The sequence below is a fragment of the Tachysurus vachellii genome, chromosome 6, assembly GCF_030014155.1.
Source record: "Tachysurus vachellii isolate PV-2020 chromosome 6, HZAU_Pvac_v1, whole genome shotgun sequence".
NCBI classification, from domain to species: domain Eukaryota; kingdom Metazoa; phylum Chordata; class Actinopteri; order Siluriformes; family Bagridae; genus Tachysurus; species Tachysurus vachellii.
The window spans coordinates 9962271-10034359 of NC_083465.1; the positions used below are offsets into that span (position 1 = coordinate 9962271).

At 36.9% G+C, this 72089-nt stretch overlaps 3 protein-coding genes and 1 non-coding gene across 4 annotated transcripts; 2 read left to right on the forward strand and 2 right to left on the reverse strand.

Moving 5' to 3' along the window:
* Positions 1 to 3511: 3511 nt before the first annotated feature.
* Positions 3512 to 5847, reverse strand: hcar1-3 (hydroxycarboxylic acid receptor 1-3). Its single transcript, XM_060872115.1, has 2 exons — positions 5808 to 5847; positions 3512 to 5338 (listed from the first exon to the last, which is right to left on the reverse strand). Exon 2 carries the CDS (start codon positions 5220 to 5222, stop codon positions 4254 to 4256), a length of 969 nt encoding a protein of 322 aa, XP_060728098.1. The 5' UTR covers positions 5223 to 5338; positions 5808 to 5847; the 3' UTR covers positions 3512 to 4253.
* Positions 5848 to 9442: 3595 nt separating this feature from the next.
* Positions 9443 to 12292, forward strand: LOC132846655 (transmembrane protein 229b-like). The gene is made up of 2 exons (XM_060871350.1): positions 9443 to 9613; positions 11473 to 12292. The coding sequence occupies exons 1-2, from the start codon at positions 9460 to 9462 to the stop codon at positions 11964 to 11966; spliced, it is 648 nt and encodes a 215-aa protein (XP_060727333.1). The 5' UTR covers positions 9443 to 9459; the 3' UTR covers positions 11967 to 12292.
* Positions 12293 to 14831: 2539 nt separating this feature from the next.
* On the reverse strand, positions 14832 to 21921 carry haao (3-hydroxyanthranilate 3,4-dioxygenase). The gene is made up of 10 exons (XM_060872116.1): positions 21712 to 21921; positions 21521 to 21599; positions 20274 to 20357; positions 19997 to 20103; positions 19032 to 19121; positions 18912 to 18955; positions 17428 to 17573; positions 15415 to 15483; positions 15246 to 15328; positions 14832 to 15118 (listed from the first exon to the last, which is right to left on the reverse strand). The coding sequence occupies exons 1-10, from the start codon at positions 21798 to 21800 to the stop codon at positions 15043 to 15045; spliced, it is 867 nt and encodes a 288-aa protein (XP_060728099.1). The 5' UTR covers positions 21801 to 21921; the 3' UTR covers positions 14832 to 15042.
* Positions 21922 to 23537: 1616 nt separating this feature from the next.
* trnai-uau (transfer RNA isoleucine (anticodon UAU)) lies at positions 23538 to 23631 on the forward strand. The gene is made up of 2 exons: positions 23538 to 23575; positions 23596 to 23631. It is a non-coding gene; the product is annotated as a tRNA-Ile (tRNA).
* The last annotated feature ends 48458 nt before the right edge of the window (positions 23632 to 72089 follow it).

Below are 72089 nucleotides of genomic sequence, written 5' to 3' on the forward strand. Positions count from 1 at the left end.
AGCTACTGGAAATAGAAAATAAGTTCTAGCTCTGTTATAGCTAGCGAACCTAAGGTAATACCTGTGACATCCGTTGGCTTCGGCTGAATGGATTTCTGCTGTGTCTCTTGTAAAACCTGAAGATTTTTTCCACAGGAACTGCAGAAATTTGCCAAAACATCGAATTTGAATCCACAGTAAGGACTTTACAGACACATTCCAACTTTTCCTTGCGGCAGACCGTTGTACTTCCTGTATACCTTGAGTGACAGGTGACAATCCAATCACAAACTATACCAACCGCTTCCGGGTTGTCTGAAATGTCGTTGTGTTTTCTGATTTGTTAATGTGTTTTCTGATTTGTTAATTTGTTTTCTGATTTGTTAATGTGTTTTCTGATTTGTTAATGTGTTTTCTGATTTGTTAATGTGTTTCGTGCACCGATTCAGACAACCCGGAAGCGGTAGGTATAGTTTGTGAATGGAAACTTACCGATCATTGGACAAGACACCTGTCATTAAAGATATAAAGGTGAATGAAAGGTGTCTCGTCCAATGATGGTAAGTTTCCATTCACAAACTATACCAACCGCTTCCAGGTTGTCTGACTTGTTAATGTGTTTTGGGATTTGTTAATTTGTTTTGGGATTTGTTAATGTGTTTTGGGATTTGTTAATTTGTTTTCAGATTTGTTAATTTGTTTTCAGATTTGTTAATGTGTTTTGGGATTTGTTAATTTGTTTTGGGATTTGTTAATTTGTTTTGGGATTTGTTAATTTGTTTTGGGATTTGTTAATTTGTTTTGGGATTTGTTAATGTGTTTTCGGATTTGTTAATTTGTTTTGGGTTTTGTTAATGTGTTTTCGGATTTGTTAATTTGTTTTGGGATTTGTTAATGTGTTTTGGGATTTGTTAATGTGTTTTCGGATTTGTTAATTTGTTTTGGGATTTGTTAATTTGTTTTGGGATTTGTTAATTTGTTTTGGGATTTGTTAATGTGTTTTGGGATTTGTTAATTTGTTTTCAGATTTGTTAATGTGTTTTGGGATTTGTTAATTTGTTTTGGGATTTGTTAATTTGTTTTGGGATTTGTTAATGTGTTTTGGGATTTGTTAATTTGTTTTGGGATTTGTTAATTTGTTTTCAGATTTGTTAATGTGTTTTGGGATTTGTTAATTTGTTTTGGGATTTGTTAATTTGTTTTGGGATTTGTTAATGTGTTTTCGGATTTGTTAATTTGTTTTGCACTTCCCGGCCACCGTAGTGCGGGGATAAAAAAAACGAAATGCAGGATAGCGTAAAATAAACTGAATTTATTGGGACAAGGACTCGACAAAACATGACATGACCAGATGACATAGGACAAGCATTCCGCGCCTCCATAGGCAACTGAGCTCTTGAGAGCGACCCATACTTTCACAAATGTTTGTAGAGGTCTGCATGCCTAGATGCTTGTGTTTATACACTTGTGGTTATGGAAGTGATTGGAACACCTGAGTGCAATGAGTTGGAGGGGTGTCCCAAAAAGTTTGGCAATATATTGTATATTGATAAATTGTTGTTAAAAATACCTGAGCTCATAACACAATTTTAAATCTCCCATTTCCTCAACTCTAATATAATCTATCTTATTACATTGTTATTCTTTTATTTTGTATATGTACATAAAGAATTCTTAATAAAGCCTCTGTACAGTCAAGTACACCCACCTTCAGTTCTATGTTTTTATTTATCAGGTCCTAATAACAATTCTCATCAATTTCTATAAAGAAACAAATAGCCTCAAACAAAAAAAAAATCTCAGGTCACAACAGACTGTCAGGACTCAGCCCGGACTTTTTGGCCATGTGCATTTGTTGTCGTTCCTCGTCACGTGTCTGCCCCGCCTTCGTCTGCTCCTCCCTGTCGTCACACCTGATCCTTATTGTGTCATCATTGTTTTTTATGTTTAAGTGAGCTGCGTTGCCAATGGCAGAGCGGAATCATTAGTTACGTTTACCCATTTTGTCATGTCTAGTCATTGTTAAGTGTTGTCATTTGTATTGTTTCAGTTATCGTCATTTCTGTCTTTGTCGTCATTATTTATTAAACCCCTTTCATTTGAAGCTATCCTGCATAGGGTCTGTCTCCTTCCATCCCAGGTTGTGACACAGACATACACACACAACCAATTCCAATGTGTATTTTTCCCTGAAAGTATACTAATTCCAGTCATGAACATAAATAAATAATGTGTCTCCAGAGCCTTACTGGTCACATGATGAGTATGTGTTCACTTTTAGTAAGGGTTACGTCTAGTAAGGGTTTACTTACTTTTCCCATTTGGTTCCTGTAGTTTCGTTCACTTGGGAAAATGGCTACCTATTGAATGTAGTGGGGTTTTTTTTGTGTTGAGGGATAAGGGCCATGCTCAAGGGCCCAACAGTGACTGCTGTTACTAACTTTAACACTTTAGTAACACTTTAACTTTAGTCTTATTTAAAGTACTAAATGGTAATAGAATAACATTTAGCATTATCTAGCTGAAGAGCAAACTATTTTAGCCTGTTTTAAGAATTTTAAGAAAATACACAATGAGTGCAAACAAAGGAAGAAAATCTTCTAAATTGTTGTTTACAAAACAGGTGGCTCAGAACACACTTTTTCCCTTAATTCATCAACCTGAAATTTCACAAGATGTGAAGTGAAGTGACGTGACATATTGCTAAGTATGGTGACCCATACTCAGAATTTGTTCTCTGCATGTAACCCATCCAAAGTGAACACACACACACTGTGAACACACACCCAGAGCAGTGGGCAGCCATTTATGACGTGGCGCCCAGGGAGCAGTTGGGGGGTTCGGTGCCTTGCTCAAGAGCACCTCAGTCGTGGTATTGCCGGACCGAGACTCGAACCCGCAACCTTAGGGTTAGGAGTCAAACGCTCTAACCATTAGGCCACGATCTGCCCCTACTCAGGTCACAACAGACATACACACACAACCGATTCCAATATGTATTTTTCCTTAAAAGTATACTAATTCCAGTCATGAACATAAATAAATAATGTGTCTCCAGAGCCTGTAAGGTCACTTATGTGAGATAGTGGCAGTTCAATTAAAGGTCTATCAGGTGAGAAGATTTCGCTAGTTTTTCAAAAAATGTTTATCTGACTTAGTTGTTTCTAAGCAAATAAAGTTTAACTATACTTGTTTAAGATTTTATTTAAAATGAATATTAAATACAGAAAGATTGAGAGCTGAAATCTTGAGGACTCAAAGATAGCAAAGTAGTCTATGAACTCTGATTGCTTGATCTAAAAGGACTAAAGTGACAGCAAAAAAATAAATAAATAAAAAACGAGTGCCAATAGAGTTGCAGTGAATATTTCCATAGCCCAGATGAATTTTTGTGGCTGATTGCCCACTACGATATCGATGAACTGCCACAGTCTTCAGGAGGCTGATTATTCAGCTGAGTTTCAGCCTTCAAGTTACAGAGAATTTGAAAGTTGTACACAAACATTTATGAATAAAAACAAAATAGAATTGGTAATGTAGAATTGCTTGTGCATTATTTATTGCTTTAGAATATTATTATTTATTTACAAATACATATGATATCTCATTGCATTTCAATGGCTGATGGAACATGACAGGTATAATAATAAAATATCAGTAACAGAACTGGTCAGCTTCATAAAAAGTCATTGCTGATATGTATTTTATATATACAGATGCATACAGTTGAGCTTTCAGGCATTTACAATACGTTCTAGTGGCCAGTGGCCTGCTTTCCTTCCCAAAATATGCATTATTCTGATTCATAATTTTGCTAAAAAATAATTTTGAATAGTTATTGATACCACTTGTTTCTCTCATTGTTTCACTCAAAATGTTGTTATTCATTCTGTGAATGATGGCGTGAGCACTCCACACCATCTCAAATATTTTTGTTGGAGATTATTTTTTTACATAAACATATTAGAAATACTTTATTATTAAACTCATACTAAGCTTTACTTCTTGTGGTAACGCACCTCTTTAAATCTCATTCATCAATGAGTTCATATTTAATTCATGAGTTCATGTTTAAATGGATATTTTGTCATGTGCTTTAGGAATGAGCTTTAGAAAAGCATTAAAAAAGGAAGCATTAGCCCACACCTACATACATCTATTGGACTAGTCTTATAAAAGGAAATTGTTGTGTGCGTTTTAATACTTGAAGGCAATTTAAAAAAAAGAATAATAATTTGCAAAATAATTGTTTCCATTCATAAATCAACAGCTACTTAGCTTTCGCTGCCATTCACTGTGCTAGCTCGACGGCTTAGCTGTAATTGCACAATTCCAACTCGATTGATCGAAGATTTTAGTGAGTTTCGGAACATGGAGCTTGAGAAGCAGTAGATGATAGGATCCAGGGCACTGTTCAGGTATGTGAACCCGATGGACAAGACGAACAGCTGACTGAATACTTTGTAAGCATTGCAGTATGTAGTCAAATTTGTTTTAAAATAGAGTGCAATCAGTCCTGTGGCAACTCCAGGGAAGAAGCAAAAGATAAAAACCCCAACAATCACTAGGACAGTGTTGATAGCCTGTCGCACCTTCTTCTCTTTGTTCAGCTGCCGTTGTCGTAATATACAGGAAATTCGAATGGAGCAAAATATTAGTACCAATAGAGGGAGGAAAAACTCAGCAACATATATCGCTTGGTGTAACTGTAGACCAAATGTGACATTTTTGCTGTTAAAACTCCGGCAGACAGGATCTCTTTCCTCAATATTCATTTGGTCCTCAATCAGCAGTGGAAGCCTCATTAAGATTATAACACCCCAGATGAAACCAGCGATCCATCCAGCTTGGCGTGAGCTAATGAAGTTGATTTTATTATGTGGATGGACTACTTTAAAATATCGATGCACAGCCACAGTGGTCATGAAACCAATGCTTGCTGACCGATTGACTGCTAGCATGAAGAGGTTGATCCGGCACCATGCATTACCAAACAGCCAGATTTCAGAATGTAGATAGGTATCAATCCGAAATGGCATGCTCACCAAGAGGAAAAAATCAGCCAGGAGCAAGTTAAATAGAAACAGGATATTGGGTCTCCAAGATCGAAGGTGGCGACAGAAGATATACAGAGCCATCAAGTTTCCTGGCAGGCCAAGTAGGAGCTCAGTGATAAGTAAATAAGGGAGAACAGAGGGCACCACTTTTCCTGTTGGATTACAAGTAGTGTTATTGTACTGCATGGTATTAATGAGATTTCAAAAGCTGACTCTGATAGTTTCTTAACAGTCCTTCTGTGTTCACGTCTCTGTAAGTGTGAATTCCACTTCCTCTTTTGGAATACAGCTTATCTACAGATCTGTCAAAACAGAGCAAAAAGGAAATTGTGCAACATTTAAACTTAAGAATGTATAAAAAACGTTTGTACAACACAATATTTAGTCCTGCCAACAATTTAATATCCCACAAATGTAAAGCAAATATTTATATTCTTTGAAATGTTCATCCAAGAATAATTGTTTTGGTTATTTAAATGTAACATTCTAATGAATAAGTTAGACAAAAATATAAAAACTATTAACCTACATTAATAATACACAACTAAACTAATGTTAGCATTATTAAGAACAATTCCAACACATAATACAAAGAAACAAATACTTTCTTATAGTGTAATCCAAAAAGATTAGAGTTTCAAAAGATTGTAGAATCGTTTATTAGCATATACACAGACATTAAAAATTCTGATTTATATATTCCATATAAAAACTTTTACTGCTTCTTTTGTAAGTATTTCAGTGCATATCTCACAGAAACTTGTTACTTACTAGATAAAAATGTTTACGCTTAGTCACTCCTCCAAGGCTGAGTAAAGACAGGAAACTGTAACTGCAATCACTTTTATGCAAGCTTACTCCCCCCGCAATGATACGTCACAGTAAAGAGAGAAGTCATTGATCTAAACCTTCATTAATTATAAACAAAACTCACACTAATATTTAGTACTTTTGTACTTTCACTTTTTGGATGCATTAATCAAAAGAACCTTGTGATGGATTTAAAATGAAGTTGCTAACAATAGTTAATAATGTTAAATAAAGTTAATAATGTTGATTGAGCAGCAGGTAGACTAATAACCATAAAATGACTCTAAATTAGAGGGGGCTGTCTAACTAATTCCTGACATACAGGAAGTTACTGTTACTTATCACGTTTATCAAGAATGTAATCTAAAGTAAATCGGATGTGAACCAAGACAAATTACTTGTGACAAATTTCACAACAGCATGAAAGAACACAAGCACTGTTTATGAAAAACTTCATTTAATTTTGAATGAAATATAATTCTATAGATAGAAATAGAAATTCAGCCAGGCGCTACTTCACAGGAAATAGCTGCTGTGATGCCATATGCCCTCAAATGCATAAGAAAGTATTTCAACACACAGCAGAACAAATTACTAAACATCCTGCCCTATAAAAAAAAGTGCAAACACATCAAGAATCAAAACAGTCCACAGCAATGCTAGCAGAAAATGTTTTTATCTCACTGTATTATCACTGTGAACCAAAATATCTACAGTGCATGTGTGTGTGTGTGTGTGTGTGTGTGTGTGTGTGTGTGTGTGTGTGTGTGTGTATGTGTGGTGATGTTAAGGCATCATTTAAGAGATGAGGAAAAAGCACTCCTTTATGATTTATGCATCTCTTCATGCCTTCTTGTGCTTAGCTAGAAGCACTCGCCTCTGATTTGCAAATGACTACTGTGAATAAAGTGCAGATGTGTGCAATATATGTAATATGTGTACAAAATCATATTGAGGTAGTGGGTGTTGTGCATAAAAGTCCAGAAAATTCAGAGCTGTTTTATGTATTTTCCTTGTTGAGGGTCTAAAAGACCTGTAAGAAGAAGTGCTTCCTCATTCTTTCTGTAGAAGACACCATTAGCTTCCTGGCCTTGGTCCAGCACTGCTTGCTGTAGATAGAAGCAAAGTAAAGGAGCTCAGTGTGGCTTGTACACTAAGTTGATCAGACAACCCTCTGGAGAGCCTGTCTATCCTGCTTGGTGCTGTTACCAAACCAGGTTGGGATGGTTCCAGGTAGGCATGCTCTCAATGGTGCAGGACACTGTCTGGCATTTCTCACCAAGTCACCAACCATAACAGGTCCTGCATCCTGCATATGGTCCACATAAAGTGCATATGTGCAACCTGGTGCAAACAGTGCAAGACAAAAGACAAAACAAAAAAGCAGCACCGACCAGTGTAAATACTATATGTTCTGTATTGCATGTGCAGAAATACTGGAATGAACACTTATATGCACTTTATATGCACTTATATAGCAGTTACGTGAGGTATTGTAATGAATTGTGCAAAACAGCAATCGACTGAAAGACAGCATGTGCAAAGAGCAAAAACAGCATGTAAACAGTTTGATATGCATGGTGCTGTGTACATGGCAGAGTGTATATTGGAAGAGTGTGTATTTGGTGTAGGTAGTGCAGTTCATACCGTTGAGTGCGCATGTGTGTTTGTGCGTGTGTGTGTGTGTGTGTGTGTGTATTGTGCTCGGTACAGTTCAGTTCAGTTATTGAGGAGTCTGATGGCTTGTGGAAAGAAACTGTTACACAGTGTGGACGTGAGGGCCTGAATGCTTCGGTACCTTTTTCCAGACAGCAGGAGGGTGAAGAGTGTGTGGGGTCATCCACAATGCTGTTGGCTTTGTGGATGCAGCATGAGGTGTAAATGTCTGTGATAGAGGAAAGAGAGGGTCCAATAATCTTCTCAGCTCTCCTCACTATCCGCTGCAGGGCCTTGCGCTTCAAGATGGTGCAGTTCCCAAACCATACAGTGATGCAGCTGCTCAGGATGCCCTCAATGGTCTCTCTGCAAAACATATTCAGGATGAGGGGAGAAAGATGGGTTTTTCCTCAGCTTTCATAAGAAGTAGAGTGACCGGGTGAAGTTCTCCGCTAGATGAACAAAAAGGAATTTGGTGCTCTTGATGATCTCTACAGATGATCCGTCGATGTTCAGTGGAGAGTGGTCGCTCTGTACTGTCCTGAGGTAATCAACAATCTATTTAGTTTTATCAACATTCAGAGACAGGTTGTTGGCTCTCTGTGCCCATCTGTGTCTGTGTCTGTCTGTATTATTTTGTGTTAACATATATTTGTATTGTATTTGTATAATAATAATAATAATAATAATAATAATAATAATAATAATAATAATGGTTGTTATTATTATTATTATTATTATTATTATTATTATTATTATTATTATTATTATTATTATTATTATTATTATTGATGTAGAAGAAAAAGAGAAAGGGATTAAATATGACATTTTATATTAAATATGAAAACACAACCTCATCATTGCATGTCATTCTCTACAAACCTGCCCATTCAAACGTATTTGGGACAAGTCACTTACATAATTCAATCAATATAAATAAAAATATTTCTACATGTCAACAAGCCTCTATCTGTCAGTGTTGCATGCCAAGCTTCATATTTAAAACAGACTTTGAAAAGATCTTTGCATAACACTTTGAGTTGTATATTAGAAATTATACACAGGATATTGCAGTCTTTTGACACCGTGTGTGAAAGAAGAGATGTACAGGATGTGTATTTTTGTGTGAGTATGGGTGTGAATGTGTGTGTGCATGTTTATTTGTGTATGTAAAAGTTTGCTGGACACTGATCCCCAGTAACTCAAGTTATTCAATGCCTTTTATCAACCATTTGCCTCATTGCATTATTCTTTTCCTTTTTTTTCTTTATGGAAACATTTTTGTTTGCAAAGTTTGGTTTTATCATGTGATGTCTCTTAGTTTTTCTTTGAGAAGCAGAACTTTCTTTCCAAACACAGCTCTAGGGCTGAACCCTAATAAGGAACTCAAACAACAAAACACATGCCTATGCACATATGTGTGTGAACATCGACATCCTTTTAGTCAAACAATTTGTAGAAACCTGAACTTAGTTGACATCCTTTATCGCTAGCCTGATTTATCACATTTAGGTGATCACATATCACCAGAGTTAGTAAATTAAAGAGTTAATCATTACATGATAGTCAACATAAGGGACTGTTATCTATAAAACCCATAAAAACTTTTATTACTGTTAAAGTAGGAGCACATCACTGCACACTGTATATATTTTTGATAAAAAAAAAACTCAATGTGTTAACCAAAGGAAAAACATTTTTTGTGATGGTTATTATCAGTTGACAAGAACAAAATATATTTCCACACATTGGTCTGTAGTGTATAAAAAAATACAACCTACAAGCATATATATTCCCTTAGTATTAGAAATGTCAAAGAACGATCAACTTTCATTATATATGCCATATTCATTATATCATCTTTATTTACTCTTATTCTCTCATGCACACAATAAAGATGTGACCTAAGTTGTTTTCATCTCTACTCTATGTTTAAAAGCCTTAATCTGAGGCAGGGATGTCTCTAGCATGCTCTGGCTTAATGTTTAGCTCAGGCAACATAAAGTCCACAGATGAACAGGAAAATGTGGAAAGCTGTGGCACACTGATGAAGGGAACTGACACAGAGATGGAATCCAAAACCCTGTATCCGAGAAAGAGGCAGTCAAATAGTGAGTAGCAGTAAATGTTCAATGTGAATATATTTTATTCTGTGGTAAACTAAACGTCTGCATTCTTGAAGTTAAACTGTCATATGCATGCATGATCATTCATTGTAAATATATGATAGCATTGAATATCGATAAATTTATATTTAATTACAAATATTTATGAGACAATAATTTTAGTTTTCGTTCAGACATTCAACATACAAGTCACTATTTTGACTTGTGTATACATACACAATTAAAACAACAGTTTTAGGCCCATGGCTTATCTATTTTACTATCTCTATTTCTTATCTATCTATTTTTTTCAGTTTACTATTATGTTTATACACAATTTATTTTATAGTATTGTTATTCCCTCACACACGTCCATAGATTATAAAGGTATGAATGAGCAGTGATGTCAGTAACCCAGTTAACACACGTTTAATACCTGACACTTTATAGCAGTCAAAAACCTCGCACGCACTTCCTGTGGAAGATTACTGACTCATATTAAACTCATAGTTTTGAAATTGTGTCAAGTGGCAATTGTTAAAGGGAATTGTGTAACTGTGTAGAGTAATTAGGAAAATGATTATTATAATGAAATAATATTGCAATCATAATTTCTTCAATGTATGTAAAAACTATAAGTATCTGGACATAAGTATATATATATATATATGGGGGCACGGTGGCTTAGTGGTTAGCACGTTCGCCTCACACCTCCAGGGTTGGGGGTTCGATTCCCACCTCCACCTTGTGTGTGTGTGGAGTTTGCATGTTCTCCCCGTGCCTCGGGGGTTGATTGGCATCTCTGGAAATATTGTCCGGTGTGAGTGAATGAGAGTGTGTGTGCCCTGCGATGGGTTGGCACTCTGTCCAGGGTTTATCCTGCCTTGATGCCCGATGACGCCTGAAATAGGCACAGGCTCCCTGTGACCTGACGTAGTTCGGATAAGCGGTAGAAAATTAATGAATATATATATATATATATATATATATATATATATATATATATATATATATATATATATATATATATATATATATATATATATATGTTTGATAAATTAGGGGTTAAAGAAACAAATGGAGTCATTTCAGAATTTTTATAAAGTAATATTATAAATACTATGAATTTAACTGCTATTTCTATTTGCTACTATTTTAAAAATATTCTAAAAAGCCACATTTTAAGGAAGTGATTTAGGGTGTTGTTGACACATAGGCAATACAAATGGCTATTTTTCACTCAGTGGAACTACAGAAGTCAAGAAAACACACTTCAAAATAATCATTTATTAGAATGTGTTGTTACAAGAGTGAAGGCTCATGATATCTTCACAGTCCTTTTGGAGTCATTTGCCCAAAATTTGGGAACAATTCTATTGCATAAACATAAAGCCTTTACTTGCATAGACACTCATGGCAATGACTGTTCTATTTCATAACAGCTTAGTGTTAAATTTTGTGGTTGAAAAAAAGAGGATATAGTAATGTTTCATGAAATTTTCAAGTGTATTAATTTCTAATACCAAGATCACACAAATGCAGATATACCAAGAGAAGTATTTTATTATTTTGACATATTTTTACGCTAACCATGTTGAAGGTTTTTAATCTGCCATTAATATACAAGCCTAGTTTGGGTTTATATTATTTTTTAAATTTTCTTAATTTTTTTTTTTTAAACTTTCTTCATAACTTCTTCATAACTGTGAATCATCAGTGAAATGATTAAAAAAGAAACGTCATTACTAAGCAATGTTATATATTTGTCCACTAGTTAATAGAGAACAAATTATAATCAGTAAAGAATGTTTCTGATAGTAAATTGATTTGTACTAACAATACGCCTCTGTTTCTTCCTGGAACAGATCCTGGTGTCGATGTGGGAGCCTCTGATTATCTAAATGAACCACTTGCCTCTCTGACACCCTCACCTCTCTCTCCTCTTGCTCGTCTCTATGTTTATGCCTTGCATGGGTGTTTGTGTGAGGTGGCATTTACTGCTACCTGGAATTGGTATTACACTCATGACCAAAAGCTTCCAGGCTACACCAGCTTGTGGTCGCTCCTTATTTATAGCTTAGCTATGTTTTTCATGGAGGGCTTGAGCACATGGCTGCAACAGAGACACTTCCACTTATTGCTACGGCTGACTGTTTACATCTTGTTCATATACCTGTGGGAGTTCAGCTGGGGGGTCTTGCTCAGGCTGTTTGAGGCATGTCCATGGGACTACTCACATTTCAAATATAATCTCCTGGGACTTGTGACCTTGGAGTATGCTATGCCTTGGGCAATGGCTGCCCTCCTAGCAGAGAAACATGTTATTAGGTATACACTGAAGATACGAGTGAATACTTAATTAATGTTAAAATTATTTGTTTTGTTAATAAACCTTTTTATACTGCTAGAACTATAACAGCACTGAAACATGTCAAATTCAAATTTTATTGGTCACTTGTACAGTACGACAGTAATTAAATGCTTTTTACGACTGCCCATAACTTTTCAGTCCTTAGCTCTGTGTTGTTCTACGTAGAAGTATGTCCTGGAGGAACATTGTTTTATTTGAAAATGTACTGTGTCAGCTATATATGGTTGAAATAACAATGAAATCTTCTTGACTCGACTTGACATAAAAATGGAATAAAAATTAAAATTAAAAATAAAGAATTTATATAGCCTTTACATATGCCACAATTTACTTCAATACAAGTAGGAGGAAAAAATATAGAACATATCATTCATTCATTCGTTTTCTACCGCTTATCCGAACTACCTCAGGTCACGGGGAGCCTGTGCCTATCTTAGCCGTCATCGGGCATCAAGGCAGGATACACCCTGGACGGAGTGCCAACCCATCGCAGGACACATACACACACTCTCATTCACTCACGCACTCACACACTATGGATAATTTTCCAGAGATGCCAATCAACCTACCATGTATGTCTTTGGACTGGGGGAGGAAACCGGAGGTAACCCCTGAGGCACGGGGAGAACATGCAAACTCCACACACACAAGGCGGAGGTGGGAATCGGGAATACCCTATAGAACACATAAAAATCTAATATTGGAAAAGTGTGGCAAACAGCATGACTTGAATATAGTGCACAATAAGTGTACAAGTGTACAATTGTATAAGTGCACAATATATGCTGTACAAAATCAGGTTGAGCCAGAGGGAGTTGTTTCAGACAAGTTCCTCATTTTCTCTGTGTTGGCCTTCAGTGTGTGGAAGCATTTCACTGACCACAGCAAAGAGAAAAGTCAAGGATTTTTATATACCATTTTCATTTTTTATTACTAGCGTTGGTCCGCCGCCGTTTGCTATAGAATATAGGTCAGGGACCTTAGTGCTGCTGATATACTCAGCTGTTCCTAAGCCAGGCTGTGATGCTTCCCATTAAGATGCACTGCCTTACAGGGAAGGTTTAAGTGTCATTACAGGTCCTATATGATGTGAACCTCAAGGTAATGTAATATGCTCACGCTCCCCACTAGTGCCCCATTAATCTGAAGGGAGTGGTAGTTCCTCTTCTACTTCATGCTGAAGTTCACTATCAACTCATTTGTCTTGCTGATGTTCAGGATGGGTTTGTTCTCCTGGCACAGGTTCTCTAGGCTTTTAATGTTCTGCAGGTAGGCCAATGAGTCAAATGGCAATGAACAGTATTATGGTTAATATCTCGGTCACGGAAAATAACAAAAGCCACATTATTTACATAATGAAATAAACATCTTGTATATTTTAGCAATGACATTTTCAGTGTAGTTTTCAAATTTAGGTTTTGGTTTTTGCTGAGGTAAGTTATTCCTCAAGTAAATGAGGTCAAAGGATGAGGTTTTAAGATGGTCTGATGTACAGGAAATAAATAAATGTGGTAAAGTTGAGACATGATTTTCAAATGATAGTAAACCACACGTGATTATTTTATACTCTGGAAACCTGACTTGCCCTACAAAATGCATATTATTCATCTCTCTTTTTGGCATTCAATATTTTAGTGACACAAATGATTTGACACAAAAAAAATTTCTGATTCCCTTATTGTAGTGCCCTTAAAAAATTCTTAGCCAGGTTCAAGTAAAATGTGTTTAATGAGAGCAAAGTATAACATGGACAGCAGGTTTTAACACATCAGTTCAGAGTCTTTACTGGAAACTGTGCCTCATGTAAAATATTTGAGGCATGTGGTTATTAGATTAAAAAAATCTTTTTATTTGATTGAGTACTATTTTTGCTTGAACTGACACTTCTCCATATAATGATTGCAAATTTTTTTCCAGTGATAGACCCTTGTAACCAAATGGCAGTCACTTAAACAGTAATAAACATGACTGATACTGAAACATATGGGTACCAAGCCAGGTGTCCACATACCATTTCAGTAAAATGTGATCTTTTTTTCCTCCAGAATACTGGTTTAAAATGATTTGGTAAAAACTCCCCAGAGAGAATAATAAGAGCCTTATGACTCTTAAGTTTGGAGAATACTTATAGAGGGATCTTAAGACACTCTTTCATGCAGAACATTTCAAGATCCTTCAAAATTTTATTGTTCTGTATGCAAATTGCCAGGTTCCCAACAGGAATCAGACCTGAAATACTAGCTGCAAAACAACCCTGAATTATTAGTGATCCAGATTATTTCACACTGTGGTATCACATGCATTTCTTTGTGCTTTAACTCTCTACATTTGAATATATTGTCTTCTGGTAAAGTAGGTTCCTGATTTTTGTATACTATCTGCTTAACTCACTTTGTTCTAGAGTAGTGTGATTCATTGTAACTCTGAACAAATGTTTTAAACTCATGGTATCTTAAGTATGTAACCTAGTGAGCCAGCAAAGTTTGACATTGAACCCATCTTTTGATTATTGTTTGCTGAAGTTTAGGAGTTGTAATTCGTGGGCTGCTCTCATTTATCCTGTGACTTGTCCAGATTGTTTTTAAAGGAAGTGGTTACAGTTAAGCAGAAGGCAATTCCAAGAATCAGTTAAACCGCAATTTTGTAAGTATGGTACAGTATACGGTTTATCTTTTAGCTCCCTTACCATCTTTGGCACTGTGTTGAGTATAGTATTATGGAGAAATTACTGTTATTTTTTAACAAATATGACTCTTATTATGTCTAGTGTTATTTTGACAGTTTCTGTATTGTTCATCCAATAATCAGTAAAATTATTATTAGTTATAAAGTATTTTAATAATTTACACAGAATGCAAGGAATTATGTTTATTTCATAAGTGGAACATTACTGAAATAGTGTGATTTTAAAAATAAAATCTAGTACTCATCATTCATGACACTATAAAATAAAATGCAATATACTGTATTTTTCCTAAAATGTAATTGCACAGTCATCTGTGCAATTACAGCAGCAGGTCTTAATGTTAAATCCGATCACAGACAAACATTTTTCTGCCACTACTTAGAAAGGCCTTTTCCTTTCTGGATTTTGAACAACATACAAGGCAACACAATTCTCAGCCCTCTTCCAGTTATACCTAAGGAGAACACAAAGATATACACACTTGTAAAGTATACACACATCAGTAAAGACCGAAACTATGACTTTTAGTACATTATCCCAAAAAGTGCTATTGCTAACTGAATTTTACAAATAAAACTTACTCTGTTGATTCAAGTACCAAAAGACAGTCCCCTTGAGAGAGATTGTAGTGTTGGTCATTCATTGAGATGCTTGAAGATCCCTCCTAAATTGAATGGCAGTTAAAGAAACATATGATAGACAACATGGACAGTGACACAAGAAATAAAGAAGAAAATTTGAGCAATATACTAGCTGCCAGATCCATCCATCAGTAGGTCTTTTAGATGTCTGTGATTCTCCAGGACCATACAACATAACCTGAAAAAGAATCAAATAATCATGTATGATGTGATGATCAGTTTTCCTTTCTTGATTCTATTTACCAGTCTCTTAAAGGTGGGGTGCACGTTGTTTGAAAAAATGCTTCAGAAAGCTGAGTCGGGCCGACTAACAAAACAAACATGTAGCCAATTAGCAGAAAGGGGCATGTCAGTGCGCATGTCTGACATTAGCCAAAAGAGATTGAAACACTGACATGGCGGATAAAAACGAAAAGCAAAAAAAGGCTTACGATAAGGCAAGAAGCAGGTGTTGAACGTCGTCTTTGGAGCTAAACGGAGCTAAACCTTTCACAGTACAACACACAGTACGACAAAAACACATTTGTGTTACCATAGTATTACTCATTGGGTTCATTTACTGATAAAAATATCCCCTCGGCCAGCTGCCCAAGCAGGTTCCGCCATAATAGCTGCCTGGGTTACGTATGTATGTGTGGGGTGGAGCTATCAAAACAGGGGTGACACCCATTTGGGTTAGGGGCGTGTTTGTTTAGGTGATTTCAAATGTCAACATATGCTTTCAGAGATCGTGCACCTCACCTTTAATAAAATTTCCCTTTAAGACCCCAGTGCATTGCTTAAAACTAACTAATCACTTATTTTTATATTTGAATAACTTTGATCGTTCTAAGTAAGATGAGAACCATAGTAAAATGCAATCGATGAACATTTTAAAAGCCCATATAAAAATGTAAGTTGTAAATGTATTCCAAAATGCAAATAAATTGAATTATTATTATTATTTTTTTAACGATAGGAAACAGTTTAGCATTGAAAAAACTAGGTATTATGAAAACTGCAGGCTATGTGCCAATTCTGTTTCTAAGGATATCCCAGAAACCCCTGTCTTTCATTACTGTCTGCCACATGACAATACCTACAAATCAAATCAGGCAACCAACAGCTTGCATGTAGATCGCTCACCTGCATTTCATTTGCCATGTCGGGAAAAGTTACGCCGATTATTTAATATTCAGATGTATATTGTTTGTGTGTGCTTATAACAGGGCTACGAGTGTACACACATTGCATTTCTACAGATCAAATTTGTGTAGTATTAATGTCACATGACCACCTGGACAACCATGAAAGTAAACTTTAAATCTTACTGAGATAAAATCTCTTTATCAAGTGACCTCGCCAAGAACGCAGCAAAGAAGACCGTAAGTGAATGCCATCATAAATTAGTCTTAGATTAAAGACTGAGTTCAACCTTAGAATAAAGAGAATGATAGAATTTTATAAATATATATATACGAAAATATATATCACCATAAAAGAATAAAAAAATATATTTCTAAAATAAAAACCCAATTTTCATTTAAGCTTAAAAACATGTGGCCTGAATGTCAAGGTAGATATCAAGGAACTTATATATATAACTTATTATCCCAGGTACTTATAGGTACTTATGTCAAATTTTTGTGCCTTGACACTTGCCATATTTGTGAGGTTTGATGACCAAACTTTTGCATTTGTAAAAAGCATTAATTTTTTTTCCATATTTAAATCCAATTTAACCAATTCAATGAGGTCAAAAGTTAACTGTAAATATTATAATGCAAGTGAGGCAGAAGATGAGGAACAGTAAGTAATAGAATCATCAGCATAAAGATGATACTGAAAATTAGAAATGTTGTCACAAATATTAATTATATATACATAGAATCAAATTTGGCCTAAAACTGACCCTTGAAGAACCCCCTTGATAACTGCTAACACAGATGACTTTAAGCCCTCTATCTGCACACACTGGATTCTGTTGGAAAGATATTCAGCAAACCAACTGAATGGATATCCCAACAGCTTGATGGGATATCCCAATAACATGAACCCTTTTTACCAAGATGCTGTGGTCAACTGTGTAGAAATAGATCTAGATCACTGAATTTGTACTAGATCACGCAGTTTTCTTTCTTACCTCAGTCTCAAACTGAGTTCCAAACATGTTCAGAGGTTGTCCACTGACCAGTGCAGGCTTCTGCTTCCCCACCCAGTCTTTGAAGCAGAATGGGGTCATCACATTCATCGTGTTGAGAGGGAAAGGTGGTGGCTTGATTGGATCAGCTACAAACAGTCATGTCAGTGAATATGTTGTTGAAGTTGTCAAAATTATTATATTTGCCACAAAGTATGTTGCAAATATTTGTTGCAGGGAATGATTACAGAAAAGAGCCTTGTCAGTGCAAACATTTTGGGAATTGTAAACATTTCATTAGCTATGAAGTTTCAGAACAGCACAGTGGCTTTTCCATACATAGATGGAAAAAGTTCAAAACAGCAGCAATCCTTCCTATAGCTGGCTGCCTAACCAAACCAAGCAAACAGAGGAGAGGGGCTTTAGATTGAGAGGTGTCCTAAGGATTGTTGTGGCTGGACTCCAGAGTTCCTGTGCAAATATTATAAAACCTTCCAAAAGGTCAAACCTTTTTACAGCACTTAACCATTTTGGCCTTTATGGTAATGAGGCCAGACAACAGTCACATCTCAGTGAAAGATGCATGCTACCTAAATTATAGTTAGCTAAATTAAACGCTCCTAAGACCGCTCAAACCACAAGTAAGTAATCTTATAGTCTGATGAAATCAGAGTGCAGTTTATGACCTATGACCTGAAGGTAAAGTATAACCACTTACTGCTCATCATCTGACCAATTCTATCTATAATGTGATGCCCAGTGATGTATACATCATGCTGTGGGAACTGGGAGACAGGATCAAGGTTAAGATGAAGGGATAAAACTACAGAAGCATTTGTTGTGAAACCAACCTGCTCCAGAGTGCTCATTATTTCAGTCTGTTTGTATTCAAGATTTAAGGTTTGATATACAACAATGACCTAAAACACTAAACCGTAACAACACAGATGTTTTTGGGACAAGAATGGACTAACTAGAACCTAGACAAGAAGCTGATTGAACATTACTAGAGGGGACCTGAAAATAAAGTTATAGTTCTTCTCCCTGTCAAAACCGACAGTGCTTGAGAGCTACTGCAGATTTTTGCATGTGATTTAAAAGATTACTGATTGAATGTTTAGAATACTTGTGCAATAGTGCAGTGAATTTTTTATATACATTTTTTAAAGTTTTGGGAAAAATGTTTTTAAATGTAATTATTTTAAATAATGAGGAAAAAGTGAAGGCATCTGAATATTTTCTGAATGCACTGCACATTCTATCAGCTTCATATTGAAAAGATTGCAAAATATTGCGTTATGGGGTGTGTTTGAGCTTCCACAGCATGCCACAAGAAGTAAAGTAAAAAGTAAACCAAAAAAATAAATGCTGATGATCAGAATGTCATAAATGTCACATTTATATTGACTTCACATGAAGAGAAGTGTTCATATAAAAAAAACATTCAAAAGTCTGACCACTTGGTGCAGAAGACAAAAAGCAGTTACCTGGGTCAGGCTTTCCAGTCTTATGCTGCTTCGATGCCATAAATCTGTCAGCAAAAGCAAAGTTTGTCTGTACAGTGTGTGTACTCAGAGATCATTTTTAGACTCATAACAATGACTTACTCCTGAATAACTGGAACTAGCTGAGTGCCCAGGTTCTCACAGTAAAACCAGCGCTCAAACAGGATGTCAGTACTGTTATCCACATAGTACCTGGAATAAAAAAACAACCTGCTGAAAAAAAATATATACATATATATATATATATATATATATATATATATATATATATATATATATATATATATATATGTATATATTTATATACATTATCTGCAGTCGGTTTTGTGCTCAGGTCTCCTTCATAGAGTATTTGATGGCTTTGGCCAGATGGAATCTATGTTAGAGCTCTAACGAAATCAGAAATTACACTGATTGCTATTACTAATAAGTGACTCGAAAGCACCTGGTTACACAATTATTTATAAAATTATTTTTAATATTTTTCAAAATATATTAATTATTTTGAAATAATTTATAATCACCAGATGAGTGATCATCTGATGAGTGATTATCAGATGATGATAATATTGTCTCAGAATGTTCTTCCTTCCACAATTTCATCTGAATTGTTCATTAATCAACATTTGGAATTTTTGTATTCCTGCAAAGCTGCTTTGGATAAATATCCATTGTTAAATGTGCAATACTCATAAAATGTAAATATTTGTAATTTAACAATACATGGCAAACCAGTTTGATTGAGAAATATGTGTATTCTGTGCCCAGGGGACTTGGGGTTACAAGTCAAGGGACAACCTCAACAGGGTGCCAACCCATCACAGGGCACAACAATTTAGAAATGCCAGTCAGCTTACAACACATGTCTATGGACTGGTCGAGGAAACCAGAGTACTTTGAGGAAACTCCCAAAGCATAAGGCGAACATGCAAAATATACACACAGGCCAGACATGCAAATCAAATCCAAACATGATAATTATTAAGCTATGCCCACTCCATGAGGACCTATTGATAATATTAAAGTAGTAAATGTGACATAGTTTTAGTAGTATCTGGCTTAGTTACCGGAGACAGTCTGTCTCAGAGCGAAGTCGTCTCCTCTCCACCACTAGTCCCACTGTGTTGGCCTGCCTCTGAGGAGAGTGAGGGATTCGTGCCGGCAGCAAAAACATCTGGCAAAAAATAGGGCTAGAACATGCATCATATTTACACATCCAAACACCCAGTGATAATTCTGATAGGTGCATAGAAACAGTGAACTGACTACCATCAGAATCAGAGCTACAGCAGAGAAAGCAAAAGGAAGCTGACAGTTTAATCAGCAGAAAGTCATGATTCCTACCTCTCCTTCTCGGATGTGGACATCTTTGTGGTTGCCATTTTCAATCACTTTTAAGACCATGTCACCCCGGATCTGGTAAAACAGCTGAGACAAGAGACTGTGAGGTCAGTAACAAAAACAACAATATGACAGCTGGTTCACACCATCTGTGCTGTTTCATTTCATCCATTACTTTAAAAGTGAAATATTATCAAAAGAATAAGTTTATCCAAAACAAATATTCACCAGGAAATTATATATAACTCTTTTTCTATATTATAGTGTTGTCTTTACCATTATGTGCACTGTTTACCAATTAAGTGTCACCCTATTTAGGCATGCACTGACCTCTACTGACCACACAGTGCATACCAGCCTTAGGACATACAACCAGTAGCATTTTTATTTTAACACAACTGGTTTAACTCATTGGTTAATTTCCCAGGTTTTTTTTAATGAACAGGGATTTGCATTTGGCCCAGATGAATGGATTTTATTCAAAGAATAAGTTAACATTCAACCATTTTCTAACTGAAACTACAACTTATTTTATTATTTTTATTTTTTTACTCACTTTATTATTTTACATATGTATCAAATTGTAAATTATACACAGTATATGAAGTGTGAGCATAGCTAAACAGTAACTGGTAGTGGTACTTTGTTCTCATTGTGAAACGTAACTGTTTTTTAGAGGGGTCAAAGTCCAAATCCTCTAAACTTTGTGTAAGCATTGTGTCTCCTAAAAGTTAACAAACAATCTGTAGCCATGAGATAAACTGAAGGAAGGCAAGTGTGGGCCATTTTTTTAAATCTATTTTACAAACTAAAATTGAAAAATTATTAAGTTAACAAAAGGTCATGTCAAACCATGTAAAAAAAAATTTTTTAAGTAGATTCCATAAAATTAACTATAAGTATTATTATAGTTATTTATGAGTGAGTTGAATGACATTAAGAAGTTACAAAAAATAGTACTTGATCCGTGAGTAAGTGAGATTGCACCTGAAAAGCTACTCAAGATCTGGTTGGTTCTTCTTTAGCATGTACAGAAAGAAAATTTAAAACAGCAGGCTTTCTGAATAGTAACGGTAGTGCTTTATAATTGGAGGGCAATCACCTACAGTGCCTGTCAAAAACCAAAGTGATATGAAATTGAGAAAATCAATGTCTTTCTTCCAATGGAGCAAAAATCGAATAAATAGTATGAGAGATTTGGAGCCTTAAGTTGCCCTTATGACAATTTTCATTGCAAAGTCATACTTCACCTCTTCACCCTCTTCTATGTGGTAATCCTTCCGTATGTTTGGACCTCCAACATACATGATATTTAGCTGATAGAAGAACCTGAATATAATATATTTTAGTTCAGTTTTAATCTTCAGTGTAGATAATGTTAGTGTGATCATTTTAGTGTGATCATATCCTTTTAGGCTTAATTATTATCTATTCTACTTACATTAATTTGTTGCAGACAGGTGGTAAGAAAGAATCCTCATTCTCCTTAATCCACTTGTCTATGCTGATATGAAGAGACTCGTTTGTCATTTTTCTTATTTGGTTTAGGCTACGGTGATATAGCAGCAGCAATTTTAAGTACTTATATCATGCTGTGTATTTACTCTTCACCCGTTAACACTGTACCTGTTGGCAGAGAGAATAAGGGGGTGGGGAGGAGCACAGTCCATGTGTAGGAGCGAGGTTATGCTTAACTGAAATCCTTGTTTAGAATTCACTGGTAATGTAATAGTACATACATTAACCATGAATACAAACCTTTGGAAGTTTGTATAGCCTGGCTGTTACTATTATCTGCTGACTGGCATTTCTAAATTGTTGTGCCCTGTGATGGGTTGGCACCCTGTTGAGGTTGTCCCTTGACTTGTAACCCCAAGTCCCCTGGGCACAGAATACACATATTTCTCAATCAAACTGGTTTGCCATGTATTGTTACATTACAAATATTTACATTTTATGAGTATTGCACATTTAACAATGGATATTGTTCCAAAGCAGCTTTGCAGGAATACAAAAATTCCAAATGTTGATTAATGAACAATTCAGATGAAATTGTGGAAGGAAGAACATTCTGAGACAATATTATTTGTCTTATATTATTATATATCTGTTGTAAAAAATATTCAAACAATAGTGTTTATAGTCTTGACAGAATCTTGGTGAAAGAAACATATATTCTTTGATAAAAGGTAAGTTAATGGGAAAAAATACATTAGTTCTTAGAAGGAGGGGTTGATAATGAATTTTTATTTCCTTAAGCTGTTTTTGTTATCCCTTATTTTTTATTACTTACTTTCATTACTTCCATCTCATTCACTGTTTTTTTTTTTTTTTTTTTGACAAACCAGTGTAAAGAAACAATGCAACGTGCATACACTGTTTTGCATGATGCTGTAGAGGAGGACTCATATAAGACTGCAAGTTAACACTCTTGTGATGTTGTGGAATATAAAAAATATATATAGTGTATATGAGACTGGAGTTGAAGCACTGTGCTATAGAAATAATTCAAACAACATATGTTTTCTTTATACTGAGTGTTTTAACGGTTGACTTTGACTTGTTGTGTATAACGAAGCATAAAAGCCGTAACTCCAAAAACGCCCCTCATTGTCCTTGTTAAAGTCATCAGAAATAAAAAAAAAAAAAAAAGAATGATAATGAATCATATCCGGGCCTTTTGTTGCTGAGAACAAACATCAGTGGTCTGATTTTGCAAGGCACATCTTATTTTTTACACTTTTTTAAAACAGAAACCTTTAATTTCCTATTTTTTTTTACCCGTGGAAAGCTGGTCCTGTGAGAATCTCGCATTTTCTTTAAACCGGAAGTAAGCTGGCTATTTCCGCATACATTGGCCCCGTTGGTCTTCCATAACATGCACACGTAAAATAGAAATAAAAGCAAAAGTGAAAAAAGAAAAAAATAGTTTTCAAAAGTGAAAACATCCTTACTAAAGCCATGAAGTATATTCGACCGATGTTTAATAAATAGTCGTCTTAGTCACCTAGTTTGTCTTCCTGCTATGTTGGTTTATGTTAATGAAAGCGCCGTTTAAACACAGCTAGTTGTTTGCTACTAATCTAGCGGTTAACTAGCTGACCTAGTTAATATATCAGCTAATTTAATTATTGTAAAGCATCGGTCGGTTATACAAAGCACACGTTACAAATATATTTCTCGCGTTAAATCAGTAAACAAACAAACGAGTGTTTACAGTGATAATAATAAATGTTATAAGCCTTGTAGGAACAGTAGGTGGATGGAGCTCCAGTGGCGCAATCGGTTAGCGCGCGGTACTTATATAGCAGTACAATGCAGAGCAATGCCGAGGTTGTGAGTTCGAGCCTCACCTGGAGCACGAATTTTTAAAACTGAATCACGAATTTTTGAATTATGTCTATATGTTTACATCGAACATCGAAGTGGATCATATCTAAAGCAGCTATCAAATACTGTATTTTCAAATACAATTAATAAATGCAGCTGTAAAATAACCGTAGATACAGCGACTAATGGTTACAGTCCTTCAGTTGTCATAGATTTTAAAAGAACGTATTTTGAAGCTGTTGATATTTTTAATGTCCCTCTTCACGTTTAATAATCTAATTAAAGGATTACAAAAATACGCACCTCATAAAATGTATTTTTTCCTCACAGTACAAACATTTATTTAACAGTATTTCATAGATTTTGTTGCTGTTGTCAGAAACATTATTTAACTGACAGTGATTATACCAGTTTTTGACAGCAGAGAGCGGTATAAGTTAAACTATAAGGCATTTGCTTTCTTTCCGGCGTTCAGAGCCACGTGGTGGCAGTGGTGTCCAAGGTTTTCTAATGGACTACAATAAAATAAATAAAAACAACTTATGCTAAATTGGTAGCATGTAAATAAAGCATGCTGTTTGTTTAAAGGAAATTGGTACTTTTATATATTGATACACCCCATGGTGACAAAATGACACAAGACTTTTCCCCCTTTAAGTGGCTTCATTTCTGTAAACATAAAAAATGGTTAAGAGTCATATTCATATTGCAAAGATGATGCTGTCCTTTTTTCCTCCATAGAAACACTCTCTAAGTGAAATAAAAAAAAAAGGTAGATGTTCCCTGGCTTGTATTTTTCCTCCCAGCATTCAGTGATGTTACTATTGTATTTCTAAGTCTAAAGAATGGCTCAGATGGATATAACAGTGCTAGTTACTGGGGGCATGTCTGTTAGTGTGAAATGTAGATAAAGTGTCTTTGATGAGTTAGAGGCCTCTGAAATGATATCATGATGAATCAACCTGAACACAGACATTTGGCTATAACAACACATCCTCATAATTGTTGATTAAATGACTAACATTGGAATGAATGAACCAGAAGCTTGCTGATGATGTAAACAATATGACTGCCTTTTTTTTCTGAAGCAATGGATGCAGGCCAGGATACAACTGACATGAGATCAGTGGAACAACAGGAGAAGTGGAAAACAGTTTGCATAAGTGTTAGGATCTGCTCATAACTCTTAATTATCAGTTGACACTAAGGTTGTGTAGATCATCAGAAGTGTAGATTGCTTCAAATGAATTATAAGCAAGATTTTACAGTGCTTCAGTGTTTTTATGCCTGCTAATGGAGTCATTTCAGGGCATAAAGGTCACTGTGCTTTGCGTCTCCAAATTACCTACAGTTCTCCACACAGACAGAGTGACAGATGGATTAATAATTACACACGTATTGTATACACTTTACTGATCCTGTGAGGGAAACTGTCATTACACCAGCCAAACAAAGCACAGCAGAACAACATGCAAGTAATAACTAATTATTTTCAACCCACAGTATTGCTTACATTAGACATTTTTGAGGACTAAGGGATAAAATTAGAACACATTCATTCATCTTTAGGAACTCTTTTCTTACACATTCTTCTGGTCAGAGTTGTGGTTGATCCAGAGCATATCCCAGTTACAGTGAGTGTAGGGCGTGAAGTACACTCTGGACACCAGTCCATCAAAGGCTACCATCTAGACACATATTCATACACTCCATCTCACATAGGGGCAATTTACAAAAGCTTTTTTTTGAGAAGAGCTAGGAAACTAGAGAAACGGTTGGAAACTCATATGGACACAGTAAATCAAGCTCAAGATTGAACCAGGACCCTGGAGTTGTGAGGTGGCAACAAAGTTCAAATACAAAATGATAAAATAAAATAAAAATACAAAATACAAAGTGAACACTGAAATGTGATTATATTCATCATCCATTCAATTTCTGTACCACTTATCTTACACAGGGGATTTGGGGCACAAGGCACAGGACACCCTGGACAGGGTGCCAGTATGATACAGGACCATTACCATTCAGGGTACATCACATGTCACTGGTCTAGGAAAGGAAACCAGAGTACACTGAAGAAAACCCAAAAGTATAGGGAGAAAATGCAAACTTCACACACGTGCACAAGGAAGGCATGAAGAGATGCATAAATCATAAAGGAGTGCTTTTTCCTCATCTCTTAAATGATGCCTTAACATCAAACACACACACACACACACACACACACACACACACACACACACACACACACACACACACGCACACAGAAAGGAATCAAACCCACTACCTTGGAGATATGTCTAAAGTGCCTACGCCACTGCACCCACAGCATGATTACATTCTCTTCCAATATAATTCATTTGTTTATTTGTGCTCACATACAGAGTGACACTAATTAGGTCGACTGTTACCCCTGTCCTTTTAGGTCATGGACTTAAATACAGCACACAAGGCATTTCTTGTGAAATCAGTGCTCTGCCCATACAGGCCCTCTGTCAATGGCAAGTCAGCAGCATCCATCATCATAGTGTTCTGTCTGCACTTGTGGTGTGTCAAGAGACCATATGCCTATTTGGCTTTGGAACACGGACAAGACCGAACACACAATGCATCACTACAATGCATTTCCTTTAGCCAGACATTCCGGTAATGTTTCTCGAACAATATATATATATATATATTTTTTTTTTTATTAACAGTTTTATGAGTTATTCTTCGTGTTATACGTATTAGATTACACTTTTGAGGCCATTGCAAGTATAAGTACCAGTACAACAATAACTGTGAAAGTCATTCTGGAAGTTGCAATGTAATTTTTCCATTGTGAGTGATAGGAACTGCTGCCTAATCACTCGCTCCATCTGCCCTACATTAGATGCCATGTCACCAAGAGGAAAAATAAATCACTCATTGTCAAGCTGTATTTATTCCTTGTTTACAACATGAACAAGACAGTGTGAAATGAAATAAAGGACGAAAGTAAGAAAGAATAGTGAATGAATAAAAGAATGAACAATTTTTTATTGTCTTTGTAAGCAGATAAGTTAGAATCACTTCAAATAATTAAATAGTTTCCCTTTAATTTTTATTGTCTTTGTAAGTAGATAAGTTAGAACAACTTCAAATAATTAAATAGTTTTCCTTTCATTTTAAATGTAATTTTTTTTGTTTCTTTGTATTTTAGTAGGATTTCTTGTATAATCTTTAACTCAGCAGAGAAAGGAAATATAAGCTGTTGAATTTTGTGAATACACACAGGCAAATCTTGGAAAATTTAATATAGGCGAGTTTTTTGTTACGGATGTCAGATGTAACCTGACAACCTGCACTCTAAGTCTCCTTTGTAAATCTCATTTCTGGCCAGCTAATGACAGAGCGCTGAGTTTTGGCTTATAATTCTCATGTGTCTCTGCCTAGCTGTCTTGGCTGCATTTTGAGTTGCAACAGTTTATTGTCTCAGTGGCCCTCAGGCTAGTGCTCCTTATGCTAGAAGATATGATTATTATCATTGTGACTGTTTTTTTCCCCAGTGCTCCAGGCAGATTGATTATGAAACATCCCAAAAGGACATGATGTCATCACACTTGGCAATGAGGGACAACAGATCTGAGGAAAAGTATTGTCAAAAATTGCCTTTTAATGAATGATTAATAATATTCACAAACTTCTATTTCTTTTCATGAGGTTGTGGTGTCACAATTTATGCTTGAGGCAATATCAGAGTATAAAAATAGATTGAGCTCAGAACTGCACCGTTTTTGTTATTGCATTTTATACATCCTACCTCTAATGCACTTTTAGCCTGTATTATATTACTACATTGTGTATTCCTCTGTACACATGAAGAATGCTTGACTTACTGGAATCAATTGAATCCGCTAGGAAGAAAAGTTCCAACCCCATTAGAAGGAAAGTGTGGGAAGAGTAAGTGAATTATCAGAATCAGTATCAGAATCAGGTTTATTGGCCAAGTGTGTTGACACTCACGAGGAATTTGGTTCCAGCTGTTTGTGACACTCAAAAGTACAGACATAAGTAAAATATATAGGGGAGGCTGTATTTCCGAAGATTTACATTCAACACAGAAATTCAACACAGAAATCTCTTTAGCCTAATTTATTATTACTCTAACTCACTGCTCCCGTACCAATCCTTTGGCAGGTCTGCTTAAATCAACAGCTTTTTCAAGATCAAGATCTTTATTTTTAGAGTATTTTGTGTTTTGTAAATGCCAATGTAACAGCTCATGATTGATAACTTGTTATTTATTGTGTATCTTGACATTTCACTATATGAATATGTCTCTTTTTATCAAAAAGCTTTCATTCAGAATGATAAATAATTACGCATGTTCCCAGACATTTTTTCTGTGACGCTCCAGTATGCGAGTTATCTTGCTGAAACTCTGGATTTATAGTGAAAATAACTGCAGACGAGAAGCTCATTTCCTTCCCAGAGAATTATTCATTCAGTCATTCATCCTGAGCATCTCAGCACGGGTGGTTCTTTTAAAAAGTGTCTCCCTTAAGTTCCCGTGTAAGACTTCCTGGAATGTTTTTCCCCCTGAAGCTTTTCAGAGCCTTTTATCAGCATAAACCCTACTTTGCATTTCTTTCTATTTTTTATCTGACAGGCCATAGACACATTATGCACAGCCCTTTCTTTTCTATTTTGGCTTTAGCAATTGAACAGGACACCGCAATACCACATCCTCTGGACGCATTGCCCACATCCAGATACCATGAATAATGGATTCTCAGTGAAAGTACCCCGTTTGATTTATGTGTGTTCAAAGAGCCAGATAGTGGGAAACTGGTCAGATGGTGGTCCAATATCTCCCTTGTGAAGGACCTTTCTTTGCTAAAATGCCTAAGCTTATCTTAGCTGAGCTATTTTGGAATGATGAGCTGAACAATATAGCCAGAAGATATAAACACACAAAATAAAACTGCCCAATAACTGTAGTTTCTCTATAATGTTTAAGGAACATGTAAGTTACATGCCCAGGAAAAAAAAAAAAGATGATTGCACCGTTTTTACAGGTGCAGTTGCCTTCAATGGGACACTACAGTAGATTTATATTTAACTATGTATTCACTTTTTCTTGTTCAACATAAGTTCAGAAAATTAGTTTCATTTTCCACATTCATTAACTTGTGGCCCTTTACCTACAGGGTTGTCAGGGTAAACGATGCGGTTGCCTCATCATACAAGGTGGTTTGGATCTTTCAGTATTATTTTCTGTGGCTACATTAATGGTTAACATGGCCACAAAATTGCAAATTTAAGCCAACTATTACTAATAATTCAATGAATTCTTAAGGTTAGGGTTTGAGACTGGGTTACTATTAATGGCTATATGGGTAATTTGTTTGTAATCATTCCAACTAAATCAATCTTGCTTATTTCATATCTGATTGCAAAGTGAGGACTTTTGCTGCCTTGGAAGGAGCCAATGTTCCCACGCTGTTCCAAGAAACACTGTTTGATAGAACTTACTTCGAGTGAACACCAGCGAAAAGAATGAATATTCTTCCATACTGAAGAAGCATGAGGATGTCCAGAGTCAAATATGTTCATATCATATCATGATCTTGAACACCATGAAGGATTTTTTTTTGCAGCTAGTTTATTAGCGTGTCTTGTGAATATTGCAGAAACTTTGATGAAATTCAAAGTATAATGCTATTTTGTCCCCAGACTTGCTTGTATCTGTCAGGAGGTTAGCAAGACTAGAAGATAATGACCCCAATGAGTACACAACAATTGTTATGTTAGATTAAGTTGTAAAAAGATTATTTTGAAAAAAAAATATACTATATATACAGTTATGAACAACAATCTCCATTTGATTAGTTCAGCCTGCTACTGATCGTTGTTTCATTACATTACGTTGTTTCATTACAGGCGTGTCCTTACAGTCCTTAATCCTTACACTCGCTCTGCAATTTATCACCCAGATTTTTACAATTGTTTCAGTAAAAATATTTCAGCGAGTTTCCACCAGTCAAGCATAATCTATTTACCATGTTGCATTATTAATGGTGTTCTAAAGGAAAAATAAAAAGCATGAATGGCCCATTCAGTCTTTTCATTTATGCCTTTACTTAGTGGAGTAATGAGCCAACTGCATGTGATTTTGACAGTGGCTAAAGTTGGCCCCCTCTAGACCGTTTAGTCTGTGCCCAGGCTCTAATCCCTCCAAAGCAAGGCGGCTGACATCATTCCTTCCAGACACTGGGGCTTGTTATTGCTGCCATTCCAGGACTTCGTGCTGTAACTGAGCAAACATTTCATGGGACTTCACAGAGGCTGTCATTTCGGCAACAGAGAGTCGTAGCAGTTCAACACACTAGCACGCTTCAGGCTGGGGGGCCTACAGACTTTCGTTAATTACATAGCACAGAGATCAGCTGCATTAGCACCCCTACTGAAACTAGCATTTATAGACTTAGTAGCTTATGAACTATAAATCTGCTCATTGTAGGGAACCTGTTGAATTACCAACAACCACAAAATATGTCTGAAGTGTTTATGCTATTTTTATGACTTAAACATACATAAACAGTAAGTAAATATTTGTTCAGGTGCTGCCCGTCCTATTCTTGCAATTAAAAAGACAGTGTACCACAAAATTGCCCCTTCTAATGTCTCTAATATTAACTGAATAAGATTCACTTTGTACGTCCATGTATAGAAACTCAGAGTGAAGGGTGTAGGTGTTTTGCTGGAATGATCTGAGAGAAAGAATAGCTGTAAATCAGTGTAACATTTGAACATTTCTCACTATGGAAAGATGTGTTCCATCTCATACAGTCTGGTCTAATGTTGTCTCTTTCTCTCTATTCCAGGTTTCCAGTTACTTATAGGCAAAATGAACAAAATGCTTTATTCAGATTTTCTCTCCCTTCTAGCAGATTCTGTTATTCAAGTATACCCTAAGCTCCCATTCTATTATAGTACAGCTCTTTGAAAGACACCTTTTTTCACCCCAGAGCTTACACTTATTCATTGCCATTGCATAGCCTTTAGCAGAGCATTTCGTGTCTCCCAAGGTACCCCTCTTGGACACATGCATCCTAAACAAACATGTCCCTCAGCATACTGGTGCAAGGCTGACTCAGTTTGTTGTCAGTTAATGGTTTATCCTGGTTAATCCCAGACTAGACTATACCAACATGCACCCCTCATGACACAAGGTTCAACACAGACACATATCTACTCCTGCACACTATACAGAATTCTTCTGACTGTTATTACAATATACCATAATTTTCAGTTAACAAACTCTTAATGGGAATAAAACCCTACAGGGCCGAGAACATTTATTACCAGCCTGTAGATATAAAATCAATAAAATAAAATGAACAATAGTTGATGGCTAAATTGCAGAAATTGAGAGATGATTATTATTAATATTTCCATTTCCATTATATTCCCTATGATGTTTATTAATCTCTTTATCCCTCTTCTGTTTACGGTCACCTCTCACAGCTGTACTTCCAGGATTCTTACTCTAATAACAATTTCCTGGTTAAAGTGACATGGACATGAGTCACTCTTCCCCATAGCACATATAGAGCATTTGCAGTGAGTTGTGGGAAATGCATAGATTCAGTTCCCAGATGTGTTATTGTAGCCTGCGTTTGCTTAAAATAAAGAAGCATCGAAAAACCCTAACCCACTTTTCAGTTTTGATTTAAGCTAGCAAAGCATAAATTTGATTTTTATTTCCTCAAATGTGGCCAGCTAAAGAAAAACTTACCTGCAATAAAACTGTTGCATTGTGTGCTTGAGTATGTTTGAGTTAATAATAATAATTTTTTTTTTATAAAACACAGCATATGTTTGTGCTTAAAAAAGAAAGAAACCACATTTAGGTATGGAGTATCAGAATGATTTGAAAATATTTGTGAATGTGATCCAAACCTTGCTTGATCCTAAAGGCAATCAAAATTAAAAACAGTTTGAAGATGGTTACAGTTTATTCAAATCACTGTTGAGGATGAAGGAAAATCCCCAACTGGTAGAGAAAAAGAGGAAGATAACATAATCAAAAGTCTTAAATTTTACTGTAAATGTTTAGACAAATTGGGCCTCTTTTTGAGTTGTGTATGTGTATTTGCTTTGGAAGTTCTTCCTCCAACATGTTAACATTCAAAACTTTCAGCTATGCTCATAGCTTTAATGGGACAGTGTAAATAGAAATTTCCCCATACATCAAATGAAGTTGATTAGCTAAGACATGTTTAGTGTCTTGAGCTTGCCTCTTTAGTTTGGCACTTGATCTATGAGGTAAATGTAGCTGACAAGCACAACATGCTCATAGCCGCCTTTGGTTTAACTACATGCATTATGCATCAAGTATTACAGCCATTTAACACACACACACACACACACACACACACACACACACACACACACACACACACACACACACACACACACCGACACTCACACACACACACACACACACACACACACACTTGATCTTGGGGTAAACATTCAGAACTACACACAGTAACCAATAGCATGTTCACACTCCAGACCTTGGAGCTGTGAGGCACTAACATCCTGGTGTGGCACCAAACTACAGCTAATGTTCCTTTGATATGTACAATAATAATAATAATAATAATAATAATAATAATAATAATAATAATAATAATAATAATTACATTTACATTTACATTTACAGCATTTGGCAGACGCCCTTATCCAGAGCGACGTACATAAGTGCTTAAATCTCTAACATTGAATACATTAATGCTGGATCACTAAGTTACATACTTAAGATACCATGAGTTTAAAACATTTGTTCTAAGTTACAATGAAAGTGTCAAAGGTGTGTTTTTTTTTTTTTTTTTTTTTTTTTTAAATGCAAAAGATAATGAAAGAAGTGCTAGTTGAAGTGTTTCCTGAATAAGTAGGTCTTCAACCGCCGCTTGAAAATAGCCAGTGACTCAGCTGTCCGGACCTCTAGGGGAAGTTCGTTCCACCACCTTGGTGCCAGTACAGAGAAGAGTCTTGTAGTATACTTGCCTCTTACCCTGAGAGATGGTGGAACCAGTCGAGCAGTGCTGGTAGATCGGAGGGTGCGGGGTGCAGTGCGAGGAGTGATGAGGGCTTTGAGGTAAGAGGGAGCTGGTCCATTTTTGGCTTTGTAGGCCAGCATCAGTGTTTTGAATCTGATGCGTGCAGCTACCGGAAGCCAGTGGAGGGATCGCAGCAGCGGGGTGGTATGAGAGAACTTTGGCAGGTTGAAAACAAGCCGGGCAGCTGCATTTTGGATCATTTGCAGAGGACGGATTGCGTTCATAGGTAGACCTGTCAGCAGTGCATTGCAGTAATCCAGTCTAGAAATGACAAGAGACTGAACAAGTACCTGAGCAGCCTGTGTGGACAGAAATGGTCGAATCCTTCTAATGTTGTAGAGAAGAAACCGACATGAGCGAGTCACATTAGCAACATGAAAGGAAAAGGACAGTTGATTGTCCATGGTTACCCCAAGGTTGCGAGCTGTGGCTGAAGGGGAGATCAGATCGTTGTGCAAGGATATAGCAAGATCATGACCTGCGGATGAATCACCTGGGATGAAGAGCAGCTCAGTTTTGCTAGGATTAAGCTTTAACTGATGAGCAGTCATCCATGATGAAATTTCTGCCAGACATGCAGAGATCCGGTCAGAAGCTGTGGCATCTGCGGGTGGGAAAGAGAAGATAAGTTGTGTATCATCATTAGTTTTGGTTTACTAGGCACAGGCTCCCCGTGACCCGAGGTAGTTCGGATAAGCGGTAGAAAATGAGTGAGAGAGTTTTGGTTTACTAATTAAGGGTTTTCCAGCATCCAGCTGTTTTGTATTGAACATTTTGTCAGTTTGTACACAAAACTTTTAGGTGTTCTTCCTAGACAAACCATATTCTCAACCAACTCTTCATGTACGTAGGTCCTTTTTTTTCGAAGAGTGTATTTCTTACTTATGAACTACTTTAGCCTCATTGTACCTATAAATATGTGAGGCAAACCTTAGACAACAATGATGACTTGGCTGATTAACCAGCATGACTGGAAAGAGCGTCATGCATGTTGTACAGTGGCTTGTACAGGACTCAGACAGTCAGTACAGGTCTAAATGCTTCATTCTTCTGTGGAAATGTTGAGTAATAGGCCAAATGTTAGTGTTAGTTTCTGCATACTCACACAGGCTAAATGAACAAATGCAGCAAGCTGTATATTGCCTACAGGCCAGATTGACTCCTGTGCTCTTAGGGCACAATGGATCCAGCCCATGCCAGTGATACGTCACCCAGAGCATGACACAACACCATCTTTTCCTTTAATTCGTCATTGTCTGTATTTGTGTGAAGATGCACGGAGGAGTGATGAGGCTGTCAGGCTGGATCTGATTACTGTTAGAAATGTCTTGGAGCATTTTGTGGTGGAATGCTTTCTTAAGCATGCATTCCAGTGTCAAAACGAAGCTCAACCGTTTTGGGTGCTTGTGCAGGCTGATCTTTGTGAGACAAAAAGAGAAAGAGAGCACGAGAGAGAGAGAGAGAGAGAGAGAGAGAGAGAGAGAGAGAGAGAGAGAGAGAGAGAGAGAGAGAGAATGCCTAAGGGAAATGTACAGTGTCTAGACTGGTTAGAGGCTGGGCTCTTCTCGGCTGTTTTTATAAGTTTCTGAATGTATAATAAAGGCCTCCCCAGTTAAAAGAAAACAGTACATGTCTATTTTGTAGTGCAATAGGCCAGATATAGGCTTAGGAAATCGGATATGGTTTTAAACAACATATACATCATTCAATAATGATCTTCTAGTACTGTCAATGTTTTGTTTATTGAAGTGGATCGGATTCGGGGTGCTCTATGATTCCACCAGCATGCCACCAGGAAATTGTCCAGCCTTTTAAGAGCAACCAGCTGTGCTCCGAACCCTGCTTCCTCCCTCCTGTTTAACACTGGAAAATTTCATCTTGAACCAGCTTTCTTCTTATCGTCTCTGCCAATCTGCCTTGGCCTCAGTTCCAGCCAGACTCAACACCTAGCTCCCATTTGCACCCATCTTCCAGACTAACTCAACCCCCACACCTGCTTAGGCTTTTGATCCCTCTGCTCTTTCATTTCAGGCCCGGCCTCTGCCACGAGTCAGTGAGCAGGCGCGCGGCAGTTCCCATACTAGAAAGCGATAAGGCAACATCAGGGTGGGTAAGCATGGGCTACATGCGGGAGTTCACTGCTCTTTTTGTTCTTTAAGCGAATATCTCCATCATACCATGCAATTTACTGTGGAAAGGAAATAACATTAGCTGGCAACCAGTTTTGTTTGTTTCCTACAGTTCGCATGGAAAAATCCTTCAGGAGCAGAAAGGAAGTTGCTGTTGTTGTGTGGAGCTGCTACTTTTACGAGAATGAATGAGGGAGGAAGGGGGGCTCTCCATATCCTGCCAGACCTAAGGCTAGGGCTGAACAAAAGGGGTGGTGGTCTTTTATTGAGAGAAGGTGATGACATGGTACCTGTTTTTGAAGATTCCTATAACTGATTCAAAGCCCTGTCTGCACTGAAGGGTGATATAATATATTTGTTAATGAATGGCCAAGCAGCTCAGGAAATTCCCCTCAATGATCAAGTCTCAAATTAACCCCATAACCCCCATCCTGAACACCCATTACGTCATACACAGTCACACACAATTTGTTTACTAACTAAACAATTTCTAGGAATTACTGCCATGAAATGTACAATATTGTTTTGCTTGAGGAGCTGTTACTCCTTTCTGTTTAGCAAACAAATTACTACAGTTATATTAATAATTTAGGACTTCTAATTAGAGTCTTAGATTATTACATTAATTACATTAATTCAGAATCTCAATTACTTCATCAATGGCTGTATATTAATCTTCACATTTATCTTTTAAATAAATTAAATGTTGTTTCTTTTTTTAAACAATGACTTTAATTTCATTTGATTAAAATCAGTTTCATATTGTTATTATTGTTCTCTTATTCAGTTTCTATCCAATAAATGCCACATCAGCTAATCTAATGTTTCCAGTATATGAAACCTTGTTTTAATGAGTGATTATATCAGTTCATAACACATGAATACTCAGTGTATAATCATATCAGAACAAATATAAACACAACCTATGGATATTATAAATGATTTTCAGTGGCTACCTGGTTTTTTAGAACTTATCTGTAATCTGTAGCAGAGACTTAACAGGTCTGGGCATCAGCAAACCTTAAAATCAGTATTTAACATTATCTGATGGAGGTGTAATCTGATCTCTGGTGGGGCTGGAGAGGGATGAGGTAGAGATTACGGCTGATGCAGGATGGGAGTGTAGACAATAGAGCACAAGCTGAGAGGAGCAGAGTATTTGGTGCTGTATAGCTGGTACTTTCCCAACAGTCCAGCTCTTAAGAGAACAGCTGATAACCTCTAAGAAACAGAGGTGGATCAGTTTAACACCGTAAGGCATGCACTCTGTCAAGTCTCACCACCAACCTGTAATATTGCAGAAATATGGTTTCCACTTCATGAAGATTATTTATCTGCTAGAAAATGAACATTTATGCAATTTGTTTTAGGTTACGACCACAAGAGGGGACATTAGTATTCATGGCATATTGATCTAGGTCATTTGCTTAAAAATTGTTGTCACCAAAAATCAGGTTTACAAAATCAAAACATTTTATCTATTTCCAGAAAGCCAGAAATTTCAATGAATGTGGAAGTCAGCTGCTCTTTTCTTTTATTGCCTCTTTCCTTTCAATCTCAAGAGCATTGTATTGGAAATTATAGCTTTTTTCTGGGTGGAATTGTTGCCAATGTTGTCAAAAGTATATATATATATATATATATATATATATATATATATATATATATATATATATATATTTTTTTTTTTTTGTCAAAACGTCATCCACTACCAACCGCCAAGGCTCATAGGTAAGCTCATAAGTGGTTTGGATATTCCCAAAAATAGTGAAAAGGGCACCAGAGCTGGATCTTTTCTTGACAAAGTTTGCCTACCTAACTGATAATATATACCAGGTCATATATTCCTATTTGATACACTATACAGGGTCACTACATGTTTATTGTATGGGATCTTAGATAGTCTAGACAACAATGAAAAAATGTCTAGCTAGTTTACAGTGTTCCCTTACACCTCCTGTAAAGCTTATCATGGGCTGGGCAGCCACAGTACATGGGAAATTGTGTTTTCGAGTACAGCATCTACAATGACTTCAAACAGCTGCCAAGGCAAAAGAGATCAAGAGACAGGAAACAGGCTTGGTAAGAGATTGGCAAGTTCACTAGGTCGCTTTCTTCTCAAGGGAAACTTTATTAATGAAATGAAGTAAAATGAATTATATCTTATTACAAATTCATGGAGTTAATAATGGGTTAAGACAAATGAACGACATCAACTCTTTCCAGGGTGCAGTGAAATCTTTGGTGAAAATTTAAAATAATATTAAAAAAAACAGTGCAGTGGGAACATTTCTTCGTTGGTAATATTATGATTAAACACACACTACATTAATAAAATTCATTCAGTATTCTGAAGTCTTTTTTTGGACTTGTTTCTAACAATCACATAATTTAGATATGGAATGCAACATACTATAATATACACTTTTTCTTCTCTGCTCTCTAATTGAAGACCTGTCATGCATGGCATGTGTTGATTTAAGAGACACATCTGCACCAAGGCTTATTATTTAACAATATCACACGCCAACCTTTGCTGTATTTTTCCATATAGACTAAAAAGGTAAACATATCCAGATTGTAACATTAATATGTCCAAATGCTAAATACTGTTGGATCCTCCAATGAGACACTAGTGTCAAAGTTAAAATGTGCAAGGTGACAGTCTCCTGCACTGTAAAAACAGTCTGTTCAGAACAAGGTAAAAATTCATGAGGTGAAATTTTACCCCATCTGCACTGTGATTAATAATGGATAAACATTTACAGGGTAGTGCTCAGGGGCCAGGGTTTCCTGCTGATGCTGTAGCCTCTTATTTATCGCTTAGCCTATAGGGCCCGTACATGAAACAGACACTGTCTCCGCTCCAACATTTAACCTCAATGAACACAGCTAACTGCAAAACTCTTAGAAGGGTCGAGCTTACGGTACAAAAGTTCAGAGGACACGAGTGGCTCTTGTTGAGGGGGAAATGTACAAACCAGTTCAAAAACTAGTCTGAACTATAGACATAGAATACACACAAAAAGCAAAAACAAGTACAAATGTGTGTTCTTGTTTTTCCCACAACTTGTGACCTTGTAAAAAGAATCCGAGGCCTCAGAAAAAAGAAGAAATTCAAGTGCAGCTGTGAAATAAAGTGAAATTAAACCTGTCCCGTGTGATGGCTCTGATACACATGGGGTAGATGATGTGCTGAAGGGCTGTATAAACCAGAGCATAATGACTCATACACCGCTGCTCAGATGACTAGATTTATATGAGGTATGATCTTGGCTCGCATAAAAAGCCACAACAAATACAAGACCATACTTGTATGAGAGAGTCAGGCAGGCTGTAGCATGTGTGTGTGTGTGTAGATGTGGGTGTGTGTGTGTGTGTGTGTGGGTGTGTGTGTGTGGGTGTGTGTGTGTGGGTGTCTTGCGGCGTTGGTAGTGGGGGATGGGTGTACTGTAGTCTTAATCTATTTATCTGTGTAGTTACCATGTCCAATTGTTATAGAAATACATGGCAATGATGAAAATCACACAAACACCAAAGCTTTTATTTGAAAAAATCTTTTTCATTATTATATTTTTTCATTATCCTATATTTAGGATTAGGTTACGATAGTCTCAGCATTCAAGTCAGCATCTACCACTCACAGTGATTTTTGTGTTCCAAGTGCTGGTTTCAGTGATAGGGAAAAGGAGCAGCCGTGGCCGAGCCATAAAGCTACGTATGTTATTTCATGATTATTTACTGTCTCCTGCTCCAGCAGAACATACTCTGAATAAGAGTTACCTTAAAAGGACTCCCATAGCGGTGTCTCTTTGCTCTTCAGCAACAGTCCAACAGTGGCTGTGATTAATGGGTCTTCTCCAAGCCTCAGAGGAGGTCAGAGGAACAAACAGGGTGTGGTGAAGGAGGTTTCCATGCATGTGCCGTATTGGTTTGGACTTTTGACCTTTTTCTAATTACGAATGAATTTAAGCACATCGGCATTAGTGCATGGAAGTTTTTATGCATACATATACAAATATATATATATATATATATATTGCATGATGTGTACATGTACATGATTGTGTAAGCATATTTGACACAATTTTGCAACTGCATAATATGTAATAATTTTGTAATATGCTGTATGTGTGAATATTAGGATGTTTTTGTATACCCATGATCAGATGGATCTAGTCTCACAGTGAAGCATACATTTTTGCTGAGGTTTACAGGCTTAGCTGAGCCCCACAATGACATCAGAGAACAAACTGTATTAACAACAACGCGTGTTGCTAAGCAGAGAGAGTAGCTCACAAGTCCAGCAAAAGGGCAAATGCGGTCAGTCCCAACACAGTCTACAGCTCAGAGCAACACCCTCCATCTGAGAATCATCTCATCCTCCTTTTTTTACTTAAACAAATTAAGGACTTTTGGCTAGTTTTTCTCAGCCAGTACGGAAGTCGTAAAGTCAACATAGCACTGCTTTACAGCTCACTTTAACAAGTGTTTTTCTAAAAGCAGTGACTGAATGTGAATTAAAAAAAAATGCATTATCACTCAACAAGCCATTGCCCACCTCAAAAAAAACTCAATTTCTCATCATTTATGTGAACTATTATCCAGCGATACACTGATGGTAATTGAAGCATATTGTTATAAAACGTTACCCACTATAGCCGTTATATGTTCTGTTTGATCTCGTTCTGTTTGTTTTTCTTTGGTTTTGGTTTAGAAAGAAGGAAGAGCATGAATATTTTAAGGACCTGAATAATCTTGATTTATGGAAAACAAGACCGCACTTGTATGAGAGAAAAACTGCCTGAAACCTTATACTTTGATGCACACACAAACACACACATGCACACACACACCTACACACACACACACAAAAAAAAAACATACACCTTATCCTAGTCAATATAATGTTCAGAATTATGTAATTACAAGTCCAGGTCTTTTTTCTGTACACAGAGCAAATCCAGTTACTACGGCTGCGCTCCAGGGCATCTGGCATCCATTTCGGATAATAACAGGCAGATAAGGCAGATGACAAATGGATGGCCATGCCTGACTGAAAATCTCAGCAGCCCCTGGAGGGAGCCAGACCTGTTCCACGCAGGCCTGCCGATGACCCACAACTCAGGTCTTGTGATAAAGAAGCTTCTCCTGTTTGAACGATTTCTCCTGTAACAGTTGACAAATGACATCGTGTAGCATCATTTTGCATCCAGAAGTGTTTAGAAAAATAAACATAATAAGCTTTGTATTCTTATGAGCATTGGGGGACCTCAAAGAGTGTCTTCAATTCGACTTCAAGTTATTAACATATTATGGAATATAGCAAAGTACAATGTATGTTATTCTGTTCTTTATCTCTAATTGTCATGACATGTTTTGGAAATTTAACTCAAGTTAATAAGTTTCAAAACTTCATCATAAAGTAATCCATTTTCTTGACTACTTGTGAGTTGAAACAAATTTTCAAGTTGAGTTGACTCATGTTTTTGAGGCAGAAGGTGAACTTTTGTTTCTTTGTTTAATCACCGTGTTTAACCATTGAAACATCTTACAGTTTAGGTGGATTCAGGTAGGGGAATGAGCCAGAGGCAAAACGTTAGAAGAAGAAAAAAAATCGTAACTTTCCCGAAAGGAGGCACAGATTCTAAGCAGCCTACATGTACTGTAAATGAGGTTTGTGTTTCCATGATGAGGTATTCATAAATCCATGCTAAGGATGTACAGAGTAGAAGGCTATGACTAATGCACAAAAAGATCTTTATTACAAAATTAGGGAATGTGACTATATTGCTTTTTTTCACACTATTCTCTCTTGTTAACTTTTCTATGCTTTAAGTCACATTTCCCGTCAGGGTTTACAAAGAAGAGCTTGAAAACAATGACATAAGCTCAGTTCCAATATCCAGCAAGACAAAAATTAGCCTACTTCCATTCAAAGCAGTGTCTGTTTCTTCACCCTCCCTTTTAAGTCTTAATGTGCTTGTCACACTCTGATCCACGTCTTATCCGTTGGGAAATCATGTAAATGGAAAGTGCTAAGTATACATCCATTTTGTTAAATGTTCAACAAAAACTTACAGCATCAACAAACTAGAATTATAGCTCAAGGCTGCCTAAAGGGTTAATATGCAACTTCAAGAAAAGACGTGTGTGCTGGGAAGAAATAACGTCGGCAGAGGGAGGGGACATACCTGCTGTAGATAACAGAGGGATTATGAAGCAATATAGCTGACATGCATGAGCTGTGTTCCAGCAGGTTTTCATTTTGCCTTTAGCTTATCGTTCAGCTCACTCATTGTTTTGGCTCCCAGCTTTGTCTTACATTTCTTCCCAGACAGATTGTTTCAGTGTTGCATGAAAATCATGCCATACCAAATCAAGGCCAAAAGTTTTGTGTTCAACACTTCAGCATCTAAAAAAGAATAATTCTTGGCATTAGCCTGTTCTGCTCAGTACTGTATTTGTGTTTGTATTAGATACTTTAAACTCGGATGATTATGGTGTCTTGGATTGAGAAAGCCTGTTGTTCTAGCTGTGTTTAATAGCTAGCTGTGTTAAGTAATAATGGATTATCACAGAATTCTGACAGATTACAGTGTTTTAAATTGTTCTACATATTAGTGTGTGCATGTATGTGTCTGTACGTGCATGCCTGAGTGTGTGTGTGTGTGAGTGTGTGTGTATGTATGTATGTATTTTCATATTTGAACTTCAAGGAAATTACACTGTAATATCAAAGATTATCTGTACACAGTAATACATAGAAAACCTACCTGAGTACATGTTCATTAATGCATAAAAATAAGACAAAATTAGTGTCCTTCTTTGTACTGAGAGGGAAATCATCTCACCATATCTGCAGACTAGATCTTTGCGTGATAGCAGATGATGTCCCCCATAATGAAAGAATACATATACATACTGTGTTGTATACAGGTACATGCACATGCCCATAAAGACAGCAATTATAATCAGACAGGAATTCTGGAAGGGATCAAATGCAACAGAGCAAAACAAATGAGGTCGGAAGAGGTAAGAAAGAGAGATTATCAAAATGAGTATGGTTTCGACTGACATTTAGTCCTAAGTGTGTATATATATATATATATATATATATATATATATATATATATATATATATATATATATATATACATATGTATATATATATATATGTATATATATACATATATATATGTATATATATACATATATATATATACATATGTATATATATATATATATATATATATATATATATATATATATATATATATATATATTAATGATAATCCATTTTATGAAATCTTTTTTGTCCAAAAGTAAAAAAAAAAAAAAAAAAGTTAAAAAATAAATAAAAATAAAAAATTAATAAAAAATAATGCAAACTAGTTAATGCTGGTTTTGACTTGTGAACATTAACCAAGAGCTACCGAGGAACTAATAGTTCAGCGTAATTTCTGTGTTCATTCATAACGCTAAATATATCTCACTCACAATAATAAATATGGTTCCTTGTAAATGATCATACAATCTCCATCCATCTCAATCTCTGTAAGAATTTCTGTTTATTTGTCTCTCTCCATCTTTCTATTTATTTTAGGTTATGCCACATTGTACTCACTATTTTATGTATTATGAAAGCACTTGTGAGTGAGTGTGAGTGTGTGTTGTGAGAACCACATAAATCCATGAGAATTTATAGGACATTTACCTCATCCTCACTATTTATTTATTTTATTTATTTATTTATTTATTTATTTATTTTGAGAACATGTACCACTTTTTAACTACAGTAATAAATAAGTCAAAGAAAGGTCTATTAAAAGAAAGTCAAAGAAATGTATCTGTTGCTAAACTGTAATATGTGAATTCCTGCAGTGTGGCCTGCAGAGGCTGGTTGTTCATATGGACAGCTGTTTCCATTCATACACTACCTGTGTGTGTTTTCTATGCAACCTTCCAGAGAGATAATTATGTGAATGGCACATATATGTGTGGGGTAAACATGGTGAGATAAATGAACACTGGCATACACAGGAAACATCCACACAAACCAGACTATAAACATACACACATATCTATTTCTCTCTCTCTCTCTCTCTCTCTCTCTCTCTCTCATTCAGCAGCCCACACATGGTTTCACTCTTATCAGACAGAGCAACACAGGGGTTTCTAAAAACATTTGGGCAAATATTTATAAAAGCATACATAAGTGAACTGAAATAGCTCAAATGTATTTGAAGTGCAGAAATGTATTGTGTACTGCATGCGTATGTGTGTTTTTTTACATACCTGTACAAGGAAAAAACAAATCTTCTTTGACAGAACACTAGATCAGGACTACAGTAATATCGTAGGGACTGTTATTTCAATCAGTGCATGTTACTCAGCGATTATACCTATTTTCCTACACGTTTGCTAAAAAGCACTCAATTTAGATCTTTTTGATGTAATATGAGTAATTAATATGAGTGTGTGAGCGTGCGTGTGTGTGTGCTGTGTGTATTTGTGTGTGTGCCTGGTGTGTGTGTGTGTGCATATTTTTCCCTCTTGAAAGGGAGTGGTACTGTAGAGTTGAGTAGGGGGAGGTTATGTATAAATGAAATCCAGCTGCACCTCCAGAACAACTCCAAATGGGACCCAGACACTGCTTGTGTCCTTCAGTTTATATACTCACATCATTCTTTCTCTCAGCATTCCCCCTCCCCTGCAATTCATTCAGCTGAACACTGGAACTGTGCCAGAAAAAAAAATAAGTCTCCTATCTACAAGTCTTGGAAAAATCACATAACTTAAGTGCTGTATTATGGAAACGTATTAGATGGCATTACTGTAGCCCTGCTTCCTCTGTCTGCTGCACCTCTGCAGGAGACCACTGACCCCATATTTTCACCAACACCTCTATAAAAAGCCTTAAGAAATCTGTCTTGCAGGTTTTCACCATTCTGAGAGGTTGGGAAGAGCTTCTGGTAAGAGGGTTGGGAAGAGGTTCTGGACCAGATTCTGGTAATACAGTATTTGGCCCTGCTAATGTATCCATCTTCTCACGCTCTCTCATGCTTATTCTGTCAGACCAGTTATAAAGGGTTGCTTTAAGGCCAGAATTCATAATACGTCTGCATCTGTGAATCTGCAAACATTGCAGGTGACATCCAGATATTTGCGGGTATCTATCAACCAACTCGCTCATAACATAAATAAAGGACATGCATTTTGGCTCCGCTGTGAAATATACTTACCCATAAACTCCTGCTTTTGGTCTCAAATACATTAACATGCATCTTTGCTGAAGTATAAATCAGCCTTTACACAGCCCCTCTCAGTCATGACCACAGACCTGGCCTTTGTGCCAGTGAATGTTCAGCTCACTAATAAACCAAGCTTGCTTATACTGCTGGGACTCTTAAAGAGCTTGAGTGTAGCCAAGCACTTTACTCCAGTCCAGCTGTTTCTGTGCATGGGATTATGTGTTATGAGTTTGTGTGTTGTTTGTCAGTATTTCAATAATTTAAGTGACAATTGTATGATTAAACCTTTTACTCTGTGTCTCGGCCTGTGTTTGTGGTGCATTCCCATAAGCCTCCTTTTTTTGTAGAGAGAGTAATTTGCGATTCATGCTATTTTACTTAATTGCAACCATTTGCATTTATTGCACTGTTTTACGCAGTTTGTGTTTCCCAGCAGTCACTTAAGTAACCAGAATAAAGGTCAGTGAACAAAGCCACTTTCAGACTGCATGAGTACAGAATAAATATTATTTCTAATTATTTTTCATCTGAATGCCCACAAAAACAAGACCTGACAATAATTTCCTGGAATCTCAAAATAGCAGCAATTGGTGAAGAAAGTAATGTCATGGCATCAATCATCCTTTCATATAATGTTTCCTTTTCACTTACCAAAATATCAATAGTCAGATCATTAACAGATGTCATTAACAGACAAAATAATATCTATGTCATTATGTTACAGCACTCACTTTAGCTTATGGCTCAGACATAAGCCATTGATAAATGACAGTTTTTAATTTGGATGAGCTGTAATTGCTGTTGCCTGCTAGGCTAGACTAAACAGCAGCCATGTTAAGGTACTGGAGACCAACTGGTGAGAAATTGGTTCTCACAGTCTGTTTATGGGCAAGATTCTGAGTGCACAGCTGCCTGCTGAGTAAGCCCCTGATCCCCTTAGCTAATCCTCCAATAATGACTCCACTATCACACAACAACACCACGGAGGTCCTTCAGCTGGTATAGCCCTCCAGTTTCACCCCCTTAAGTTTCCTGAAACATCCTATAGTCCTGGCCATGGAGAGACAAAGGATTAGTGATGCATCAGTGAAGGTCAGCTATGAAAGTGAATGATCCCATACTGACATGGGCTTTAGTAAACTCTTATGCTGTTATACACTTTGTCGAGGCCAAAATTTTGAACCAGCATTTTTTTAACCATTTCAATAATACTGAAAATATGAATACAGCTTTTCTATGCAAAATCAGTTAGATACATCTAATGTAATGGTAGCGATTTTTATTCTATGTGTGCTTGCAACACTGGCAGAAAGTTAAGACATTTTATACACTGTAGTTTCCTGTATTCAGAGCAAGTTGGACAACATAATCAAACCTTTATTTAGTAATTTAGAAACATCAGTTCTAGGACTAACAATGGTTATCACTGAAATCCTGTTTGTGGCTTTGATGTTAACATAAAACCTCAAATATAATCTGTGGGTCCTTGTTTTAATATCTTAAGTTTAAATAACTTGACCAAGAAGAAAAACAGGAACTAAGAGAAAAGATGAGGGTCTTTGCTGCTTACATTTTCTCACAAACTTCAAGGAGTTCTGATTTCCTTAAATCTACCACAAGTCAACGGCAAGGAGTTTAAACATGTCCTTGGTGGAGTAAAACATCTGATCTCTAATTGCTTCTGAGCCAAGAACATCCCCTATTCAGACATACAAACATACTCACCCGCCAAAGCTCTTTACCACATCTCTGCACTGATTGGGTGTTTGGTCAGCCCAGCACATGTCATTGTTCATCAAACCAAGCAGTGGAAAGAGTGAGAAGCTGCAGATGTTAGTTTCAGTATGAGAGAGACATCTTAGGCCCAGCGACCTCAGCTCAATTAAAGCCATCTTACAGTGAAAATGCTCCTCCACATACCTACCCCTTCTTATCACAACCCATTTGAGTGTGCTGAGCTCTAGGATGAAGGTCTAAACTCACTAACTTGTTTCCCACCTAAAACCTAGACAGTGTGTGCAGGACAGAGACTAAGACATCCGCAGGCAGAGGAATACAGGAATCAAGACGAGACAAAGAAGATCTCAAAGGAATTAGATGATAACCTGCCCTTAATTACACTCCTTCATAATGTAGTTATGACTTTGTTGTGTATCATTGCTTAACCCCTGATGTCATTATAAACACCCTGAAGGATGCACTGGGAACACAGGCGTGCTAATCGTGCAGGAATCCGGATGTGGCCCGGGTTAAGTGGTCCAGCTGTTGTGTGTGAAGGTATGCTGGACATGAATTCTCAGCCAAGACTCCTAGGGAGCAGCAGGGTCTCTGCATCGCTCTTCCTCTCTTGTGAGCTTTTGTTTTAGTTGTTGTGTCTTTGTTATAAACACTGAAGACATTTTTTTTAGATTCTTTATTTCTGAAATCTAACTCTGCTCTGAAATGATGTTAAATATATGTGCGATCAGGAAAGTCGTGTTCTTATTATTTTGTATAGTATGAAGGTCAACTCATAATTGACAAATGTAATGTCACACACTGCCTACAGTACCCGTAGTCTAGTTTACTCACTTCTAGTTCACTCACAACAGAAAAACAGGTTTTACACAGTTTTTTTTTGCTCAGTGTAATTACTGAGTTATCTGAGACAGCAGAGCAACACATTCCAAAACCAGATATCTGTCAGTTATTCAACATTTGATTCCCATCAAACCAGGAAAAAGATCAGGTTTCAGCGGAGAAAAACGCTCCTTTTGAATTTGTTTTTGTTCTTTATCTGATCGGATTTAGTTGAGGAGATATGGCCGTGTGATTTTTTAGAGAAATACCCATGTCAGTATCTGACTGAGATCCAAAATGAAATAAAAAAGGTTATTTTTTGATGTGTTTGTGGTTTAAACATTAGATACACATCAGACATGAGAATAATATTCTGATTTTGCTCTTTAAACCGAGTAAACAAAGTCTGACCCTATCTCCTCTAGTTCAAATTAATGGTTATTACACTGATATTCAGTGGGCTTAGCAAACATTATTTTAAAAGAGAGTTTAAAGAGTCAAAAAAGTTTAACTTTTTTTTTATACAAGACAAGCCACATATACCCTTCACTAGAGAGTCATAAGCATAAGCCTTGTGTATTAACATAGTGTTGTCTGGGTGAACAGGTCGCCAGTTAAACCTCACTATCCCAGTTAATGAAGCCTGTGCAACTAAAGCACATCTGAGGCAATCAAATAAAATAAACGATCATGTGAATTCCACATCCAAGTGGTCTTATATAACGGTGAGATTGCTACACAGTTGAATTGCTCTTGGATGCATGTTGATTCCCAAGTCATGTGTTTATTTTCACTGCTCTCAGAAAAACGCAATACTGGAAACCAATCCAAGCAGACATCAGCTGGGAGGGGTGAAAGAAAACTAGTTTTATTGAAGAGCAGAAACATATTAAATGTAGTTCCATTTATCAAGTCGAACATTTGTGTCAATTCTTTCTGTTTTGTCTATCACTGCAGCTATATTCAGTCTCTCTGGTCTGACTTCACATGAAGTAAGAAAGCCCATTTTTCCAAATTTACAAGGCACTACAAGAACAACTTGTAGTGTTTCTGTTCAATGTAACATTACAGCTCTTTTTTGAGCAGATCCAAAGTCAATAACCTCAGTCCAGTTACATTTTGAATAATTTGCTATATAGAACGCACATCTTAAATCTATCGTGGTTGCTAGAAAGTCCCTGCAGTGGCTCTGAAAGTTAAGAGTAGCATGCTTAATCTCTCATCACACCTGCAGGCATGTGACTAACAAGCCTCACCCTCTGCCTTCTACTGTGTTGTTTTTGGCCAACACTGAGTACCTTCAAGTTCCAACAAGACCTACATGACAAAACATTTTGTGTAAAGTTATTCCTCTGCATGTCGGTGTAACTTCTTGCCCGCAGCAAGCAGGCTGGGGAGCAGACAAGCTTGCCTGACGCATAATATTATCGGCACTGTAGTGATATCTGAAGTAAACATAAATTAAATTTATGTTTACTAACCCATACCAAATCATACAGGTTAGGAAGCATGGCGACTTCCCACTAAGCCTCTGGACCACTTTCATCTTACTGTATTGCAAAAACATTGACTTTGGCAGGGTGTTTAGTGTTCAGAATAGGCAGGATCTCTTTTTAAACTCAGTAGAAACAGACTAAACCCCTTCTGTCTCTTTGGGCATATTTATGACTCAGCAAAGCAAAGAAGGTAATGCCATTTCTGGTAATAATACCAAAAGTTTTGATGTTTAAGGCCATTGAAGATCACAAAACACATAATACTTATGCTTCCAGTGTCAGAACTCAGAAGTAACACACAGGCCTGATACAACATTCAGGTTAAGACCGTTTAATATGGCAGATTTGTGCTGTTGTTCTTCATTTGGAGTTTGACCCGGAAGTACAGAGGTGTTAAAAACACACACATAAATAGCAGTTTTTACCTTTGATTTTATAAATAAACACATATAAGACTAAAACATAAATTTATTCAAGTTCAGAGTAAATACTACAATGAGAACACTGAATTGTGGCACAATATGAAAAACAATTCTATGGCATATTGACAGCACATGTTTGGTTTTCAGTTACCTGGTTTATTTATTAACCTTGACAGGGTTGAAATTCAGTTTATTGTTTTTTTCTTTCAATTCAGTTTATTTATAAAGCAATTTTAACAATTGACATTGTCTCAAAGCTCTGCATTGTCTCTAACATCTATCCCATTGTCTCTAACATCTACCCCATTGTCTCTAACATCTATCACTTAATGTAAACATAGAGTATTATAAGACATGTTAATATATGGGTCCTTATTTTCTGGATAATGTTTCTGAATCATATATGTTTAAATTATGTTTAGTAAGAGAATTAGCTTTAATGATCAGTTAAAACTAATAATACAGCTAATATTAGGTCACTGAAATTAATATCTCCCTCATTCATCAATGATTCCTGCAAAATAGGAAACTGACCTGTAAAAATATAAAAATGTTTCAGCCCGCACTCATAGCTAGAGTGATAATGGCAATGCCACAGGTCACATTGTGGGACCTTCCTTTCTACTATGACCATGGCCACATCCCTACCGTCCCCATCCTGAGCTCAGATAGGATGTATACTTTGAGAGATAAACCTGTCTGCTTCCCTACACCTGGTCAATACGCCCTGGACCTTTTCCTCTTCTGCATCCCTCCTGCCCGAGGTTTTCCTGTGGTCAGTTCCAGCCGCACTGCTACAGGAAGGGGAAGTGATGTCCATCGTGTAGCTCCACTTTGACCTACCTCAGTGCTGTTTCTGGGTTCACATCTCTGTCAACCTGCCACAAACATGTGTTTCCTGTTGTTGCAGAGCCACTCAGAGAGTGAATTCCCTCCTTTTTCCTGAAGGTGGTGTGGCCTTTGTTAGCCGGCGCTTTGGGAACAGTTTATATTTAGATGTGTTTGACACAGGCTATGAGGGCTAGCTAGCCTTGGACTGATACTATCAAGCCTTGCAAAGCAAAGCTGTGGTACTAAAGTCACCAAATCTGTGCATACTGACTGTTGGAGCATTGAGAGTAAAAGTTTGGTCATGATAACGGATAATGAGCAAGAGGCTAGTCGGCCGTGTGTGTGTGCATGTGCGTAGGAAGCAAGTAACTTAAAGCTGTGCACATTTAATGTGTTATTTGTGTGTCTTGAAAGCGCATGTTGAACTCACTAACCACATCAAAGTGGAAAATTTAATGCAGGAAATCTTCCTCTGTTGTTATTCAATAGACTGGGTCTATTTTTTGTAACTGACAAGTCCATTAAGGCATAATCCAAGAATTTATATGAAAACCAGCATCAGGCTGTTTCCAACCGTCAGTATCATCTGCTCTAGGGGCTCATGTCTTTGGGTGGAACTTCAATGGTGGTGTTACTTTCGGGTTTTAATTGAACCAACATGCATAACCGCACACAGTATTTCGAGAGCTTTTGTAGGTCCTGTGGCCTGGCTTTGCGTGAATGTTTTCCATCAGGGATTGCGCTAATTTATGGTGTGGTGAAAAAAAAACTGGAGGCTCAGCATTTTGTTGTCCCCCTCCCTTATTCCTACTACCCCGTTCTACCCCACTCCTCCCCTATCCTGACACAGCACTTTGCTGCCTGTGTTCCACAGCCGCTCTCTGACATCACAGCACACATCTCGGTAAACATTCCCCGGGATGATGAGTCTCAGATGCCTGGGTTAATGGCTTCCATATGGGGTCTGTGTCTCTCACTCCCACTCTGGGATGTGGAGGAGGAGAGGGGAGGAAGGAGGAATGAGGGCCAAGAGAATGAAAGAGGTTTGGCAGACTGTCGACTTGAAGGAAATGCTTTCTCCTATTTCTCACTCACTCTCCCAGGCTTTACCCTCCTCCATGGAACTGTTGTCTGATGTGAGAGGATCTGTCTGTTTTTGTCCTCTATCATCAGCATAGTTATCTGGTATCTCTCTCTCTCTCTTTCTCTCTCTCCCTGGAAGTAGAGACATGAGTGTTTTCCAGTGCAGTTTGGCTGCCTACAGTCTAGTGGCAACAGGTTTGTCTTGGCAACTCTCCAGCCTCCAGCTGCCTGTTGCTATAGCCTGGGAACATCCTGTCTGCCTTGCAACAGTACAGGAGCAATACCCAGTTCACGTAACTGTAAAGATATAAATATACTACTCATAAAAAGCTTTGACACACTTGTTTGTTTCTAAGGCAAATGCAAAAAAAAGTTAATGGTCATGTCTGAGCCAAAAATGTATTTTATGTAGTCTGTGCTTAGGAGTTAACTGTCTGCCAAACAAGTTGTTTTCGTTTAGATCTTTGGCAAAAAGCATCTAGAATTTTGGCTTAATCAGGGAACATTGAGGACAGATTCCTAGATGAAGCGTTCTCATGAAGCTGTTTGAAGAGAGATAAGCGAGTGCAGAGCTTCATCAGGAAGACTTTTGATAGATGTTCAACCTAAAACCAAAAAACATTAGAACAGAGAAATTACTGAGTCCAATAAGTATCTGAGATATATCTGAAATAATAGAGTGCAGTAAATTATGTGTAAATTTAATGTATTCATCATTAATGTAAAGTAGTAGAAAATAATAAAACTCTTTTGTGAGAAGGTGTGTCCAAATGTTCCCTGCTAGTGTATACTGTATTTCGATGGTATTTTCGAATATTCTGTACGAAAATACACTTAATTTCACAATAGCCATCCAGCATGCATTGAAACACATTCAGGATACATGCTGTGGCTAAATTTGGTCCCTCAAAGCTTAGCTCCAACTCCATCAGGCAACTGCATCCTTTGTTTTTTCCCCTTCTTCATGTTACCCATTAATCATTGTTAATGTTCACTTAATCCTGTGTCCTATTTTCCTGATTACTGCTCAGGGGGCCATAACTATACTCTCTTTTGAATGTGTGCAATACAGATTTACTGCTGGACTTTTTTAAGCCTCTACCTCCTGTCACTGTACCCTTTTTGATCACTGAATTTTTCAACTATAGTTGCCGCTCCTGATCAAAGACCCTCCATCAATTAATCTGCTAGCTTTTCCACTGAATTAGAACTCCTTTCTGAGTACCATTACTAAACCATGCTCAAAAGGAAAGAAAAGAAAAAATGAGTGACCCTCTGATGACCCAAGGATTGTAGGAAAAGCCCGTCCCACAATCAAGAAGGATTAGCTTATGTTTTTCCCTCCTGACTACAAGAGAGCTTTGTCTGAGTGGCCAAATATGAACAAGTAGAGTGTGAGAAAGTGAAATGAGGACCAGTTGAACATAAATATCCCTCTTTTCCTGAAACACAAAAAATATCATGCATTATAGCTTTTTAATTCCTTTTCTCTAGAAGTGTTATATCAATCCTCTTTTCTTGGTTGATGGCCAATATGTTCAGGATGCCGGAAAATGTTCTGCCAGTGCCAACATGTTTATTTTGATTAGCTACTTAATCAAGTAAAGGCAGAATTTGGGTGTGTACACGCATACACTGCTTGGAGTGTTAGGTGAGGTAAAACCAAAGTAAAGCCAAACTTCTGAATACATCATTTATTTCTAAAACAGGAGTTGCTCTTTTTGTATGGCATCATCCAACTTTTCTCATTAGTACACACACCTGCAGTCAGAGCACAGTCTATTATTTGGCACTTCTTTCATCCATGGAAACAGTTGACATTAACCGATATTAAGTTAATGTTAGCTGTTAATAGCCTGAAGCACATCAATACCACTGAATAAATTAATTTCCATATAATTATGCATGATTAAGCAATGCCATGTACATATACAATATATATTATATGGTACAACTACTTACTAAGTCCTTAACGCTGTCTTTGTTTTATGTAGCACTATGATCCTGGAGAAACGTTGTCTCATAATCACTGTGTACTCAAACAGCTATATATGGTTGAAATGACAATAAAAGCTTCTTGACTTGACTTGACTTGACATACCACAGCTAAAGTAAAGCAAAACAGCTAACACTAATCACCTCTTTTTTTTTTTTTTTTTTTTTTTTTTTTTTTTGGAAAACCAAACAAAACCAAACCAAACCGAACTACAATAATGCTAATAATAAATATTTTTTGGGAGCCAAATCAGCCAAATCTATTTGCATGACAATGATGCTGTGTTAAGTTCTGTTGGCTGAAGGTTAAATTGACATGAGTATAACAAACATGAGTGGCTTATCTGATGAAGACTGTCCACATACAGAAAAAAGATCTGTAGAAGCAAAATAGTATCTGTAGCAAAATAGTGAAATAAAACCTTTTCAGATTGTTTATATCATATTGCTGTAAATAATTTCAACAAAAGTTAATTACTTCATAGTTAAATAACTGGTTTGCTAAATAAGAAAATTAAGGAGCTACACTTGAATGGTTCTACCCTATGCATTAAAAGCCACAAACACTGTCAGCAAAAACACAACAAGCTGAGAAATAATCTTTGCAGAAAGGAAATAAGGCCATACACACAGTCTAAAAAGCCACAGAATGGTTTAAAATACAATGTTGAATGTAAATAAAGTGCTGAGGTAAATTAAGCCCTGGATGTCTCTGGTTTGTTATTTTCACTTGAGTTCACACAAAGTCTATAGACAACAACTGATATTAGTGAATTATCTCTGTGGGTTTCTTTCCCCTGTAAACCTCATTAATTTGATGACTTTATTAATCCATGATGCTGACAGTGATGAGTGAGCAGAGTTTTGTGCCTTGAAACAGACTTACAATCCAAATGCCAGCCTTCTAGCTTCCTCAGATCTTGGCCATTACATTTCTAATATGACACTCATCTGAGCCAAACATAACTTTGGTCTTTTCATTGGTGTTAGATAACTACAGTGGAAATTCTATTCCATTGACTATTTGGAGTTCCCATTATCAGTTTTGTTCCAGGCTACATCATTGCTAAAATGCTGGACACACACATGCACACACACACACACACACACACACACACACACACAGTTATGGTCTGCTCCAGTTCAAAGATAGACGTAAACATGCCTGAGGAATCCTTAAATGGCCTCCTGTTTGCCTCAATTCTTCATGGCATGATTTCCACAAGATGTTAAAATATTCTAGTCCATGTTAACATGCCTATATAGTGCAATGTCTGTACATGTTTCAGGTGCACTTTTATTCTATGAATCTCCCTTTCTCCCGCATAACAAACTTTAAAAAAGTAACAATTTTTTGCTTTGTGACATGCTATATTATCAGGTTGGATGTAGCCATTAGAAGTCAACAATGATAACTAATTAGACGATGTATCATGATGATTGGCCCAAAGTGTGCCAAGAAAACATTCCCCACACCATTATAGCACCTCCACCAGCCTGCATTGTTGACACAAGGCAGGTTGGGTTCATGGATTGACTGTTGTAGCCCAAAGATTGTGTGTACTGTGCATTCTGTGATGTTTTTCTGCTCATCACAGTTTGGTTATTTGAGTTACTCTAACCATTCTGCCTGTTTAAGCCAGTTTGGCTATTTCCATGAAATTCTCTCATCAACAAAGTGTTTCTGTCCACAGAACTGCTGCTCATTGGATATTTTTTATTTATTTCATCATTCGGAGTAAACTCCAGAGACTGTTAAGTGTGAAAATCCCATAAGATGAGCAGTTATAGAAATAATTAAACCAGCCCATCTGGCACCAACAATCATTCCATAGTGAAAAATCAGTGAAATCACATTTTACACCATTCTGATGGTTGTTGTGAACTTTAGGTGAAGCTGCACTGCTGCAACACGATTGGCTGATTAGATAATTGCATGAATAATTAGGCGTACAGGTGTTCCTAAATGTTCGGTTAGGGTCAGTTGTTTTTAATATATGTACAGTCAAACAGGAAACTATATTAGTTAAAAATTGGAAGTATAACAAAGCTTGTGCGCCTGACCTGAACATGTCTCTGTGAGACATTTATACACTCATATCTAATTCATATAATTACTTTCTTCAGAGATGAAATACTGAACAACATTCCCACATCTGCTGAGAGTAAGCAGTTAGTTGTCCCAGAGGGAGAGCCATTGTGTTTGGACAGAAGGAGAGGCCTGACTGATGCTGCAGAGAAAACACAGCCATATGTGAGGGTCAGTAGCTGTTCTCTATGTAAAAACTTTTATGCTGTGTAATCTGGACAGCAAAGAGATTTTCTGGACAACAAAGCGATTTTCGGGACATAGTAAACCAACCAAAAATGCCTGCAGATAAAATAATTGCGACAAAATTTTGACAACCTTCCATCAAATGGAAAGTAGATTAAATGTGATAAAAATGCTTTTATGTTTATGGCGGAACAAATATAACATGATTCACTTCTTATGTGTACTGTAATACAGTCGTTTCCATGACTGCCTTCTTCTGAGCAAAAACAAAACACGAGCTTTAACGGGGCCTGTTTGAAAAGCCGACCCATTAAAAAACATTTCCAGCATTTACAATCACAGCGCCAGCCACATGTGAATTGCGCCACAAATCAATTACTGTCAGCCCAAGTTTCTTTGCCATTGAAGGTCTTGTCTCAGATGTACCAAAGCAGCCAAGACCCGATTCTGTTTCTGCAATTTAGCAAGACACACAGTAATCTGAGTAGCATGGACAGAAAGATGTATAGAAACATTGGCCTTACATTTGACATTGATGGGGTGAACAGTGCCCTGGCATGTGAGGAATCCATGAGAAAGTGGAAGCTACCAGAGGAAAGAACAGTACTCTGATTGAAACCCTGATAGCGGTCAAGCATCTAACTAAAGTGAATGTGTGAGTGTGTTTTTCCATACAGCCATGCATTTGGGAAAAATGTAATGTATGTGTGGCATTTGTATTTGTGTATCCCTTGTGCTTCTTTGTGAAGCTGGGGTAAAAGGGTAGGATACTGTTCAAAGACATCTAAGCATGGAGATGGGTAATCGGTTGTGTATGCCATGTTCCATAACCCAACCATGTCCCCTCCCTGCTTTTCATTCAAACTGTTGGAGCAGAACAGGCAAAGCTAATCAACCTCAAAATTTCCATTCACAGAGGGAAAAACAAAACAAACAGATTAAGGGGAAAGAAAAGACAAATGAGCACAACATTAACATTTGCAAGTGCACAGGCCGAATCAGCTCTGCCGTTTGTGTTTTCCTTGGCAAACCTTGAAGTGCCTAATCTGGAGGTAGAAAAAAGAACTAAACAACCGAGGCAATGATGTGGTACGCTTGCCAGTCGTTTATGGTTGAACCCTAAGAGATGTTTCAGATGGTTGTAATTTTCATATTAGTGTAATAGGGAGCTGTATCAGAGGTTTTGAGACACATGATTGCATGGCTAGTGTGCTGGTGCTGCAAGCTTGGATTGTGTATGTATTTATGTTTTGTGTGTTTATTTGTGCATATGCGTAACAGTTGGGCTATTGTGAGTTTTGTGATGTTGTATGTTCTCAGCATCCAACTGTCTGATGTTTCATAATCCTTAAGCAATTAAAAGCAATAGTTCATAACTAATAGTCTATGTCTTATTTTTATAACCAGGCACATAATGGGTTCTTAGAACTCAAGCTTGAGTTGCCAGATGTTCTGGGAAGAACACTGGACAATATTCTGCATCTTGGAAACTCACTTCAGTTTATGTACTGACTACTGTTACTTTGAAGATACACTACAGAGCGTGGGACAGCACATGTACCCATCGATGACTACATTTCTGTTCAAACTGAAAACTAATAGAGATTAAACATTTAGAACGTGTTGACTTGTATTTTTTTCTTTTTCTTTTAAGAATACAGCAGTGTAAGTATAACTGAAAAAAAATACTACTAAACATTGCAGGAGTATATATATAATGAGTAATGAGTATATATACGTATATACTCATTGCACTGTAATTGCAGTACTAAAACCTGGAATTCTGACAGCAATACTCCTGTAGTGTTTAGCTTAATCACACTCAGCAGTCAATGGTTAGGATGCCCAGTTTGCCAGATGTCCATGGCAAATACAAAAATGTATATATCCTTGCCATCTTATAGTTAAAAGTGACACCAAATAAAACAAAAATAAAAATTTGGACATGATGTCTGGAAGTAAAATCTAAAGTATAAGTAAGTGCAATATCTATTTTCTCCAAATAGGCAATAAGGTCATTTGCCAATTTTCAATTCGACAGTTAATATTCATGGATGGTTAGGACTAACATGTGCTTCCTCCAAGATGTGAAGTTTTCCATCTTTTCAAAGTGCTTCTCAGGTTAAATCACAAGACATGTAAACACACTCAGAGGAAATCTACAATTTTCTGGAAAAAAAAAAAGCTGTCACACTAATAGACAGACATGCCATTCTATCAACCGGGAGAATTGGACTTACATTCATTGAGCACTGTGGCATTGGTGGGATTTGGCCTATAAGATCTCCTGACAATAACACTCATGTTCTGAATATAGTCACAAACGTCAGACAAAACCTTATTACATATTCCTTAGGTTTATATGCTGCATTCATTTATGCTCAGCACTAAAATTAGAAACAGACCTAAATGCTGAATGAAAACACAATTTAAAAAAAAAGAACTCAGTCCAAGGCTTTGAATACCGACAGTGAAAATACGACCATATATCAACATTGACATGTAGATTTGAATTGCTTTTGAGACAAATTACTTCCTTTCTTATTATTTCCACAACATTCCCTTGAGCAGCATTTTGCTTGTTATGGGGGAATAAACCTCTGATTTAGCCTTGAAGCCCACAGTGAGTTATCCAGTATGTTGATGTATTGCAGCAGATCTGAGAAAACTTCTCATTCATTTTTCTACACTGAGCCTTCATTTGGGTCTTATTTCAGATTTCCTTTGAATGTTTGGTCTGCAGAACAATCAGTGACTCTACCATGATGTGCCAACTCTAGCATAATGTGTGACATAATAAAATTACAGCTTTGAAGAAATTAAACAAGAGACTCGTCTTCAAAAGCTACTCAAGTCATGTGTTGAAAAATTTTAGTCGTGTGTGTATACGTCTATATGTTATGGGTTTTGTGGGTTACCTTCAAGGCTTATAGCTCTATTTGATGTTTTTCATCCTCCCCACCACTTAAGTAAAAAAATCTGCTTCATAGATGAATTCTGCCTCAGGTTGGAAAGGGTGATAAAAAAATGGAAACAAAGGAAATCAAGTGGCAATTCCTCCAGGCAATGGTGGTTGTTCTTCAAAAGATTTTTTTAAATGTAAGTGTTTACATCTGAGAAAGCTGGACTTGTGAAGCCAAATGAAATGCATTACAGAAACAATCACCACATTGAAAGGATAATATGCCCAAAGCGAAGTACTTTGTGTGAATGTGTGTGTAAAGCCGTGGTTTGCTGGCTGCATGTTATTTAAAAAAATATTTCAATTAAATTCTGCTCTGCTCTCAGGATGTTCATGTAACCTAGAAATGGTTTGCAGCTTTTGAAAATTCCTTGTATGCCATTTGCTGCTCTTTCGTCTCAGCGGAAAGGGATTAGGCAAAATTGTGCAAGTCAGTAAGTTTGACAGAGAGGAGTGTAGGTGGATGTGATGGGGGAAGGTTTAGTGTATGTGAATAGACACTAAGCAGAGACGAAGGCTTTGGCAATGACTTGTGAACCCGTGGTCAATGGAACTCAAACACTCTTGACTAGTAGAGACGTGCATGTGTAAAACAAAACATAAAGGAAGCATATAAGTAACAAAGTAATGAATGGAAAGTAAAATATATCAAGCAAACATTTTATATACTGCATATATTTTAGAAGAGAACCTTAGCGAGACTTAGGGAAACCATTACAATTAGACTGACTGGTTAATAGAGTCATGGTGCTTTAGCAGGGCACTGAATTATCGCAGTGGAGGAAGTAAACCTAACAGTCCTAATCTAATTCAGCCTCAAACTATAAAGCATTTTAATGGAAAATGACTACTAACCATGTCATTTTAAACTGACAGGCGTTCATTTGTGTCTAAAAATCCATTCTTCTGAGTTCACATGGAATGATTGCTAGCATGCTTTGGGGTATAAGGATATGGTAAAGGTCTGTGTGCTTGTGTGTGTTTGCCTGCTACCTGATCCTCCCCTGTCATTATCTTCTGAGCTGTGGTCTACATTTCGAGTGAGCACATCCACCTCATGGGGAGATGATTGACAGGTAGAGAGTTTTAGGCAGGAGGGGGCGGCAGCACTGACTGACAGCAAGATCAGGTAACTACTCATTAAAGGTGGGGCATATATACAAGCAGCCATGCAGGAAACACACACATATAGCCTGTTTGAAATATTTTTTCCTTGATTCAAAGAAATAAAAAGAAGTCTAGCTTCTCAGCAGTATGCAGTCTAATGTATTTTAACCTTAGTTTTTAATCAAATATTTGACTTATGTCTCTCTCTTTTTTTATCCATCCATCCATCCATCCATTTTCAACCGCTTATCCGGGGCTGGGTCGCGGGGGCAGCATCATTTTTGAATTTCTGATTAAACAGTAAGGGGGGCACGGTGGCTTAGTGGTTAGCACGTTCGCCTCACACCTCCAGGGTCGGGGTTCGATTCCCGCCTCCACCTTGTGTGTGTTGAGTTTGCATGTTTTCCCCGTGCCTCGGGGGTTTCCTCCGGGTACTCCGGTTTCCTCCCCCGGTCCAAAGACATGCATGGTAGGTTAATTGGCATCTCTGGAAAATTGTCCCTAGTGTGTGATTGCGTGAGTGAATGAGTGTGTGTGTGTCCTGCGATGGGTTGGCACTCCGTCCAGGGTGTATCCCGCCTTGATGCCCAATGACGCCTGAGATAGGCACAGGCTCCCCGTGACCCGAGGTAGTTCGGATAAGCGGTAGAAGATGAATGAATGAATGAATGAATGAATGATTAAACAATAATTCAAAGAGAGAGAAAGGAAAGAAGGGGAGAAAGAGAATCTCACATTCATTTTCTGATGGTAAGGTGTCAGGCACTAAGATGTCAAGCCCAAGTCTATGAAACAGAAACTTCTCTCATAGTGAGCAAGTCTGACCTGCTCTTCTGTACACCTCTATCCTAGCTAATGCTTTGGTCAATATTTACCTCTGATGTTTGCAATCTTTTAACTCAATAACTGCTGCTATGCATGCACCAGCTCCCTGACCATAGAGATACAATTGTAAGGAGAAAAAACCTGAGGATTTTATGGGAATGGAAGGACAAAATGACGGGGAGGTGCTACAGTTGCAGAACTAAGAGGAGGCAAGAGTATAGAAGTGTTTCAGTTTTAGCCGTTGGAAAAATCAACCTGATATCGTGGGCTCTACAAAACAACATGTACACAAACACATAGGTACGTCAATTTATTATTTGTATTTCTAAACATGCAAAATCTTTTTATTCACTTGTGTATTAGTGTAGATAAAAATGCTATGTCTCAGTAACTTAAAATTAATCTTTGGGCTCCTTTAGTATTTTTTGTTTGTTATGTTTTTTGTCTGTTTTTATTTTATTTAAAATTAAAAAAAAATCCTTAAGGGTAACAGACAAATGTCACTACAAGATAGAAACTATCCCATATTCCAAGCATTCGAGATAAAAACATTACACACCCCAACATTACCCCATCCCCCACCACCCCCCCACACAAATGTCAATAAACAACTCCATGTTCCACAGTATGTAATTCCCATATGTAATGCTGGTTTAAATATAGGGGGAACTATTAAGCCTCTTTTTGCCTCCACTTTGCATGCTACCCCCCGCCAACTCCACAACTTTGGCCTAGTGTAAACACGGCCTTTCAGAGAATTTGTTTTTGTAAAATTAGATGTTCAACCACATCCGTCTTGATTTAATCTTAGGTAGGGCACTGGGTGGCTGGACAAACAAACTCAGCGGGTTCATTTGAGACAGATCTCGCTTTTTTCTCTCTCTCACTCTCTCTCTCTCTTTGAGTGACTCCACTTCAAACACAATAAACCTCTTTGCATGATGTTTGAATTTTTTTTCTTCATTTTTCCAAATACTGTGGAGTATTCCTTATACTTCTATCTTTTTTCTGTAAAACAGTACAATGGGATCTTCTACCAAGCATACATGTATATTGTGAGACCGGAATATTCAAATATGCAAAAATGTGCATGTAAGGCCAAGGCATGTCTCTAGTTTGTCATTTCAGTGTTTACTGTAAAGCATTTCAAACAGTGGTGGTACTGTACTGTAAAAACTGTACTTGTAAAACAAATCTCAAAACAATTTGACTCAGAAAAATCTTTTGGGTAAATACTGTATGTAAAAGTGGAGATGTACTTTTACCATGTTACATTCAGCTCTTTTTTCTAGCCTGTTTCTTCTGAATATCAAATAGCATGCACTAGATGTACAGCATGCAGTGTGTACAAGAACACCGTTATACCCTAAACAGAATACATAAAATGTAAGTCTAGTCTTGTTTTTCCTTCATTCAGTCATTTTCAGTTGCTGCTTTGTCCTGGTCAAGTTTGCAGTGGATCCAGGTGTGTAATGATTGGACATGGACAACTGTGGTATTTGGCACCAATACATTAGCAGCAGATCCTTTAAGTCCTGTAAGTTCTGAGGAGCCTCCATGGATTAGATTTTGTTTGTCCAGCAAATCCCACAGATGCTTGATTGGATTGAGATCTGAGGAATTTGGAGGCCAAGTCAACACCTTGAACACTTTGTCATGTTCCTCAAACCATTTCTGAACAATATTTGCAGTGTGACCGGGTGCATTAACCTGCTGAAAGAGTCTACCACTATTAAGGTATACTGTTGTCATGGATGGGTGTACTTCATCTGCAGCAATGTTTAGGTAGGTGTTACATGTCAAAGTAGCATCCACATGAATGCCAGAACACAAGGTTTTCCAGAAGAACGCTGCATAGAGCATTACACTGCCTCAACCAGCTTGCCTTCTTCCTATAGTGCGTCCCTGCTCCACAAGTAAGCAACGAATGTGATTCATCAGACCAGGCTGCCATCTTCCATTGCTCCATGGTCCAGTTCTGATGCTCAGTGTAGAAGCTTTCAGTGGTGGACAGTGGCTAGTGGATTCTGACTGCTTTGTGGTTACACAGCCTCATATGCAGCATGCTATAATGCACTGCGTTTTCTATCATAACCAACATTAACTCAGCTATTATCTCTTCTGTGGCATCTGGCTCAGTGTTTCCTTTTCTATTTTTTTTTTTTTCACAATTCATCATATATGTTCATATACATATGTATAAATGCACTTATCCTGATCTAGATGAATCCTGTTTCAACACAAAAAGCTTTATGACACATGGTATGCTTATTTAATGTCTCTACAAAGAAGTTTAAACCCTGATGTCTTTTTTTTCCTCATTCTTTGCAGCGCAAATGGTAGTTAATGTTTCATCCATTAAAGTATATTCGTGCAGAAACATTTACAAATACGTTCACACCCCTTGTGTCTACATCTACCTAAATTATGGGATGTTTTGAAAGGAAAGGGTAAGAGCTAAACCCTGGATTTTACATTGTATGAATCTGTCAATGTAAAGCAAGGAAGCATTTAAAAAGTCTTTCATTCAGTCAACAAAGCTTAAAAAAAAAGCCGCTTTTTACTGACTGAAAGACAAAGCTAGCAAGCTTTGTATTCAGATATTATGCAGTTATCTGCTGAGGCTGATAATCCTGTCAGCTTGTTTCAAGTCTTTTCCCAGAATTCTAAAGGGAAATGTTTGACGTAGAGGCCAATTGTGATTAAAGCCTTTTAAACACAGCATTTGTAAAGCTAGCTAAACATAGGGCAAGCGCAAGTGACTTATGTGAGTAGTTAAGGTGAAGTTCACGTTCGAACATGTGCCGGGTTTGCCGGAGCTCATTCAAGGTCCTTCCTCTGAGATGTGAAAGAAGAATATCAGCGTCTCGCATGACTGCATGCTCTATAGTGGAATAATAGGGTCAGTGGAATCTTGCAGCTTGTCCTCTGCAGTGTGTGAAGTAAAGACCTGTGGTGCAATGTGTGTACGTATGTGTGTGTGTGGGAACACTTGCGCTTGTCTGCTTCATGGTGGATCTTGTTTTGACAGTGATTTCCTTGGCAGAGCAGTAGCATTAGGTTAACGTTAAAGTGGCACAGGCTGCATTATCATCTGGCGCTGTGAGCGGATTGAGCAGAGGAAGCCAACGGATGTGAGCCATGTCTCTTTCAATTTTATGAGCAGCATTTTCCCACTACCTTTTTATTTATCTTTATTTTTTCTTTTTTGTTGGCTTCAGCTCCAGCGTTCCACAGAGCTGTTCCACTACCAAAAGGTCGCATAACACCTGCTCTGTGAAATGTGTCTAAATTTATATCAATGCTCCTCTTTGTGTCAAAATGCTCTCTCTCTCTCTTTTTCTCTCTGTTTCACTCTCTCTCTCTCTCTTTCACGCTGTGTGTGTGTGAACTTACTCACTTGTGTGTGTTTTTCTCTTTCTATTTAATGAACACATGTGCATGTGTGAGTGTTCTTATGTGTGCTTTTATTTGATTAAGTGTGTGTGCGTGTGTGTGTGCGTGTACGTGCAAGGGGATTCTCAGGAGAATTCATGGAAAAAGAACCACGATAGAAGAAGAGCCTCACCTGTGCTTTCCACTCTCATCCTGGCTAATCCAGACCACAAGCAGCAGTGTAAACACACACACACACACACACATGCATGCTCACTTACACTAAATACCTTACTCACATAAGAACACTCACATGCACACATGTCCATTAAAACAGAAACAGAAAAGCAAGCACACAAATCACACACACACACACACACACACACACACACACACACACACACACACACACAAGTGCTGGCTCCCATCCTTTACATTAGTGTCCTTCGCAGTAGACAGGAGAGGCTCTTATTGTTTAAAAGGTCACTCTAATCTCCAGACAGGCGCAGACTTGGGGCTTTGCCCTGAGGGATCCAGGAGCCTAAAGAACTGTTTGTGTTTTGAAAGCATGCTGTCAGGACATTAGACTCCCACACTCGGTTCCCTGCCATGTCGTCATGCCTACTCATGGAAATAGAGTTCAAATCTGTGAGGCAATTTGCTGGAAAGGTTTTTTTTTAAGGGTCTCTCTTTATTAATTATTAAATGGTCATACTCTCATAAATAGACTAACAACTATGCACACTTTTATTCATACAAATCACTGAAATAGCAAATAATTTGATGCATCTTTTACCCCCACAACTCCTAAAAATACCTAGTCTCTTCAGACCACCAGTACACTCTCTAAACGCGGCTCCATTCACTTTTAGCATGCTTTTCCAAGACATCAGCAGAGGATGGAGCGTGCAATTAAAATTCCATTTCAGTCAATTTGTTACTCAAAGTTTCCATGCATGGATCATAGAAACTCAGCACACAACTCGACGCACCACACACAACACATTTAATTATCCCTTCAGTACCTGTAAGATTTCCAACACCTGGAACACTCTACTTAGTTGGAACACATTGATGCTCACAGAGCTAACTTTCTCAAAACTTCCCATGAATATACAAAAGGGATCCTCATTGTTGCTCCTTATTTGTTTGTTTCTTTCTGTAGTTCTTACCTATATAGTATGTGTGGCAGCCTGAGAAAACCCTTCATGTACAGATCTCTTTTACCTGCATCTCAAGCAAAAGTAACCATAAAAGCATTTTCCAGAACTATAATCTAAAATATAAGTAGAAAATATACCATTCACATTTCACTTATATTTATGGATTTACAGAATATAATATTTTCTGTGTTTAATGCTTAAACTAATACATTTACAAATAACCTCTTCACCTGAGATAAAGGTCACTTGCAGCATTAATTTATTCACTCTTAGCTTTTACACCAGACCTGAAATGCTAAATTTCCCATTTTCCAAACCAAAACTTTCCTATTTAATCATTTTAAATATTTTTCATGAATAATCTATACAGTTTTGGTCATTTGGTAATTGATTTTTTTGTTGGTCAGACTTTAGCCTCACTGATATCCAAAATGCTACTCTTGGGCCCTTGAGCAAGGCCCTTGACCATAAGTGCTTAGTTATAAAATAAAAAGTAAACAAAAATTTAGGTTGCTCTGTAGAAGAGTGTCTGCCAAATGCTGTAAACATTGCATAGATAAATGTAATGTTATTTACAATTTAATGCTTGCAAACAAATGCATACACAAGCACATTCAATCATTATCATTGCCATCATCATCATCATGACACTAAACAAAAAAACATGATTCTCATCAGCATGTTCTGTTCCACTAACTCAGTGTTTAAAATGTATCACTCAGTCACTGGAAGCCAACCACAGCATCTGAATACAAGACAAGCATGGACTGCTTCTTTTAGCGCCCAAGAATGCATGACTGTCACAGGAATCTTAGCATGTGTCTCAAATGCAGCCTCCAGTGTTAATGAACTAGGGTGATAGACGGCTATGGAGAAGACCATAAAATGCTTTAAAGCATGAAATGGGAGGACGGCTTTGCTGCCAGAGGCACAATTCTCTCTGCACCTCCTAACAATGTTCTGACCTCGCCATGTGACCCGGACAGAGGGATGTGTGCTGCTTGGCTCAGGCCTGCCTCAAAACAACAGCTCAAATGGTTTGCAGATGTTGATCAGCTAATAAATTATTTGTAAAATCAGAAAGAGGCGAGGGGTCAAAGACCTGACCATAGGGACTGTTTTGTTTTTTCAATAGCATGTCTGCTTTGTTTGGTTTTCATTTTTTTTCCTTTTCTTGTTTCTCAAAGATGCTACATAACAAGTAGAGGTCTATGACTACATTATATTTTCCTACTGGGGTTCATATTTACAAAAGGAGCTTCCTTTCTCATGCACTCCCCAGTTACACAGAATAAGTCTTTCTCCTTGTTTTCGTCTTAGAAATTCTTCTCTTGTGTATTGGAATATACTATAACACCAACCCTGGAAAAGAACAGGAAAAAAGCCATCTGTCAAGGCCCTTAAACTTGGATGTAGCATGACCACATCTCCATAACTGAAACTAATAAAAAATGTTGATGTTTGCTTTTCCCTCCTTGGCAAAAAAGCATTTTTCTTAATTTTATTGTAAAGCGTGTGAACCTCTGTAGAAGATGATTTAAATCAAATCTGTGAAATCAGATGCTTTATCAAATGTAGTCATTTGCGTTAGCGTATGAACACAGTCCTCTAGAGTGTACTTAGATCAAAATCATGCGCTGTATAGAAGTCTATAAATCTTAAATATATATTTTCTATATGGTTTGTGGTCAAAATCCACAATGAGCACTGAGCACTTTCCAAAGGCCAAGAGTAGGTGGAACACCTGGGTTTCCTCACATTTGAGCCCTGGATAGATATCCATCCCCCACACATACACACATACACACACACGCAGTGTGAAAGCTTATGTAAAGTCAGTCTTAGACTAGAAAATCCTTAGTGACATTTAACATCAGCAGCAGAGAACACTCCAAGTAAACAAGAGGAAAGACACAAGGCACTCTTTTAACACACATACACATGTACACACACATAAACACAAGCAAGGTAGATGTTGAAAAATAATAAGAGAAAAATAACAGCTCAAAACTGTTTAAAAAAGGAGAAATAATAGAAAAAATAGAGAAGAAAAGCAAGGATCATGCATACTCTGACTACATACTGTAGAGTCTAATGGTTTTGGCTTCTGTCAGTAACTAATGACAGTCATTTTAAAATGAATTATGCTAGTGTTATTAAGTGACCACTAAAAATAGACTAAATCAAGTTTGTAAAATTGGTAGTTATTTTTAAGCTGAAAAATAAGCTAAGCTGACCTTACCAGGCCAGTCAGAATGGAGTCAACTGCATTCTCACTGAACCCCAGAGACAACAGACAGCCTAATATTATAGTATTATATTATTGTATTAGCCAGAATTCATGTCCCAGTGCTTATGTTGGCCACAACACTGCTGTAACCCTGGCTGGTCAACCACAACGATGGGCTTTCTCATGATATTCCATGAAACTAGTAATGCTAAATGTAGTTCCAGTCTTGTCCACTGATTTCAGTTACTTTACGGCTGAAGTCGATGTTGCTCGCCGATAGTGCCGATCTCGTCACTACACTCAGCCAAGTGAAATGTTCCAGACTCCAGCAGCGACAGATCACCTGTTGGTTTGATGACGATAATGAAAAGGATGATGATAATGAATCTTGTATCTCTCAGGAGGCAGAAGCTGCATTTAATGTTTAATCCCTATGTATGCCTTAATAAACATGTACGTCCAGTTTAAGTAAAAACACACACTTCTTGACATGCTGTTATAGAAAGTCTTTGATTTCAGGCCATATTACACCAGGCCAGCATGGATTATTTTTGTATAACAACACATTCCACAGTTTGATATTCATCTTATATCTCAATAATTTGCTTTTGTTTGTTTATTAATGAGTGAAATTACATTTGTTTATCCTGATTATTTATGGAACATTCTTGAACAAGTTTGTTGCTGTTATACATTTAAAGAGTAGATAGATAGATAGATAGATAGATAGATAGATAGATAGATAGATAGATAGATAGATAGATAGATAGATAGATAGATAGATAGATAGATAGATAGATAGATAGATAGATAGATAGATTTATCCATCCCAGTGGGAAATTCACACAGAGAGTTGCTGGAAAGGCTGCCAGGAAAACTAAAAACTCTGTTATTCCCTGTTTTGAAGAAAAATATCTTTGTTTTGAAGAGTTTTGCGTGAGTGCGTGTGTGAGCGTGTGCTTTGTTTGTGAAAATACAATATGTGTTCATTCCCTTCTGATAGTATCAGTCAATCATAAAGCCTTTCTTTGTCCAAATGCTGAGAGTGCCTGAGAATCAAAGAGACAGGAAATTGCACTGGAAATTTGAACTTAAGAAGTCATAGCCAGCTGAAAGAACAGGAGAGCACTGATTCCAGTATTCATTTATCCTTCATAAGAACTATCATGATATTAGCTCATAAATCACTTACTTCCACGAATAGTGGACATTAATGGAAGGCTGGACTGATTTCCAATTAACTTCCATCAAATTAATAATGTTGTGTCTGTCACCTGACTTCATTGATCTAACGACAACAAACACATGGCTATCATTTACATATGCTGTTTTAATGGAATACTATTACTAGTTTATACACCCACATTTTAATCAAGTCTCCATATACATAGGTCAGGTTTGGATAAAACGCCATTCTCGTACAACTATTACATCAAAAACTCTTTTTCAATTGATAATTCATGTCAAATTTTCAACAATTTTATACAACTATTTATCTAAACAGGTAAGTTTAGTGGTTTAAATAGTTTATGAAACATAATATTTCTTAACATGTTGATGTAACATAAGCGCTAACTCTCACAATAAGTTGTTTTATTCTAGAGACTGTTTAGCGACCACAATTTAAGTAATAGTGACTTGCGTTAATTAGAATATTTCTATAGCACTTTTAACAATGGACATTGTCTTAAAGCAGCTTTACAGAACATAAGAAACATAATACAAACAGTTTAATATTAAACAAAGATTAATATAATACAAAAAAATCAAGATTAATATTAGACTTATATTTAAATGTGTTTGTATTTATCCCCAATGAACAAGCCTGGTGACTGTGGTGACTGTGGTGAGAAATAACTACCTTAGATGTTAAAGAAAGAAGGAACCTTAAGAGGAACCAGACTCAAAAGGGAAACTCATCTTCATTTGGTTGACATTACAGGGTGTGATTATAAATATACACTCAGACAATTGTGTTTTGATCAGGAGGTTGTTGTCCTCAAAGACCACATGTAGTTGGCATCTCGTCCGAAAGCATCATGAAATGGAATCTGACTGGAGCAGGTACATCTCTAGATGCCTCAGGATCATCACAGGGTTGGCCTCTTCTCAATGAAGGTCTAAAATCTTCATGAACCAGAACACAACTGGAGCTTGTACGATCTCTGGACACCTCGGGATGGGTAGAAGAAAGTGAAGCAAATGGAGACGAATTAGCGCAGCTGCTGTTCATAATATTAACCAGAACTAGATATATTATGGGAAGTATTATGTGTACACCTGACTAAAGAGATATGTCTTTAATCTACATTTAAAATGGGAGAGTCTGTCTAAGCCCTGAACACTATCAGGAAGGCTATTCCAAAGTTTTGGAGCTAAATACGAAAATGCTCTACCGACTTTAGTAGACTTTTATATTTTGGGAACTACCAGAAGTCCTGAGTTTTGTGATCTCAAAGAGCATGATAGAAGACTAGTTAGATACATGGGAGCTACACCATTTATAGCCTTGTAAATAAGTAGCAGCAGTTTGTAATCAATTCTAAACTTAACAGGTAGCCAGAGAAAATATGATGAAATTGGGGTTATATGATCATACTTTCTCAACCTGGTAGGAACTGTAGCCTATTTTTAAGATGCAGAGCTCTTTATTTATAAATACTGACTGTTTAATAAGTCATCTTTGGCGCATAATTTACATTGGTTATTTTAGGGCCAGTACCACAACATGGAAGTTTCCGCAATGTGATAATTTTGTAATCAATATTTTCAGCATACATTATTTAGCATTATTTAACAATGCCTGTTCAATTATTTGCAATCTGATTAAATTCATTTATAATAAAAATTTTCAAAATAAATCTAAGACGCAGCATAACAGTGGTACATACATGTAGTAAATATGCAATGATGCCTGTAACTTTACATAATGATTACAATCTACCTTAAAATACACATTATACAATTATAAAATAATTTTTATGTATTTTAAGTATTAAGGAACAACTATACAGATTATGTATAGTTTACATTAATATACAGTTTCTCAAAAAAAAAAATTACTAAATAGAAACAAGTTTCTTAATTATTAGATTTGATTACGTAGAGTGAGCGAGATAAATTCACATAGTATTAACGTAAAATCTTAAGAGGATGTCGGAGCTGATTATAGTATTAAATTTAGATACATGAAACAGGCATGATAGAATAGTGCAATGGAAATGTGTCTGTTGCAAAACACCAGTGTCATTGGTCCAATTCTCAGCTCAGGTGAGAGCTTGGTGTTTGATTTTATTTGGGGCTTTGAAAATACACACTCAAGTCTTGTTGCATGTAACGTACTGAATTATTGTTGCTCATTTCAATCGTGTAGAAATGAAGTGCAAATTTGAATTAAGTAAATCCAAGTGTTTATATTACTCTATAAGTTTACTGTAACGATAAGAATTTGTTTACATAAATTATTGTTAGGAGTGGACAAATCATAGTTTATAGCTAAAACTCAATGTAAAACTCCATGATGGCAACCTGGAAAATTAGGCTAGGAAGTGATTATTGTAACATAATAGACTTTGACCATTGATACAAATTTCATTGGTGCAGATTAACGGAAATGAGCGAATATATGAGCTCCTGGGAAGAGGACATCTGTTTACTCGTAGTCGTTATCTCCAGTTATTGACGTTGTGACACATCACCAACAAAAAGTCATCAAAGTTGTTAACAGATGTTTCAACTTGGATTAAATGTCTCTCACATTGTCTGGCTAGAATTTTCTTTTATTTTAATATGTTGTGATGTATGTGATGATGTGATATATTATGTAACAAGAAAGATAATTCACAGCATTCTGTTGCATTTGATTTTGCTCTGTTTTATCAATATTTCCACAGACCTGTACAATGCATATTCTGAAACGATCACCTGGCAATTAATCAGCTGGTACTGAGCAAACATCACTGTGTTACAGTGAGCCAGATAGCGTTGTGTGTAGTGCAGCAGGTTGCTGGATTCAGAAGCTTATGCATTACTTAAAGCACTGATGTACTTCACTGCGGATGTCCATAAAGTGGAGAATTCTTTCTTGAGTTGCTGAAAATTTCTGTAATATTAATATTAATGGATAGTGCTTTTAATGTTACATATAATTATATGTAACATATAATTAATTTTATAAATATAATAAATTTTATATGTAAATTTATCCCTAAATTATATCCCAAAATGATCCCAATAATATACCAGCTTGCAAATTAGATATTGCTTAGTTTTTTTGTTTCTTTCTTTTTTCTGTATTACTAGTTTTTCAAAGTTTACTAAGTAACTTCTAACTATTTATCCTGAATAAATAATTTTCCTAGAAGAGTTTATTTTAGGTTCATTTTCACTTGCCAGGAATTAGGTAAATATCATTCCTCACAAAAATAGCTTTCTAACATAAACTGTACTCTAACAAATGCAAGACTTGTGTCCCATTATGAAGCAGAGCTTGAATTGATTTAGAAAAGCACTTCCAGTTTGTTTTAGCTCTAAAATTCCACGAGCTAGTTTAATTTACAGACAAAAAAACTCTTTCTTTCTTTTAATTCACTTCCATCCCCTGTTTGATTTATTCGACTATTTTTTTCCCTTCTCCATTAGCTGTTTTTGGAAATAACCCTGTTTTAATGTGATCTCCATGCTTATTGTGTCCTTATTTGCAGAACAGGAAAACGTCTTGTTTTTTAATGATACACGAAATCAAGTCAGTGTTCAAATAAGCTTAAAATATATGTGAAATGTGCACCACGGAAAACAGCTCTCCTTGTTTCAAATGAAAGGCTTGGAGCGCTTACTCAGAGATAATCTGTGGAGGATTATGTATTTTATGACAGGGCTGTACATTAATGAGTGGTGTGTGTGTGTGGGAACATACAGCAGAACTGATCTAAATCAGAAAACCTCTTGTTGGCTAACTTTAAGCAAAGAAGGGTAATGGTTAGACGCACGCACGCACAGCAAATGCAGTCACGCAAGGCAGCATACAGAGTAGCCATGCGTCTAAAATGACTGTATTTCACTGCAGGTCTTTTCAAGTGAAGTAGGAACTTTGTCATATGTGTGTAATTTAGCCACAGTGTTTGTGTGAGTAAAGGAGGTTTTTTTACGCACAGCTCCAGAAGGCAGGACTAAAAAAAGGAACAGAGCTGTGCAAAGGAACACTATTTTCCATTATGAAATCTAAATATTTAGCTCATGCTTATGTAGTAGTTAAATTCAACATCCATCACTGAACAACAAATAGCTGTTAACCCGCACAAGTTCCCATGATTAAAGACAATATTAGTGAAACTTTATTAATCGTTGGCTGTAATTCACCATACAAATACTGCCATATACCAATTATCAGGTCATTTACTATTATATCATTTATCATACTTAAAAGAAGTCCTTGAACATGTTTGCTACATTTCTGGTGCCTTTGAAAAAGTTTTGTAGCAAATCCTGTACTGTTAATCACTGTCTCAAGTCACGGAGCACACTGGTTGTGTCTGTGTGAAAACACTAAAGTGCTAGTTGTTTAGCAGGTTGGTTGTCGGTTTTTGCCTCCAGTTTTAAACAGGAGGTGGGGCATCAGCTAATAACACATGATTGTGCCTCAGGTGTATGTGTGAACGGTTCAGTGATTTACAGTTCTACCTGGAG

Bases quoted from the DNA above. Each gene is read 5' to 3' on its own strand.
- LOC132846655 (XM_060871350.1), top strand. From the start codon at position 9,460: ATGTCTCTAGCATGCTCTGGCTTAATGTTTAGCTCAGGCAACATAAAG. The intron at 9,614-11,472 runs GTGAGTAGCAGT...TTCCTGGAACAG, and splicing joins GAGAAAGAGGCAGTCAAATA to ATCCTGGTGTCGATGTGGGA.
- haao (XM_060872116.1), bottom strand. From the start codon at position 21,800: ATGACAAACGAGTCTCTTCATATCAGCATAGACAAGTGGATTAAGGAG. The intron at 21,600-21,711 runs GTAAGTAGAATA...TATTATATTCAG, and splicing joins CCTGTCTGCAACAAATTAAT to GTTCTTCTATCAGCTAAATA. The intron at 15,119-15,245 runs GTAAGTTTTATT...TGTTCTCCTTAG, and splicing joins TTGGTACTTGAATCAACAGA to GTATAACTGGAAGAGGGCTG.
- hcar1-3 (XM_060872115.1), bottom strand. From the start codon at position 5,222: ATGCAGTACAATAACACTACTTGTAATCCAACAGGAAAAGTGGTGCCC.